Source organism: Mesoplodon densirostris, chromosome 7 (genome assembly GCF_025265405.1).
Source record: "Mesoplodon densirostris isolate mMesDen1 chromosome 7, mMesDen1 primary haplotype, whole genome shotgun sequence".
Lineage (NCBI taxonomy): Eukaryota > Metazoa > Chordata > Mammalia > Artiodactyla > Ziphiidae > Mesoplodon > Mesoplodon densirostris.
In genome coordinates this window covers 122,756,418-122,828,506 of record NC_082667.1, presented here as the reverse complement: position 1 = coordinate 122,828,506, position 72,089 = coordinate 122,756,418, and positions in this window count along the sequence as shown.

Here is a 72,089-nt window from a genome sequence, read left to right as displayed (position 1 = left end):
CCACACTCAAGGGAAGGAGATTCTACAGGGTGTGTATGTGACCTGGAGGAGGACTTGGGCATCCTCCTGGCTCTCTGGCTGTCATGCTGTACAACAGTCACTTGTGGTACCTTATCATACACACTATTATAGTGTGACTAGGATAGATAGGTAGTTAGATAGATAGATAGGGATAGAGATAGATAGATAGATAGGGATAGAGATAGATAGATAGGGATAGAGATAGATAGATAGATAGGGATAGATAGATAGATAGATAAGGATAGAGATAGATAGATAGGGATAGAGATAGATAGATAGGGATAGAGATAGATAGATAGATAGATAGGGATAGAGATAGATAGGGATAGATAGATAGATAGATAGATAGGGATAGAGATAGATAGGGATAGAGATAGATAGATAGATAGGGATAGAGATAGATAGATAGATAGATAGGGATAGAGATAGATAGATAGATAGATAGATAGATAGATAGATAGGGATAGAGATAGATAGATAGATAGATAGATAGGGATAGAGATAGATAGATAGATAGATAGATAGATCCATAGAGCTATAACACAATCTCTTGTGTGTAAGCACCCCTAGAGCTGAGACCATGCCTCTTTCAAATCAGCATCCTCAGCAACTAGTGTGATGCTAAAAATACAGTAGACATTCAATAACTTCTCTTAAGGTCAACGCCAATAGAAAAATAACATATAACAACAACAACAGCCAACAATAGCAAAACTTGGGATGGGCTTTGGGGGAAATAATGAGAAATAGATTTGGAAATGGCATAGGAAGGTAGAGAATAGGAAGGAGAAGAGCATTTCCTGGAGAACATGGAAGATAGCCTCCAGCAACGTGGCCAACCCAGCCTGCATGTTTCACTCCAGGCTTCTGAGTAAAGCATGTGCTACTTTATACCACTCCTGGCAGAAGTGTCAATATGTTTTCAGATATTTGTAACATCAAAGAGAAACAACATGACCACCTCAGGGCAGGGAGCAGGGTCTGCATTCTCTCCTAGTCCCAGAGCTGGGCGGCACTTCCCGGGGGAAGAGCTGGGGCTGGAAGGAAGGTGCAGGCCCAGATGCAGAGCAGGAGGAGGACCTCTGAGCTCAAGGCTGCGTGCAGCTGGGGGTGGAGGTGGCTATGTCTGGGACAGTCGCCTTGGTAGGAAAAAGTCCCATTGACAGCTGAAGAGCCCAGCTGCCCAGCACATGGACAGCCGAACAAGGAGCACCCCAGCCCCGCTTTCTTGAAAACACTGATCTTTGTAACTGGATTATAAGGAAATTATGAAACAGTGTGTCCTAGGGTCCAAAAAAGCCTTAGTAACTTCACTTTCAACTTCTAGCAGGTTTCACTGGGTGATGAAGACAATTAAGGCTCATAACAATACCCCAAGAAGTCCTGACTTGTTACCGGAACAGACTGTGGTCTCAGCCTAGTCGGATTCTGGGGCCATCAGGACTAAAGCCCTGGCATCTTCATTCCCACCTCGTTACCTATGTAAGGGACGCCGCTTAGAGCACAAACACTGAGACCTTCACGCACAGCAGCAGGCTTGCACAATCACATGGAGACCAAGCTGCCTTTTACTGCCATCATGACCCAGAGTAACACACTTTATAAAAACTTTACAGTCCGATAGAAGCAGCATTTTGAGAATTTCCATGATATATCAAGAAATGACATTTTTTTATTGCCAGACTTGTTGTGTAAGTTTTACAGCTGGTGGTGATCAATGTTCACAGCTCATTCGGAGATGTGGGGTCTCCTGTTCACTGGGCACATGCTCAGAGGACCTCACCATTTGAGTTGCCATGGCTACAACAAACGTGAAACAGAGCATCGTCCCAAATCTGTGCATCTGCAAAAACAAGTGTGCAGTGCACAGACCAGCAGCAGAAAGAACAAAAAGCTCTGGGCTTTGTCTATGGGGACAAACATAGACACCGTTTCCTCAACGACGGGCCTTTCTGACCTCAGCCTGACTCTGAGATGAGGCTGCAAGCAGGGACACTCATCATACCATCTGAGAAGTTGAGGAGCAAAGTTGTGAAGGGCCAGTATCCCCAGTCCTTCCAGGGATCAAAGGCAAAGCACTGAAACAGAGACAGTGCATAGGAGACTTCAGGAAGCCCCAGTTCAGTCTCATGCAGCTCAGAATCTGGGGATTTCTGCATGCAAAAACTATCATTTCCACCCTCAAGCTAATTTAGCAGACTTATTTCTTATTAGGAAAATCTGATGACTTATGAAGCCAGGGCTCAGAAGTAATCATAACTCTGGAGCCCGCAAAGTAAACACCTAATCCAACCAGACTTGCCTAAAAACTCAGGCAAAGAAAGCTGCACTGTCAATGGAAGCCCGAGACCTCTTGTTTTATCGTTTGGAACTTGGGTACTTTTGCTGCTGATGGGAGAGTTCCCACTGTGAGGACCACATCAGTTCTCTAAAGCGAGGCTGAGTCTAGAGCCACATCCCCTCATCCTCCCTCTGACCTTAATGCCCTTTTGCACCTTCTGTGCAGACAGAGGAGGGAAGCAAAAGTCTGAGGCTGCTCAGCTCTGTCCACCTGGTCTCCCCCATCGGTGGAGGGGTAAAACAGGTGATTGGGGATGTGAATCGTGCTGTCTGTTGACCTGGGTAAAGGATTTACTGAAAAATAAATGAGCAAACAAATGAGCGACATGGACTATTTGCCTCATCCTCTCATTTCCAAGAGGAAACTTGAGTTGGAGCCATGCTTCTGAGCACCTCCACCCCAGCTCACTCCCACTCACTCTCCCCTGAGGAGAGGACAGCCCTATTGCCTGGTCTGCCTGGGAGAGGTCCTGAGCTCATGTGCTCTGGCTGGACAGGTGCCCCTGGGTGACCCCCCACCATGCGGTGAGGAGTACCAACCAGCAGGGGCCCTGCAACGGCATTGCTAGTCTGCCTGGGACTGCACAGCACCAGGGACAAAGCTGATACTGTCATCTGACTTCTTGGTCTATTTCTCAATCAGTCAGGATTCGAAGGGCAGTGATGTGACTGATGCTCCCCTCGTGGACAAGTGGGAAGAGCACAGCATTTGGAAACCGGGGCCTTGATTCAAGTCACTGGCTGTCACCTTGAGCACTTCTCACCAACACTCTGAATCTCTGTTCATTTGTAAAAAAGAGTCAATGAAATTAGCTCCACAGACAGGGTTGTGCAGAGTTTATCTAGACAGGACAGCATGATCCAAATGCCGGCAGTTAATGAACTCAACTTATTTTGATCTCCTAGAAAAAAAGGAAACAGTAAATGCTTTATAGATACCAGAAGCTAGCTACTGATGGGCACTTAGTTTTCTCCTTTGTTCTTTAATTTCCTTCTTTTCTGCTTCCTTTCTCCTCTTGTTTTTTTTTTTCCAAGTCAAACTGTATCCAGCTTTATTAAAGATACTTTTTATAAACAATCATGGTATTTCAGGCAGGACATGGGCAGGCAATCGTAAGCAGTATTCAACAACTTTCAAACTCCCTTTTGCAATGGACTACCAAAATCAGAAAGCCACTATAAAACCCCATGAAGTCTTCATGTGATGCTCTGAACAGGGAAAGTTTAGAGTGAGGGTTGACATTTCACATTTAGTATGTTGTTTAACAACTTTTCACAAGCCGACTCTGACTTTCAGGAAGTGGAAATGAAAATGGCAAAAGTATCAATCTGAAGATCCACAATCTAAAAAAGGAACCACTGCTCTTTTGAGGGACGCCATCTCAATGGTGACAATGCAAAGTCCAGATTGCCTGACATACTGGTAACCGATTTTTGGGGGTCAGGTTCCAACAGGTCTCTGGGTTTAAGGGAGTCAAGTCTAAGCTGAAGGTGGAGAGGCAGAAGAGGACATAAAAACTAATTTTAGTTTCTCCACACCACAAGGCGTCTGTGCCAAGGTGGCTACTGTGTGTCAATATCAAGGAACCCCTCCTTCCTGGGAACCAAGAGGAAGTCTCTCAAAACCAGACGGGAAAGGTGTTTTCTCTCCATGTCAATCCAGCTTCAGAGACAATCTATTAGTGACATGTGTTCTTCCCCCAAAAAACAACAATGAAGTGTTCTGTATGCTAACAACATAGCTTAAAAAAAAAAAAAAAAGAGTAAAACAAAATTCTGCATTTTTATAAAACTTGATAAAAAATAGTATTTCAAACCGTACAGTCACCAGAAGTACACAGTTATCAAAAATGCACACTTCACTTGGCATCTCCAGCACCTTCAGCTTTCTGTGACTGGTCTGTTTTGGCATCTCCGTTTTCTGCAGGGTTATCCCATCCTTGCCAGCATCAGCTTTCCCCTTTTTCTCTTTGGGTACCTTCTCTCCCTTCTTTGCAGGGGCCTTTTTAGGCTTGGGCTCTGGCTTTGGAGGAAGAGGTTTAGCAGATAACCTTGCAGATCTTCTCTGTGGTTCATCCTTCACCTTGGTTGTGAGAGCGACCCCTGGACTGGCCAAAACCGCATGCCACTGCATCCCCGTGTCCAGCGCCTACGTCCCACCGCCGTCGCCACCATGCCCAAGAGAAAGGCTGAAGGGGATGCTAAAGGAGATAAAACCAAGGTGAAGGATGAACCACAGAGAAGATCTCCTCTTGTTTTTACGCAGAGTTTCTCTGCTGGCATTTCCACAGAGGCGTGAAGCTTGAAGAGGGTTTGAGGGTGTTTTCTTCCTAATTGAAAGAATAGTTTCAGTAGAAGACTTTTTGCCTTAAGAAACTAAAAATATCAAATCATTGTAGAATAAAATAAGAACTGATAGAATGGAAAAAAGTATAGGGGATTCAGAACTGGGTGTGAAAATTTAAATCGAGGAAACTTGAGGAGAATCTCTGTGAGATAAGAACATCAGCTACAGGACAGAAGCCACTAAAACAATTGTTATTGCTGTGATAAAATCGCCTGGAACATGTAACAAACACATGGAATCAGACTCGGCATCTTATGCCAACGCTTAACAACTTGTTCAGATATCAAGACCCTATCAAGACCCTCCACCTCCCCTACTCAGGGTTACTTTTAGTTAATAAAATCAATAGCATTTAAATGAGTTTGTTATTAAACATAACAGCAACTGCACACTTTTCTACAATAGCTAAGACATGGAAACAACCCAAGTGCCCATCAACAGATGATTGGTTTAAGAAGATATTCCATATATATATATATATATATATATATATATATGTATATATATATATATATGTATATATATGTATGTATATATATATATATACATACATATATATATGTATGTATAGATAGATAGATATACATACATATATATATATATATATATATATATATATATATATATGGAATGCTACTCAGTCATACAAAAGAAAAAATACTGCCATTTGCAGTAACATGGATGGACCTAGACATTATAATACTAAGTGAAGTAAGTCAGACAGAGAAAGGCAAATATATGATATCATTCATATATGGAATCTAAAAAATGGTACAAATGAACTTATTTACAAAACAAAAGCAGACTCATAGACATAGAATACAAACTTATGGTTACCAAAGGGATAGCGGGTAGGGGAGGGATAAATTAGGAGTATGAGATTAGCAGGTACAAACTACTATATATAAAATAGATAAACAACAAGGATTTACTGCATAGCCCAGGGAACTAAATTCAATATCTTGTAATAACCTATAATGAAAAAGAATCTGAAAAAATACATATATAAATAACTGAATCACTTTGCTATACACCTGAAACTAACACAATATTGTAAATCAACTGTGCTTTAATAAAAATAATAATTTAAAAATATCTAGGTTGTATCATTTATCCAGCCTGCACTGCCCTGGGGTCTGGGTACCACAGATTGGGAGCAAGGACTTACTCTCTACTGGTACTATTAAGACCATAAATGCTTTCATTATTACAAATAACTCTCTACTGGTGCTATTAGGACCATAAATGCTTTCGTTATTACAAATACTACTACTACTACTACTATTAATGATGTATTGAGAAACCACTAAGCACTTTATATGGATTGCCTTGTTTAATTCTTAAAACCTTTGTGAGTGAGGTAAGATTGTTGAAGTCTTTTAGGAGAAGAAGGAACCAAGGTCCAAAATGTTAAGGTGCCTTTGACCTGAGATTAGGAGCCTGGCCAACTGATTTCAGAGCTTGAATTATTCACCCTTATGTGATAGCTATTTCCTTGCCTACAAGTTCTGGCTATAAAAGAAAACACAGAGATGACATAAACTAATTAAGTGATTCCTTCTTGGTCCCATCAGTGAATAATATAAAAATAAAATAAACAAGGGTGATGACAATTGAAGAAGATAGAGTTATGGTAGCAAAGCCATCGGGAAAAAGGGAGAGGAGCATCCTCTTGAAGATGAACTTAGAAGTAAAATGGGAATTAGAAAGGGGACAAAGAGGGCCAGATCTGAATATTTATGCTCCCTGTTATTCACGTGGCAGTGACTGAAATGTGATGGGTAAGAATAAAGTGTCTGATTGGAAAGGAAAATAATGGAAAGGAGAAAGACCACATTGCTATAAATAATATCACTTATACTTTTAAGATCACACATAGATATATAACCCAAGGAAGGAAAATGCTTCAATAAAATTATAATAAGAGGACAGGTGGAATAATGGAGGTTGGTCGGACTGAGTTCTTTGGTGGCAATTATACAAACAAGAGATATTCTTGGCAGAAGAGGGGTCTGGCGTGCGACCCCTGGAAACGCAGCTGTTCCGAGTCCCAGAGTTTCCACTCCAATGTCAGATTAGAACAACAAGCCTGACTGCCTTCACTTTTATGGGACAAGGAGGTGCTCTCCCCTCAGCCTCCCAGTGCCTCTGATTCAGCTGCCTTCTCCCCACGCCCTCTGTCCCCTGGATGACCACATTACCGTCCACTGTGCTCCCAGATCCCAGACCTAACATACTCTCATCTACGTCTAAGCTTTTGAAGCTGGGTGCTGTGTCATGTCTCAGGTGTGTATCAATGCCCCACATGAGAAAATACAGCCTCTATTCTTCCGATTACACATGAACTATTTAAAGCCCAAGGGCATCTACAGCCACAAAAAGTCAGCCATTCCTTCCATGAATGAATGTTCACCAAGGTCCTGAGCTCTGTGCCAGGGCCGAACTGTGAACAAGCTGGACACAGTGCCTGGCCTCATGAAGTTATATCCTAGTGGGGGACGCCCTGAAGAACACAGAGGATCCGAAAAATAAAACAACTGCAGCGACAGTACATGTTACACATGAAACGAATAAGCTGTTTATTAATGAACAGCAGGACATGGGGCCGGGGTTAATTTAGGTAAGGCTTTTGGGGGAAACTTCTTAGAAGAGATTATAAGCTGAGATGTACATGATGAGAAGGTAGAAAGCATTCCAGGTGTAGGAAACTGAATGCAACAGCCTGAGCAAGACAGGGGTGGAGCTTGGTTGGCATGGTTGAGAAAGGTCCGGGGCCTGGCAAGTGATGGAGCAGCAAGCAGGGGTCACATCATGGAGATGCTTAGATGCAGACCCTGGCAAGGTGTTAAGTTTTAGCTTTTTTTTTTTTTTTTTTTTTTAGATCTTTATTGGAGTATAATTTCTTTACAATGGTGTGTTAGTTTCTGCTTTATAACAAAGTGAATGTGAATTGGTACAGCCACTATGGAGAACAGTATGGAGGTTCCTTAAAAAACTACAAATAGAACTACCATATGATCCAGCAAACCCACTACTGGGCATATACCCTGAGAAAACCATAATTCAAAAAGAGTCATGTACCAAAATGTTCATTTCAGCTCTATTTACAATAGCCAGGAGATGGAAACAACCTAAGTGTCATTCATCAGATGAATGGATAAAGAAGATGTGGCACATATATACAATGGAATATTACTCAGCCATAAAAAGAAATGAAATTAAGTTTTATCTTAAGGGTAATGGGAAAGCCACTGGAGGGTCAAAAAGGAGCAATTACGGCTTCTGATTTACATTTTAAGGTGATTACACAGGCTCTTCTGCAGGGAATGGACTGGAGGGGGGAAGACAGGGAGGAGGGAGCTGACTCCTCAGAAGGTGTAGGCACTCATTTGGCTACTTCTGGATGTAGCTGCTGGGAGGTGCACAGTGTAGCAAAAGAACACCTGCCATGGAGACAGCCTGGCTGGGCTTCTCCCAGGTGCCACCACCAATGAGCTGGGAGGACTTTGGTCAGTTCCTTAACCTCCCTGTATCTCCATTTCCTCAACTCGGTGACAATAATCGTAATTACCTTTTAGGGTGGTTGTGATGTTTAACCAGAGAATGTGTGCAAGGAATCTGACATGTGTCGATTGCTGACCACATATTAGCTATTTAACTATTATGATGACGTTTAGGGGCCTGGGAGGGCGGGAGTTGAGTTGAGAAGGTTAGAGCAAAGTGATCCATGGGAAGGAGAAATTCAATCCATGCTCTCCCTCTGACTCTCATCCATGAGTAGCTCCAAAACAGTAGCTGTCCACAGGCATCCACTGCAGGCCTTGTCATCTGCACCCATTATTTTCATTTCATCCTCACAATAGTCTCACAGCTGTTAGATGTTATTACCCCCATTCTAGAATTGAGGAAATTGTGGTCCAAAGGAGTCAGGCAACTAGTTCAAGTTCACCTAGCTAGTGGCAGAGCCAGAATTCAGGACAGATCTGTCTCTTTCCAAAGCCCATGCTCTTCCCCCCATAACAGCTTCTCCAGGGCACACACCTGTACCCCAGACACATCTCAGGTTCTTAGGATTCTGAGCAATCTGTGTATCTCAGCACAGGGTATCCTAGCTGTGGAAGGTCCCCAGATGACACAGGGAAGAAAGAAATCTGTCTACTCCAAGCCTTATAAAAAAGGACAGAACAGATCTCTTCCATCTGGTATTCTATAAAGCACAGCCTTGCCAGGTAAAGTCTGGAAATGAGGTTGTACCCACTGCTGAGAACCAAATGCTCTATAGCTAATTAACCACAGAGATTTGGGAAGGAACCCATTAAAGGGACCAAATACAGCACGAAGGAAAAGCAAATGGTAATGTTGCTGCTTATTACTGTTATTGCCATTAATATTAATACTATTATTTAGTTTTCCTGTTGCTCTGATATATCATTATTATTGCTGTCTCCTAGCATCTTCCTCATAAATATATCACCAAATGTTTTAGAGGTCTAATATCCTTATAGTTATGTAATTAAACAAATAGAAATAATAGCTGCAGAATTGCAGAGTTACATAATTATTGCACTGTGATGGAAACAATAAATAAAACTTACATGCTTCCATAACAGTTACATTAACAACGATAGAAACACTGAAGGCTGAAGCTGAAGAATTATGTAATGGTTACATAATTAAATAATAAATTATCACAGAACTACAGGGACGTGCATTATATAAAGCAGCTTGCAGAATGGAGGAGAAAAGGAAATTGTGAAGGGATACCAAAAAAAAAAAAAAAAAATTTGCCTGTGGATCCAAAGCAAAGCAACATGGGCCTAGGAAGAGGAGCCTGGGGTTTGTAATATGTTCTCATTCTAGATTTAGACATGTGTGTGAATTTTACCTCCAGATCACAAAGTAATTTGTCTATGGCTATAAATCATTCAGATAATATAATCCCCTTAACTGAATGGCTTATCACATGTGACATACATTTAATCTCTGTGTTTTAAAGTATCTCAAAATGTAGCTTTAATCTCGGCTAAATATCATATCACTACTCTACAGCTACCTGCACTGAGTCGGTGACTAGCGTGTGCACCAAGGATGGAATGCTTGCCAGAGGTTGAGAATGATACTGTTGGGAAAATTATTTGAGATTTTATTGAAACAATCACCCTCACGATGTTTCTCTGGCTGTGTTATCACAATATTAGCATTCTCAAATATTTGGAAAGACTAAGATGTTTGATGTTAAATCAAATCTCCGATGACTGACTTGTGAAGTTTTTATCCCAAAGTTTTGCAGTCAGGCTGCCTAGATTTTATAGAAAGGTGTGTTCCTCAAGGTCCAGAGGGAGGGACACCATCATACACCTGAAGACATGAAAATGGGCACCTGCTTTAAAGGTTGAGTTCAGGTGGAGATGCCGGACTGACAGCAACATTTTGCCATCCGAATCCACCCGTCTCCCTCAGTGTTGGCAGATCGAGCCCATTGTTGGAGGGGATGGCACAATGGGTATCCCTGGGATGCCAGCAGCATGTGGCATGAATCAGCACATGACATCACTCAGTGGTGACAATGGGGAGGCAGAAGGCTCCTGTCCAGAGCCAGCAGGGACAGAGCCATATCTGCCAGCCTCTCCATAATGCATGTTTCAAGGAGGCTTTCACTTCTCCATCAGACCTGTTCTGAGAGTAGCCAGGCCGGGCCACTATCATAATGGGGTCAGCTGGGAGGCTGGGAATTGACAGGGGAGCAGTCTATAGGGGAGAACGAATTGACTCCTGTGTCATTACTTGGTTCAGCTTGACAGGCAGACCTCGTGATTGCAGAGGACAGCCTCGGAGGAGGTCTGCACCAGGGAAAGGCCAAGAGGCCAAGGCACCTGCTGGGCCTGGGGGGCTGTGGATGCACTGCCCAGTGTCAGTCCCACAGATTCTGGCTGTAACTGTCCAGTATGCAGCTCTGACTTGGCCCCAGCCGACAGGGACACCACGCTGGGCATCTGCCTGTGTCTCTGAGCTACAGTGAAAAAGAGCACTCAGAATTCAGACCCCTTGGCCTCATTTTGAACCCAGGCCCCAATATCTTAAATCTTTTTATTAAGATTGTTTTTACCCTCCCCAAGAGGAAGGTGAAAGTAAGGTCCTTCTCCAGGTAAGCAGGACGGATTTCCACCATCCAAGGGCGTCCTTACCCACTGTTACATTGAGCCACATGGGAACTTGGGCAGAGGATGTCCAGTTTCCCATTACCATTGAGGGAGCTCCTGGGGGCACTACAGTGCTGCTGAAGGTCATCGGCTTTGGGAAAAGCAAACCTAGTGCATGTGAAAGGAACGTTGAAATGGAGGCAGTGTTGCTAAGAGAGCTCTCAGGAATGGAGCCGGGAGCCATTGAGGAAGTGTGACTTATGCACATCTCACCTGGGATGGAATCTGACCTTTAGACCACCCATTGTCCTAACAGAGGCATCCAGAACACCTGCCAGAAACTCAAGATACTTATCGAACACGACCCCCAAAACACTTCACGAGTCCTTAGGGACTGACTTGTGTCCAACGCAATTTTCGCCGCACAACTTCAACAGCCCCTGCCTGACGCTTTCTCTTCCCCAGAACACTCTTTTGGTTTAATCTGTGTCTCCTGAACTGTGATTCTTTTTTTTTTTTATATACAGCAAGTTCTTATTAGTTATCTATTTTAGACATATTAGTGTATACATGTCAATCCCAATCTCCCAATTCATCCCACTCCACCAGGGTCGTGGTGGTGGTGTGATGAACTGATTCTTAAGACCCCAAATAAAGCTCATTATTCTTTGCAGCCTTGATGTTGATGACTGTTGGACATGGATTAGCCCTGACTGCTCTAACAAAGAGACTGGGTGACTTGAAGAGTAGAAATGTATTTTCTCAAGTTCTGGAGGCTGGAGTGTGAGGTCAGGTTGCCAGTGGGGTCAGGGGCTAGTGAGGTCCCCTTCCTGGCTTGCTTGGGGCTGACTTCTCACTGTGTCCTCACATGGCTTTTCCTCCCTGACTTGAAGAGAGACAGAGAGAGAAGAAATGTCTCTCTTCCTCTACTGCTAAGGATGCTCATCTCATCAGGAGGGTCCCATCCTCTTGACCTCAGCTAGCCGTAGTTACCTCCTTAAGGCCCCATCTCAAAAACCATCATACGGAGGGGAGGGAGTAGGGATTCAACATATGGATTTGGGGAGACACGTTCAGTCCATATAACACCTGGGTTTGATTTCAGCTTCTTATTATTATTAGGTGTGGATCCCATAGGACTTCAGTTCCCAGAATATCAGTTACCTCACCCGTATAATGTGTCTAACACCACCTAGTACATTGGACTGCCCTGAGGGGTAAGATGAGTTCACATAGAGAAAGCCTCTGACACATACGAGGTATAAAAACTGTCCGTCCCATCCCATCCCTCTTGCTTCCTTCAAGGAGTCTCTGATCCATGGTAGCATCTCTTTTCACCAGAGGTTTCACCCTAACCCTACCCCACATGGAAAAGGTCTCTTCTTTGGCGATTCTCTCCATCCTGCTGAACTGGGCTGGGTTGTACCTTACATTCTCGGAAAATGACAAGAGCAGTAGGAATTATCCTCTAGGAGCTGGAATAGCTCCTCCTCTCCTGGAGCCCCACTGAGGAGGGGTCACGTTAATAGGACCTTTGGAGAGACAGGGAGGTCATGGGCAGAGTCCTGTGCATGTGCTCTGACCTCTGGGAGCAGGGTTTCCCAGCCCCCAGACCGTCCTGTGCATCTCCTTCTGGGGCCCCTCCTGCCTCACTTCAGACTCCCAGTGTCTGCAGCACCAAGTCCTGTTGCAGAGCCCAGTTTCCAGAGGAAGAATCCCTGGCCTTTCCTCCACAGCCCGTCACCGCTGACTCTCTCATCAGCATTATCTCCATCAGTTGCAGCCAATGTCAGTGCATCGGCACAGCCCAGTGATCGACACTTCCCCTGACTGACGTCTTTGTCCTGAGCAGGGGAATCAGAACGGAACAGATGTTTTAAGGACTCTATAAATCCAAGAAGATAAAAACCCACCCACTCAGCACTTTTTAACAATGTGCCATGCAGATGAACCAGCATATCGGAAATGCCAAAATAAATATAAAATCCCACTGGAGTCTCAGAATAAATCTTAGGTTTTTTTTTTCTCTTTTTTCTCTTATAACATACACCAGATATCATTTTTAATACTCAGTGAAGACCCACCACTGGGAACAAAAAGTCTATAAAAATGAGGCTGCTTCCCTCTGAAGTGACCCAGTGATCAACTGCACTGAGCGTGAATCACCCTCCAATCGCTTCCTGAAAAACTCATTTCACTCTCCCCCAGAACCTTCTCCCTCTCCCACCACAGCCACTGTTGTCATGTTGCCTCTCATAACTCCTTGCTGAATTCCAATGAGGTTTTCTAATTAGCCTAATTAATTTTCTTCCCAACTTAATAAGACTGTCTCTGGTTCAGAAATAATTGGACTTCCAAAACACCATTTTCCCTCCCTCTGTTTCTCAGTGGTGAGTTGTGATCCAGCCTCCTTTAATAATTCAAAATTAGCTTCTGTTTTTCAGATGATGGGTTCATGTTCAGAGAGTTATTTAGTTTTTTTCATTAACACTCTGATGTCACACTCTCCCTCCTATGAAGAATACCTAAAAAAGCACTAAAGATAAAATGAAACTTGGATTCCTTCCTGGAGAGAGAAATCCATCTGGGATCAAAGTTTCAATGGATTCTTGCTTCCTATCTTATCAATTTCAGGAAGGTAAATTAGTGATGTGGATGAAATCTATTCTTCCCTGCAAATTTTGGTAGCAGCTATGAAAATAAGCCCTAACAAGCCCAAGTATTAACATCATGAGAAAGGTCTTAAACACTTTCAGGCAACTGGTCTCCTATGGAAGAGTGGCCTTCTTTCTAATCTCTTACAAATTTGTTTTATATGGTTATGAATTTGTTACTATATGCAAACAGACCGTTATTATAAACATAGGTGTGCATTCTCCAAACAACTGAGTTAGAAATAAAAAGAGCAAGAGATAAGAGCTAGGAAAAGAAGGTGATGAAAGACCAGTTGTTCAGCCAATGAAAATGTCCATGTTCCAATTCATATTTGAGTAAGATCTGCAGGGCTGTGTAAATTGAATATTGTCTTCTGTTTGCTCCCAAGTTCCAGAATGCTATGCAATCTTAGCCTCTCTAGTATTGGTTTTGCAGCCCCAGGAATACTTCACTTGGAACCATGAACCTGGAATTATTTTCTTATTCTCTAAAAAGACTGAAGCACTTTTTAGAGGACTTATAAACATGGCAATGAGTAGTACTAGAGAAAAAGGAACATAGTAAGATGGTATGCTTTCAAGCTTTCCCTTGCACAGCTGTGAACCTTCTCATTATGGCTGCCATGTTCTCCGTGGAATCATAGAGGTGTGAAGGTTTTCAAAGAATGTATTCCAAACAGTAGCTATAGAGGTGCAGCCCTCCTCTTCTCTTTGGATTATACTAAACTAAACTTTTCAAAGATGAAGTGCCTGGAGTGGTTAAGGTTGTCTCCTTATGTCAGTGGAGTTGCGTGATCTGCACATGTTCCTACAGTCACTGCTTCTATTAGGACCTATCTAGGCAGATAAATGTTTTAAGAATATATCATTCGAAAAACTCTGAGTATACCAAACTGGTAATTTTGGGGATAATAATCTTCTACTAAAAAAAAGAATCAATCTTTCTCTCTCTTTTTTTCTCTCTCTCCATCTCTCTCTTCCTCCCTCCCTCCCTCCAAGAGCTCTGAGGATGTCACTTCAAAGACAGTATTTTGTAGCAAATGTGAAGTATGACTCAATTTTTTCAAATGTTAATAACATTCAATTTCCCACAAATGTCCAGAAATGAAGCATTCCTATATTATGAGCCCACATCAGAGTTTGCTGATGTAAGTAGGTAGGAAAAAAAAAAAAGCAGAAGTTGGATTATAGGATCAAAGATGAAAGTGAAAAGAATGGTACCATTTGTAGCTATAAATTTAAATGAACCACCAACTAGAACAATATGAAACTGTATAAAGTAGTCTATATTGGACTTAACATCTTGGACTTTTCTACTTGTTGCTTGAGGCCACTTGCTCTCAGCAGAAACCTGCAATGTCCCGTGGTCACTGGGGGCTCTTTGAAACATGACCCATTTAATCCCATAGACTATTCAATGGAGGTCTGTTTAAAATTTATAGCTGGTAGAATAATAGCTAAACCTTAAGTCCTTAATCCACATTTTATCCCTAGAATACACTTTTCATAACTGTGTTTTTTTCAACGCTCCCTGCATTTTAATTTGGGATGGGTTTCCTTCCTCAACTGGGTACAATTTTACTAATCTTTGTCCTGCTGCCTCTGCTCTGGTTAAGTTTCTCTGTAAGATCACTAAATTACCCTGAATCCTGATTTTGTATGAATAGCTTAGGGATAACCTCCCTGTAAGAAAATAAAACATCAAGTACAACAACAATAGCCAACTAATGATTTAACTTCAAGTCACACAAGTAGAATCCGGAACTTCAAGTCCTGGCACCGCTGTCATCCCCCCTGAGTTAATGGGATATCTTCAGTCACATAGCACTGACTGTGGAACTGGTCCACCCCTGCAGTTGGACTCTAGAAGAGCAGGAAGAGATTCAGTTCCCATATCTGCTTCCATCCAAGTTTGCCCTGACTATGCAGCTACACAGACCCTGCCTAACCTATCCATCCTATTCAAGACTGGCAGAAATACCCTGGGGGAAATGGCATGTCCAGGTGCATCCGTCAAGGGCCAGTCAGACAGAGGGCATGTATGACAGGCCTCCAACAGAAGGAATTTCACACTGGGAACTAGTTATAAAGTTGTTGGAAAAAGCAAAGGAGGCAATGATACGGCCACCTATAAATGAGCAGCCAGAGGAACTTTATACCAGGCCTAGGACTGAGGGGCCAAGAAAAAAGTGATGTTCCCAGTGCCAAGAGCTGCTCAGGAATGTACTGGACCAGGAGAAGTGGCCCAAAGACCGGCCTGCACTCCTGAAGGCAGAAGCTGTCGCTCTGGGCTTCCAGGTGGCACCTGATGCTCTGCGCCAAGCTGCCTAACCAGCTAAGATTTTATGGCTCATAAAATAGTTGGATCCCCTTTCTAAACATAGCCCCTGGTTCTGCTTCGGTGACCTCCCATGGCAGCCAACTGCAGAGCAGATAAAGAAGCATTTCCTTTTAATGGCTGGAATTCACTGGCCATAAATTTCACCGAGTGCCCTCAAGTCTATGCGTTGTTGACAGGTAAAGTAAGTCATGGGAGTAAGCAGTTTTCACTATTCCCCTTGAACATTTTTTTTTTTCCTTTTTCTTCCTGAGATAAAATAATTCCCTTCTGTAGCAAAACTTTAACCGGAGGAGACTCCCTCCAATTTCTCCAGAGTAGATCAAGACCTTTCTTTATTCTTCCTCAATTTTACACACCCTTCCTTTCCTTTAAGAAGCATCAGCAGACGGTGGAAATGACATTTCAGTCTCATTCTTAACCCCACCACTGCAATACTTACCTGTCCACAAACACCAGTGAGTCTGAGGGATACTAATGCTGTAACCAAGATGGCAGCCCAGAGCCGCTTTCAGAATCAGGGTCATTGCCAAGGTTATAGCCAACAGTGAGCTCCTCCTCTCACCACAATGTTACAGTTTCTGAAATTTGAGACCCTAAGCTCTACTGGCCAAAGCATTGCAGCCACAGAAAAGAAGCAGTTCTCCAGATTAGGGATGACAAATACCTGGTCCTTCTACTGGCACTCCTCGAATCAAACTCTGAGTTGGATGTTATTATCCTCACTTTGCAGAGATGTTAAACAACTTGGCCTAACTCTCAGAGTGAGTTAGGAAGAAAAATTGGGATTAGAATCAGGTCTGAGTCACTACAAAACCCACATTATTTTCACCGTATAATATTGATGCCAATTTTCCATGTGAGCAGCATCATAAAATGCAAAATGTGTTGTAAAGAAAATCTTTCCACACGTGAATTCAAACATTCTGGTGATGATATGGTACACTGGAAGAGTTGCCAGCTTTAGCAAATAAAAATACAGGACACTCAGTTACATTTGAATTTCAGATGCACAACAATTTTTGTGTTGTTTTTTAGTAAAAGTGTGTCCCAAATATTGCATGAGACATACTTATAGTAAAAATATTTGTCATGTATCAAAAATTGAATTTGGATGGTCATCCTGTATTTTTCCTGGCAACCCTAAAAGTAGTCCATCTGTATCTTAATGCCTTGAGACTCTAGCTTCACTTTGCCATGACAAACTGAAAATACCATCAAGGAAAAAATAATCTGTCTCTCCCTTGCATCATCACTGGTCTCCACTCCCTGGAGCACTGGGATTCCTCCTATGTATGACCATTTAAAACTGATGTTCCCAGATGTGCCCAGTGGAGCTTTTTAAACCAACTTTATCAAGGTATCATACATATATATGCATACACACACACATACACACACACACACACACACACACACACACACATATATATATATATATATATATATATATATATATGATACTCTATACACACACAGTAGAATGTATCCATTTAGGAGTGTGGTTCTATGAGCTTTGATGCATGTATGTATACATCTATATAACCACCAAGATACAGAATGTTTTCCTCACCTCAGGAATTTACCTTATATCCTTTGCAATCAATCCCCACGCCCCAACCAGCCCCAGAAAACTATCGTTCTGCTTTCGTCACTATAGGTTAGTTTTGCTTTTCCTTGGAGTCCATAGAATGGAATCAATAGAGTTGTACCATCTGTGCTGTTCTGTATCTGCTTTCTTTCGCTCAGCATAATGGTTTGAGATCCATCTCTATAGTTGCCTCTATCAATAGTTCCTCCCTATTGATTGCTGACTCATATTCCGTATACAGATTTACCATCATTGGTTTATCCATGTATCCATTGATGGACATGGATTGTTCCCAAATTTGGCTAATTTAAGTAAAGCTACTATTAACATGTGGGCACAAGTCTTTGTACAGTTGTATGATTTTATTTACCTTAGAAAAATACCTAGGGATGAAATGGCTGGGTCCTACAGCAGGTATATGTTTAACTTTTTAAGGACCTGTCTTGCTGTTTCTCGAGTCGTTCTAGCACTTTGTATCTCCACCATCATGCCTGCTTGTGCCAGCTGCCCCACATCTTGGCTAACACCTGGTTATTGTGGTCAGTCTTTTAATATATTAGTCATTATAATAGGTGTGTAGTGATGTCTTACACTAGTTGCGCTTTACTTTTCCCTGAGGTCAATTGAGTTTTAAAACACCCAGAAAAATAAATTAAATGTTGGTGTCTCCACTCATTAAGCAATTTTTGAGCATCTATCCCTCTGGCAGGTATCAGGCTACAGACATTGAGTTTAAAATGTCAAATAAGGGACATGATCCCTGCCATACATGAGGCTTATTTATAATCTAGTGAGGCAGACGTGAAGCAAAATAGTTATACGTAGATAAATACATACCTACGAATGCTAAAAATTATCATTAGGAAGAAATAATTCACATGGAAAGAGGATAACAGAAACCACCCAACTGAGACCAGGAGGTGAGAGGTTAGCCCTCTGGAAGAAGCACAGTGGAGCAGCCTGGAGGGTGATTATGGGACAGGGCGGTAGTGAGGGTGAGGGCAGAGGAGGCGTCTTTCAGATGGAGGGAAAGATGCAGCAGATGGTCGAGCTGGGTGTCTTCTCCTCAGGACTGAACGGAGGCCCCTGTGACTGAGAACACTGTGAGGGGCCAGAGGTGGGGAGAGGGCAGTGTGAAGACGCTGCAGACCTGGGCGAGCCTGGAGGCTGGGGAGTTTTCCAGGGGCTGGAAAGCATTTAGGATCTCATCTGAAGTGGAGTGGAAGTTCACCACAGGGCGAATGGGAGTAACAAAAGCTAATTCATGCTTTCAAACTCTCTTCCAGACTCCAGAGAGCAGAGGGATCCGAGTGAGGCTGGGGGTGAGATGTTGGTCAGTGGCTATTGCTGTAGTTTAAGCAGATGATGGAGGCATGGGCCATGGTGGAGAGAGGGGAGATGTGGGAGTCCAAGATGAATTTTGGAGGTGAAATCAACAGGATTTGGTGATGACCTAGATGACAGGACTGTAGGAAAGGGAGGGCCAACAAGCCACTGGGTCTCTGCCTTGAGCATGTAGGTTGGTGAGGTACCCTGTAGAGAGTTAGGAAGACAGGGGGCAGAACAGGGAACCCTGCAGTTATTGCAGGAACTTGTACGGCAGCGAGAGAGGCTACAGGGAAGGAGGTGATAATCTTGTTACCAGAGTAACATTTTTCCTGACTGCAAAAATAAAGACAGTAAAAATACACGAGCACGTGGCAGTGTGCCCGTGACTTCATGTAATGTCTTAGGGTCTCTCTCTAACTAGACACTGTCTAACTGGGGAGATTCGGGGCTACCCCATGGATGTGCAGATTGTACCTGGTCCAGCTTGAACAACCATGTACAATAGCCCTGGACAACCTTGGCAATACCTAGTCTTATGAATAGAAAAAAAAAGATGTTTCTCAAAAGGAAAAGCAAGGCAGGTATTCTAAAAGACAACTGTAGAGAGAAATGGGAACATTAGGGTAATTGGTGCTTTTTCTCTGTCACATGTAAGCAGGCACCTAATGGCTTGTCACCAGAGGTCTCTTAAGTGGGACCTTAAGTAAACACACCAAGGAGCAAGTGCCCTGCTTTCCTTGGCTGGTCATCCATGGAGCCGCTCTTCTATAGCAGAACACTGCCTAAACACAGCAGAAGACTCAGCCTCCACCTGTACAGCTGACAGGAGGAAGTCCAGTGGCCCTGCATGTAAAACCATGATAACGCATAAAGTGATGACAACACAGGGGTATAAGTGCAAAACAGACCTGCATCCTCAGGCCAAAGGTATCAAAGCAGGACCTCTATCGAATAAGCCAAATTCCTTCAACTGGAAAAAGGAAAAGAAAGCCTCCCCTGTAGCGTTAGCTCTGTATGTTTAATAATAATAACTGTCAGGCTCATTGCTACTTTTGGATGCTTGCTCTGTGCAGACACAGGGCTGAGCACTTGGCAAGTTCTGTGCATTTACTCTTCAGGGCAGCCCTGGGAGGTGGGTGTTACTGTCATTCCTCTATTAAGTGCTAGGAATCTGTGGCTTCATTTGCCCAGAATCACATTCTTAGGAAGTAGCCAAATGGGGGTTTACACTCAGGTCCATGTGACTCAGAAGCCCTGTTCCTGATGACGATGGCTGTTGGCTGTCAATGTTGAATATATTCAGAACAGATTTTTTTTTTTTGCAGGGGGATGAGGTTGGCAGCATCTACTACATCTTCTCCAGCACTCACTGATGCTTCAACGGCTGACCTGATATAACCCAAAAAGGGTTTAAGATTCCTGGATCTAAGTGCTGAGGACATGGACTGCTCTATGCCCTTTTTTTCTCCAGCCAGACCAAACAGGCGTCTGGCCACAGGGGTGGGCCCAAGAGCAAGGCCACACAGGCCCCTCAGATGTCAAGGACCCCACACTGCTGGGGAAGCACCTCTGCATCCCCTGCAGCAGCACATAGCCTCACGCGGCCCCCAGGCTTTGTGTACAGAGCCCAGGTCTCCACGAGGAGCAGAGAGAGAGCTGGTGCCTGCCGTGCAGTCCCCTCCCATCTGTTCTGCAGAAGAGAGAGGGATTCTGAAAAAGCACATCAGATTAAATAAATTAAAAGAATCGCACCCCCGTGGGAACACTCTCAAAACAGAAAGTCATTTGAACTGATGTACGATTCACTCACAGCCTCTCTCCTTATAGGAAATGAATACAATCAAAATCAAAATCACTCCTCACTCGGTGTAGTAAGAGGCAGTAGACGGCTAGGGAGCGAGGGAGGAGGAGAGTGGGTCACAGAAGCCACACTGTTTACAAAGCCATTAAGGAGAATGAATAGATCCAGTCTGGTCTCAAAAGGCAAAGAAATGTGAATGTTCACATATAAATAGAAAACGTTTAGAATGTTATTAATTCAAGGCAGAGTTCCGTCCCCTGGATGATGGATGTCTGGGTGTCTGATTGGCTGCAGTGACACCTGCTGGTAGGAATCACTCTCTGCTGCTCTGATCCCTAATTTTCAGAACTTTCAGTGGTTCCAGGGACCAAGGGAGAAGACTACGTCCATGCTTATATATTACCTGAACACTCTGGACATCCACCCCAGAACCCCGTCACACTGTGTGACCTGGAATGTGTTCCAGTACCTCGCACATAGTAAGCCCTTAACAAAGCTGGCTGAGTGACTGCATGACCAAACACACACAGCACTACTGTAAAATTGAGAATATTTGGCCCTTGGTACCTTAATCTTGTATGAAGAGTAACACTGAACCCCTTGAACCCCATCAATGGATTCTGCTAAGAAAGATGTGTCAGATAAAACTAAAGTCACCGTGAGAGGTGACAGGTGCCATGGGGTGCCCTGTGACACAATGGTGATGGGGTGACTGTGTCTTGGATCAGGCACACCTGAGGTCACAGAACAATGAGGAGCTTGCCAGACAAAGGAAGAGGGGGAAGGGAATTCCGTGCAGGGGAACAGAGCATCAGGCAGGACAGGTGCATAGGGTTTTCAGGAAAGAGATGTGGTACTGCTGGAAGTTCCAGTGGGAGGAAGGTCTGGTGGTGTCTGTGTTTGGGAGGCCATGTAATAAAGAGCCCTATTCATCCTGAGGAAAAACTTGAGATTATTCTATGGTCCATGGGGACCCCAGGAGGGGAGAGGGGTTACATTTAGGATTGATCTGGTTTTCTTGCACTTTAATTACATAGCTCTGTCGAGATTGTGGAAGACAGTTTCAGGGTTGAGAAGAGGCAGAAAGCCCCACTACAAAGCTATTGCATTTAGTAGAAACACAAGAGGCACTTCACTGAGATATCAGTATAGGAATAACAAGGAAGAGACTGATAGGAAGAAGGCCTTGAAGGTATAATTTAAAGGTCTAGGCCAGGCCTGTCTGCTCTACAGAAGGGAGGCCAGGATGTGGCTCAGACTGCAAGAAGGAACCCAGTAGATTGGTTCAAGGTAGTGGAGTAGAAGGACATGTGCTCACTCTCTCTTGTGAGAGCACTGGAATCACAACTAACTGCTGAACAATCATCGACAGGAAGACACTGGAACTCACCAAAAAAGATACCCCACATCCAAAGACAAAGGAGAAGCCACAATGAGATAGTAAGAGGGGCACAATTACAATAAAATCAAGTCTCATAACTGCTGGGTGGGTGACTCACAAACTGGAGAACACTTATACCACAGAAGTCCACCCACTGGAGTGAAGGTTCTCAGCCCCACGTCAGGCTTCCCAACCTGGGGCTCTGGTAACAGGAGGAGGAATTCCCAGAGAATCAGACTTCGGAGGCTAGCAGGATTTGATTGCAGGATTTTGACAGGACTGGGGGAAATAGAGACTCCACTCTTGGAGGGCACACATGAAGTAGTGTGTGCATCGGGACCCAGGGGAAGAAACAGTGACCCCATAGGAGACTGAACCAGACCTATCTGCTAGTGTTGGAGGGTCTCCTGCAGAGGTGGGGGGGGTGGCTGTGGCTCACCCTGGGGACAAGGACACCGGCAGCAGAGGTTCTGGGAAGTACTCCTTGGCGTGAACCCTCCCAGAGTCTGCAATTAGCCCCACCAAAGAGCCTGTAGGCTACAGTGCTGGGCCACCTCAGGCCAAACAACCAACAGAGAGGGAACTCAGCCCCACCCATCAGCAGACAAGTGGATTAAAGTTTTACTGAGCTCTGCTCAGCAGAGTAACACCCAGCTCTACCCACCACCAGTCCCTCCTATCAGGAAGCTTGCACAAGCCTCTTAGATAGCTTCATCCACCAGAGGGCAGACAGCAGAAGCAAGAAGAACTACAATCATGGAGCCTGTGGAACGAAAACCACATTCACAGAAAGATACACAAAATGAAAAGGCAGAGGACTATGTACCAGAAGAAGAAACAAGATAAAACCCCAGAAAAACAACTAAATGAAGTGGAGATAGGCAATCTTACAGAAAAAGAATTCAGAATAAGGATAGTGAAGATGATCCAGGACCTTGGAAAGAGAATGGAGGCAAAGATCAAGAAGATAAAAGAAAAGCTTAACAAAGACCTATAAGAATTAAAGAACAAAAAACAGAGATGAGCAATACAATAACTGAAAATAAAAATTCACTGGAAGGAATCAATAGCAGAATAACTGAGGCAGAAAAACAGATGAGAAACCTGGAAGACAGAATGGTGGAATTCACTGCCATGGAACAGAATAAAGAAAAAGAATGAAAAGAAATTAAGACAGCCTAAGAGACCTCTGCGACAACATTTAATGCACCAACATTCAACTTACAGGTGTCCCAGAAGGAGAAGAGAAAGGACCTGAGAAAATATTTCAAGAGATTATAGTCGAAAAATCTCCTAACATGGGAAAGGAAATAGCCTCACAAGTCCAGGAAGTACAGACAGTCCCAGGCAGGAAAAACCCAAGGAGAAACATGCTGAGACACATAGTTATCAAATTAACAAAAATTAAAGACAAAGAAAAATTATTAAAAGCAATAAGGGAAAAACGACAAATAACATACAAGGGAACCCATATGGCTAACAAGTGATTTTTCAGCAGAAACTCTACAAGTCAGGTGGGAGTGGCACGATATATTTAAAGTGATGAAAGAGAAGAACCTACAACGAAGATTACCTGGGAAGGATCTCATTCAGATTTGATGGAGAAATCAAAAGATTTACAGACAAGCAAAAGGTAAGAAGATTCAGCATCACCAAACCAGCTCTACAACAAATGCTAAAGGAACTTCTCTAAGTAGGAAACACAGAGAAAAAAAGGACCTACAAAAACAAATCCAAACCAATTATGAAAATGGTAAAAGGAACATACATATCAATAATTACCTTAGACCAGAGGACAGACAGCAGAAGCAAGAAGAAGAACAATCCTGCAGCCTGTGGAACAAAAACCACATTCACAGAAAGGTAGACAAGATAAAAAGGCAGAGGGCTATATACCAGATGAAGGAACAAGATAAAAGCCCAGAAAAACAATTAAATGAAATGGAGATAGGCAATCTTCCAGAAAAAGAATTCAGAATAATGATAGTGACAATGATCCAGGACCTTGGAAAAAGAATGGAGGCAGAGATTGAAAAGAGGCAAGAAATGTTTAACAAAGATCGAAAAGAATTAAAGAACAAACACATAGAGATGAAGAATACAATAATTGAAATGAAAAATACACTAGAAGGAATCAATAGCAGAATAACTGAGGCAGAAGAATGGATAAGTGACCTGGAAGACAGAATGGTGGAATTCACTGCTGCAAAAGAGAATAAAGAAAAAAGAATGAAAAGAAATGAAGACAGCCTAAGAGATATCTGGGACAACATTAAACACAACAACTTTCGTAATATAGGGGTCCCAGAAGGAGAAGAGAAAGAGAAAGGACACGAGAAAATATTTGAAGAGATTATAGTCGAAAACTTCCCTAACATGGGAAAGGAAATAGCCACCCATGTCCAGGAAGCACAGAGAGAACCATACAGGATAAACCCAATGAGAAACACACCAAGACACATAGTAATCAAATTGGTAAAAATTAAAGACAAAGAATACTTATTGAAAGCAGGAAGGAAAAAATGACAAATAACATACAAGGGAACTTCCATAAGGTTAACAGCTGATTTCTCAGCAGAAACTCTACAAGCCAGAAGGAAGTGGCATGATATAATTAAAGTGATGAAAGGGAAGAACCTACAACCAAGATTACTCTCACCAGCAAGGATCTCATTCAGATTCGATGGAGAAATCAAAAGCTCTACAGACAAGCAAAAGCTAAGAGTATTCAGCACCACCAAACCAGCTCTATAACAAATGCTAAAGGAACTTCTCTAATTGGGAAATGCAAGAGAAGAAAAGGACCTACAAAAACAAACTCAAATCAATGAAGAAAATGTCAATAGGAATATACATATCGATAACTACCTTAAATGTGAATGGATTAAATGCTCCAACCAAAAGACACAGGCTCGCTGAATGGATACAAAAACAAAACCTATATATATGCTGTCTACAAGAGACCCACTTCAGACCTAGGGACACATACAGACTGAAAGTGAGGGGATGGAAAAAGATACTCCATGAAAATGGAAATCAAAAGAAAGCTGGAGTAGCAATACTCATATCACATAAAATAGCCTTTAAAATAAAGATTATTTATTATAAGAGACAAAGAATGACACTACATAATGATCAAGGGGTCAATCCAAGAAGAAGATATAATAATTGTAAATATTTATGCACCCAAAATAGGAGCACCTCAATACATAAGGCAAAAGCTAACAGCCATAAAAGGGGAAATTGACAGTAACACAATCATAGTAGAAGGCTTTAACACCCACTTTCACCCATAGACAGATCATCCAAAAGGAAAACAAATAAGGAAACACAAGCTTTAAATGACACATTAAACAAGATAGACTTAACTGGTATTTATAGGACATTCCATCCAAAAACATCATTATACATTTTCTTCTCAAGTGCTCATGGAAGATTCTCCAGGAGAGATCAGATCTTGGGTCACAAATCAAGCCTCGGTAAATTAAAGAAAATTATAATCATGTCAAGTATCTTTTCCGAACACAACACTATGAGACTAGATATCAATTACAGGAAAACAACTGTAAAAAACACATAGGGCTTCCATGGTGGTGCAGTGGTTGAGAGTCCACCTGCCGATGTAGGGGACACAGGTTCGTGCCCCGGTCCGGGAAGATCCCACATGCCACGGAGCGGCTAGGCCTGTGAGCAATGTTTGCTGAGCCTGCACGTCTGGAGCCTGTGCTCCGCAACGGGAGAGGCCGCAGCAGTGAGAGGCCTGCATATTGCAAATAAATAAACAAATAAATAAATAAATAAATAAATAAATAAATAAATAAATAACATAGAGGCTAAACAATACACTATTAAATAACCAAGAGTTCACTGAAGAAAACAAAGAGTTAATCAAACAAAACTTAGAAACAAATGACAATGAAAACACAACAACCCAAAACTTATGAGATGCAGCAAAAGCAGTTCTAAGAGGGAAGTTTACAGCAATACAATCCTACCTCAAGAAAAAAGAAACATCTCAAATAAACAACTAACCTTACACCTAAAGCAATTAGAGAAAGAAGAACAAAAAAAAAAAAACCCACAGTTAGCAGAAGGAAAGAAATCATAAAGATCTGATCAGAAACAAATGAAAAAGAAATGAAAGAAAAAAATAGCAAAGATCAATAATACTAAAAGCTGGTTCTTTGAGAAGATAAACAAAATTGATAAACCTTTAGAAGGACTCATCAAGAAAAAATGAGCAAAGCCTCAAAGCAACAGAATTAGAAAGGAAAAAGGAGAAGTAACAACTGACTGCAGAAATACAAAGGATCATGAGAGATTAGTACAAGCAACTATATACATAAATTGGACAACCTGAAAAAAATGGACGAATTCCTAGAAAAGCACAACCTTCCGAGACTGAACCAGGAAGAAATAGAAAATATGAAGAGACCAATCACAAGCACTGAAATTGAGACTGTGATTGAAAATCTTCCAACCAAAAAAAGCCCAGGACCAGACGGCTTCACAGGAGAATTCTATCAAACATTTAGAGAAAAGCTAACATCTGCCTTTCTCAAGTTCCTCCAAAATATAGCAGAGGGAAGCGCACTCCGAAAATCATTCTATGAGGCCACCATCACCCTGATACCAAAACCAGACAAAGATGTCATTAAGAAAGAAAACTACAGGCCAATATCAGTGATGAACATAGATGCAAAACCCTCAACAAAATACTAGCAAACAGAATCCAACAGCACATTATAAGGATTATACAACATGATCAAGTGGGGTTAATCCCAGGAATGCAAGGATTCTACAATATATGCAAATAAATCAGTGTGATAAACCATATTAACAAATTGAAGGAGAAAAACCATATGATAATCTCAATAGATACAGAAAGCGCTTTCAACAAAATTCAACACCCATTTATGATAAAAACCCTCCAGAAAGTAGGCATAGAGGGAATTTACCTCAACATAATAAAGGCAATATATGACAAACCCACAGCCAACATTGTTCTCAATGGTGAAAAACTGATACCATTTCCACTAAGATCAGGAACAAGACAAGGATGCCCACTCTCACCACTATTATTCAACATAGTTTTGGAAGTTTTAGCCACAGAAATCACAGAAGAAAAAGAAATAAAAGGAATCCAAATGGAAAAAGAAGAAGTAAATTGTCACCGTTTGTAGATGACATACTATACACAGAGAATCCTAAAGATACTACCAGAAAACTACTAGAACTAATCAATGCATTTGGTAAAGTAGCAGGATACAAAATTAATGTACAGAAATCTCTTGCATTCCTATACATGAATGATGAAAAATCTGAAAGAGAAATTAAGGAAACACTCCCATTTACCATTGCAACAGAAAGAATAAAATACCTAGGAATAAACCTACCGAAGGAAACAAAAGACCTGTATGCAGAAAACGATAAGACACTGATGAAAGAAATTAAAGATGATACAAACAGATGGAGAGATATACCATGTTCTTGGATTGGAAGAATCAATATTGTGAAAATGACTGTACTGCCCAAAGCAATCTACAGATTCAATGCAATCCCTATCAAACTACCAATGGCATTTTTCACAGAACTAGAACAAAAAATTTCATAGTTTGTATGGAAACACAAAAGACCTTGAATAGCCAAAGAAATCTTGAGAAAGCAAAATGGAGCTGGAGGAATCAGACTTCCTGACTTCAGACTATACTACAAAGCTACAATAATCAAGACAGAATGGTACTGGCATACAAACAGAAATATAGGTCAATGGAACAGGATACAAAGCCCAGAGATAAACCACACACATACGGTCACCTTATCTTTGATAAAGGAGGCAAGAATATACAATGGAGAAAAGACAGCCTCTTCAATAAGTGGTGCTGGGAAAACTGGACAGCTACATGTAAAAGAATGAAATTAGAACACTCCCTAACACCATACACCAAAATAAACTAAAAATGGATTAAAGACCTAAATGTAAGGCCAGACACTATAAAACTCTTAGAAGAAAACATAGGCAGAACACTCTATGACATAAATCACAGCAAGATTCTTTTTGACCCACCTCCTAGAGAAATGGAAATAAAAACAAAAATGAACATAGGGGACCTAATGAAACTTAAAAGTTTTTGCACAGCAAAGGAATCTATAAACAAGACAAGGCAACATGTCTCAGAATGGGAGAAAATATTTGCATACAAAGCAACTGACAAAGGATTAATCTCCGAAATACACAAGCAACTCATGCAGCTTAATATCATTCAAAAAAAAAAAAACCAATCCAAAAACAGGCAGAAGACCTAAATAGACATTTCCCCAAAGAAGATATACAGATTGCCAACAAACACATGAAAGGATGCTCAACATCACTAATCATTAGAGAAATGCAAATGAAAACTACCATGAGGTATCACCTCACACCGGTCAGAATGGCCGTCATCAAAAAAATCTCAAACAATAAATGCTCGAGAGGGTGTGGAGAAAAGGGAACCCTCTTGCACTGTTGGTGGGAATGTAAATTGATACAGCCACTATGGAGAACAGTATGGAGGTTCCTTAAAAAACTAAAAATAGAACTACCATATGACCCAGCAATACCACAACTGGGCATATACCTTGAGTAAACCAGAATTCAAAATCAGTCATGTACCACCATGTTCATTGCAGCACTATTTGCAATAGCCAGGACACGGAAGCAACCTAAGTTTCCATCGACAGCTGAAGGGATACAGAAAATGCGGCACATATATACAATGGAATATTACTCTGCCATAAAATAAATCGAAATTGAGTTATTTGTATTGAAGTGGATGGACATAGAGTCTGTCATACAGAGTTAAGTAAGCCAGAAGGAGAAAAACAAATACCATATGCTAACCTATATATATGGATTCTAAAAAAAATAAATGGTTCTGAAGAACCTAGGGGCAGGACAAGAATAAAGACACAGACGTAGAGAATAGACTTGAGGACACGGGGAGGGGGAACTATAAGCTGGGACAAAGTGAGAGAGTAGCATTAACATATATACACTATTAAACGTAAAATAGATAGCTAATGGGAAACAGCCTCACAGCACAGGGAGATCAGCTCAGTGCTTTGTGACCACCTAGGGGGCTGGGATAGGGAAGGTGGGCGAGAGACACAAGAGGGAGGGGATATGGGGATATATGTATATGTAAAGCTGATTCACTTTGTTATACAGCAGAAACTAGCACAACAATGTTAAGCAATTATAGTCCAATAAAGATGTTAAAAAATGCTGTATAAAATAAATAAATAAATAAATAAATAACATTTTTTAAAAAAATTAAAGTTAAAAAAGAAGGAACCCAGAAGGCGACACAGGTCTGCAGGGGAAATTCAGAAAAGATGCTCTAGTTGGGTGCTTTAAGTTATTCAGCTGACATCTTGACATCAGTTTTAAGCTCATAGAAGTTGTGGCTGCAGTAATACTTTTGGGAATTGTGAGTTTATAGACTGCAGTAGGAAAAGCTACAGTTTTCATCTGTGCCTTAGTTTCCCTCTGGTGTATTTACATAAAAAGGAAACTGTTCCTAAGGGGACCAGTGACTTCTAAGAAATGTTTATAACAATCATCTTACATTTGTATAATGTTTTACAAAGAAATAGGTTATCTATTTTTTTTCCTTACACAACCCTACAGGTAAAATATTTTTACCCCAATTTTACAGGTAATAAAATTGAGTGTCTAAGATGAGGTGACTTGGATAAAAATACTACAGCACATCTGTGACTTAGTAGGGATTTAATCTCTAGTCTTCTGCTTCTTTTCTATATGTGTCCTTGAGTTTTTGTTACAATAATTTGTTAACTTCATTGTTATCTTTTTTTCCCTTGATGGTACAGTAGACTCATGAAGGATGATACTGATATTCAAAGTTTTATAAGAACACTAAGTGTTTGAAGAAGGAAAAAAAATAAAAGCAATGTCCCATCATTTATAACACTCTGAGCTCCTTGGAAGATAAAGGTTATTTAAATGCATAGGCTTACTAATGTCTCTGCAAACTCATAGTTCTATTCATCTGAGCACAACCTGAAACTGCAAATTGACAGGAGGAGACAGACAACATGCTTAATGCTTATCTTGATGTGGAAAATTACGTTGTAAAGATCAAGAAAGGCAAACTTAGACCCTGGGTGCATAGCAAAGAAAGGAATTCCTGAGCAACTGTCTTCTTTCCCTTTGCAGCCTCCTCCCTTCCTGTCTGTGAGACTTCCACCACACCGATTTGGCTACATGCAGAGCTCCTCGTTGGGCGATGCTCCACTTTTCCAGGGTTGGAAAAGAGCAGCATGTGCCCCAATCCCACCAGCAGGCAGGAAATTACCCAACCAGCTCTGCAAACAACTGCCATCCCCAGTGGTTGCCACGGAGAAATAAATTACATCTCGCCAAACCTGAAAGTCACCTTCAGAGGGAAGATGTTTTCCTGCTCTCCACCATATCTACTTACCTGTCCTTCTAATTATCCATGGGAGCAGGAGGGTATAAAGAATCCCCAAGAGGGCAAGTGAAACATCCCCTGGTGGGTGATGCCACAGGCTGGGGGGCTGGAATCATCTGGGTCCCCTCTCAGTGCCCTGTCCTCTGCCCTGGACCACCCAGCAGCCCAGGCGAAAGAGGGTTACCAGTTAGAGAGGGAGCATATTCCCTTGAAATGCTTCCTTTGGTGAAATTAAAAGAAACAAATAAAACAGGGTTTCTTATGTCCAATGAGAGGGATTTATTTCAGTGCTAAAACCTCATTTATGCTCTGTCAGGATGTGAGGTTCCCCAAGAGTGAACCACAGCAGAGGAGGACGCAGTGATGGACCCGAGGCATTGTTAAACCAGGGAGAAGGCTCTGCTCCTAGCAAAAATGGTGGTTCCCTGGAGCATCAGAGCACCTATGTATTTGCATAGGGCGTTTATGATTTCCGATGCCTTCACAGTTATTGTACCATGTTGTCCTCCTCCTGGAGGTTGGAAAGTAGCTTTAATAACCCTCCCAATTTGAAAGATGAGGAGACTGAGGGGAAGAGCCCTTTCCCTGGCCTGGCCCAGGTTCTTAATGGGGCCTCCCAGCTCCCACTGCAGGACACAGACACTCCGGTCTCTTGAGGAGTCCTGCACAGCGCACAGGGACAGCTCCAGGAAACAGCCCCAGCGATGCGAGCAGTCAGCGTTTTCACCCAAGGCTCTAATTCCACAGAGTGGTAACTGGGAGCCCCATCAATGAGTAAGTCATCACAACCCCAGAGAAAGTCCCTGCTGCCTGTGCCAGGGTTTGTTTAAAGAACATCACCCCTTTATAAATGCCAGAGATGGCTTCAGCTGAATCCTCACTGGGGGACCGTGTCAGTGGGCAGTGCTTGCATTTGCCCTGGAGATGAACACACGTGCAGCCACTAGCCCCGATGGCCTAATATTCAGTGAGTCACCAGTGACCTGGGCATGACACACGGCGGGGCTGACGCACCTTTGCAGTGTGATGATGTCAGCGGGACATGCAGTAACCAGGGGCTGAGCATCCCTGGGGCTAAAGGAAGTCCAGCCAGTCTCCTAGTCTATTCCTGTGTCTTGAAGACGTTGGGCTTGAGGGCAAGCACCTTATGCTTATTTACCAAAATTGTTTCAGAGTCCAGAAAGCACCACAATTAGGAAATTCTTGATTTTTTAACATTTTAACATCATCTAATCCATACCAATTCCTTAATAGACTTCTCTGTTCCTCTTACCTTCTCCCGGGAGGTTTTCTGCAGATGGCTGGAAGAGGAAATTGCCAGCAATGTTTGAAATTAGGAGGTTTTTCCCGTGGGACACTCACTTTGCATCTAAGGACAGTCATTTCTTTTACGTTTTTATGAACTTGAGGAGGAAGGAGTGGATTTGCATGTTCTATATTACACACAATAGTAATCTCTGTACAAATGTTAGATGGAAAAAAACCCACTTTTTGGTAGATTTGCTGAAATATTATAAACTCACAAGAATAAAGTCAATTATTTAGCCCCTTTAGAGTCTAGATTGCAATTTATTTGTATGGAATTTAAAATACTTAGCATTTTTATGTATCTAAAGTACTTTACAAATATTAACATACTAGTTCTCTTATCGGTCCTTAAAGTTAGGAATAATTGCCACTGATTCAAAGATGAAGAAATCAGGAAAGCTTAACAGTCTTCATTCAAGTTACAGAGAAAGTCAATTAAGTCCAAACACAGGAAGCAGAAGAGGACTTGCTTCTCAAAAATGGGCTAAGTTTGGAACATCAAGAGCTTGTAGTATAAAAAGACATTTAGGTTTCATCCTGAGAACCAATCAAATGCTGGCAGATTATCAAAGTCAGAAGATACCTTGAGGAAAACAGAAATGACCACCAAGGCTATATTTGGTGTGGGTGCAGGAAATGAGCAGACTAGATGGTATCTAAGAACTGGGGATTGTCCTGCATATGACAGCACTGCCCTGAGTTAAAAACTCTAGGTAAAATTCTATTTTATCTGTTTCATGCTGTAGAGTGTACACATTTTCAGAAAAATAAGAACATCTAATTCCACTGTTTCACATGACTTCCCATCCTTATTGCTTTTTGCCTGTTCTTCTTGAGATGTGGAAATAATGCTCAAAGGGACAGTGGCTTGCAAATACATTTGGGAAGTGGGATGTCCTCATTCTTCCAGAGATACCTTTATTGTGGTCAAGCACTTAGTAGGGACACTGCGTCTGGCAACTAAGGTTCATTGAATTCATGATCCTGAACGCATTTAAAATCCACATAGCTAATTACCCCTCTGAGGAGGAGTACTAAGAAGGTCCTAGCATTATATTTTGTTTGGTTTTATTTTGTTTCACAGTTTGTGCAGAAACTTGCCATATCTGGTTTCTAGAAAATAGGGTGATGATTTTTTTTAAAGGAAATTTTGTAAATGTAAATCCCATAACACATTTTATCTTCACTTCCATTCTATCTCTGCAAAATTATTTCTTAAATTATTACCAGATACCAGAAATGGATCTATCCTAACCAAGAATTATAATTTTTAAAATGTGAAAAAAACACCACCAATGTTAACAGTAGCCAGTGAAACACACAATTAAGAAAAGTTAATAATAAAAAGAAACAACTTGTTAAGACTTGAACATGTGCCCAGGCCTGCATGGTTACCACCAAGTCTCAGCTCTTGTAGAAACAATTGCACACTTCATGAGCAGGGGAAAAAAGACAGAGATGGTTTTTCTGAAATCCCTTCTTGAAATAATTGACTGAACAATCAAGTATAAAGACCTCAGATGGTTCATATAAATGCATAAAGTTGAAAAAAGTGAAGTTGAATCTTTCAGCTTCTCGTGTCAAACTTCAGAGATGCCTCTTCACAAATTTCTTCAGAGACAGTCAGCACTAAGGCATTCAACTCATACAAATTTAATTTGTGCACTTGCTGGATTGTTGCTATGAAAAACAAACTATTATTTCATTTCTGTGTTCTTGCCCTTCACCTAGATTCTATTCTACTTGAATACATGGCCTTTTTGTCTGTTTCTCCCAGAGCAATCAATTCTACTTACATTGGTTTTTAACCTGACCAGCTTGTTTACAAGGACTTCTCCTGCTCTTAGTTGAAAGAAATTAAAAGAAAAGAAATAACTTATGCTCCTCTTCTCATATATTTCACTCAGAGCTCACAACATCTTTCAACTGACATAAGTGCCCATTTGTCTAATATTGGAAACTCCTTCGCTAAAATCACAGTTTCTATGTAATACACATAGGTTTTTTCTCCAGCCACAATGCAGATTACAGATAGCAAAAAGAGACTCGTGTGCTCTTTAGTTGTATTGGCGCTTTCTTTTAAAAAGGAAAAAAAAAAAAACATTTACATGGTGTTTTTTTCAATATAAATAGTTGAACTCAAGGATCACAAAAGGAATAAGTGTAAGCACAACCAATGAAGTAAAAATGTCACTTATAGAATGAGGTAACATATTATTTAGAAATATTTTCTAAAGGCCACAACAAATTTTCCCCAGAACTCATACATTTTGAGTTTCTTTATTAAATATATGGTATTCAATGACTATAGAGTCCTGTTTTCTTATTTCATTAGATAATTCACAAATTATGCAAAATATAGGCCATCATTTATTCATTCATTTACTCATATTCTCCTTTTCTTTGAGTTTCTTCTTTAGTCTCACCTTTCAACTACCTTGTTTATTTGCAATTCCACTTGCAAGCAAGTTGTTTATAATATTGAAATAGTAAATTAGCATAAATATATTTTACTTCCTAATTATGTTTCCATCAGAAAGTCTGTAATCATCTCAGTGAATGAAGAAGGCAAGTCAGTTTTTAGGAAAAATTCCCAGTTGCCAAAGATGATCTGAAAAACAGAGTGTTTTTCTGTGGCTCTGACACACTTGAAACTGGGGGTCTGTATAACCAGTGGAGCTCAGTCGTTTCTCGGCACTCAGTCACCCGGGTCAGGGGATGCAGAGTCACGCCCACAGGTGAGTGCAGAGGTCAGGCTCTCACCTGTGATCCACCTGCCTCCTCTCCACCCAGGCCTCCCGTCCTCTGGGGACGCTGTCTCCCTGGACTCTGGCGTGCTGGCCAGGTTGCTTGCAACATCCTGTCTCTTAAAGGTCACTGACACGATCAAAGATGATCACACTTCCCTTGTGACAGTTACACTGTGCCCAAGCCTAGCCTGCCCTCAGTTCCAGCTGCCACATTCAGGGTCAATAAACTATTATTGTAACTGCTTTTCATAGCCCACTGGCTCGAAAATGACTGCCTGCAGCTCTGTTTTACTGCATGGAGGACAGAGAGGGAGAAAGAAAGAGAGAATCATGGATTAAAGGAAGGAAACTCTGGGCTTCCCTGGTGGCGCAGTGGTTGAGAGTCCGCCTGCCGATGCAGGGGACGTGGGTTCGTGCCCCGGTCCGGGAGGATCCCATATGCCGCGGAGCAGCTGGGCCTGTGAGCCATGGCCTCTGAGCCTGCGCGTCCAGAGCCTGTGCTCCACAACAGGAGAGGCCACAACAGTGAGAGGCCTGTGTACCGCAAAAAAAAAAAAAAAGTTCTCAGCACACTTGCTCCAGTACCATACATTAAAAAAAAAAGGAAGGATTCAGATTCAAGAAAAAAAATCCAGAAACAAAAATTTTCTAGGGATTTTAATTAGTATAAGCCCTTTAAAAGCATACACATGGTTTAACAGGCATCCTAGTCTAAACCAATTAGTGGGTAAGAACTATCTTGCCTTGTGTATAATAAGCTAAAATCAATAAAATAATAGCATCAATAATGGCCACTTACTAGGAAAGAGGGGTATATTCGTGGACTGTTCATTATGTCAGGCACTGGGCACCTTAGGATTCTTGGGTACATCATATTGTTTAATCCCCACGATGCCCTTTGAGACAGGCAAGAATTATTTTCCTTGTTTCACAGATGTGGGAATGGAGGCGTACAGATGTAAGCAGCTTTCCTGGAGACCTGCAGGTGTCATTGGTGGGGCTGAGATTTGAACACTTACTCTGTAGCCCTGTGAGGGAGCTATTACTCTGGTCTCATAAAGAAGGAAACTTGAGTCAGTGAAGAAAGCCGTTGACTCAGCATTCTGCCAGGAGAGTGTCAGAGGGAAGCTTCAAACCCAGACTTGACTCCTAAACCATCGATTCTTCCATTAAACCAAGATGTCAGATAATTGCACACCTGGGTCTCAGGGCTGAGCATTTAGCTCCCTCCTCATTACCAGTGTTTCCCCTTCATTTTTGCCCCTCACTCGGGGTTTTTGCAGGGTCTTCACCTTCGGCTGGCTGCTGGGTGTCTGTCTGTATCTGAGGACTGAAGAGAAGCCAGAACCTCAGGCAGCCTTGGGCAACTTCAGTTTCTTGGCTGGGACTTATTGCAACATTGCGATGGTTCTCCTCTCCTGGGAGGGGAGCAAACACTGCAACTAGAACCAGGAGTCCTCATGTGACAGCAGTGCCTGCCCACCCTGGACTGGGAAGCATAGGACAGGGTCCAGCACAGGGTGTTTCTCAGTTACATGGCGCTGAGCTTGCCGGGTTCTGGAAGCTTCTGCAGGCATTGGAAAGGAAAGGAGAAGAGGCACAGGCAGGCATACTGCGATCCGTGAGTGATGGTGAGAGGTTCGTCGTGGTTATAAGGCAGCGTAGACACAAAATTATTTCTCTCAGTGTTGAAAGAGTACTGATGTAATAAAGATGGTTAATTATTCCTGCAGCTTTCCATGGGAAACATTGTTGTCCCCCCTTTTAAAGTTGGGAAAATAAAGTCCCAAGAGACTGAGTAACTTGCCTGTGAGTGTACCAAGTGGTGAGTTTGGGATACAAACCTTAAATTGCTTGATTCCAAAACCCATCTTTTTTGTTTATTCCGTTCTGACAATGAGCCTTTTTGACTTATCAAAAGCCGTCCAACTCTGTTAATATTGATTCCTTTGAAAACAATGATGGGGGTAGGGGTGTGAGAAAGAACTTTTCCTCTTGAGAGGCACTGAAGCTCAATCATCTTTAAAATGTTGCTGTGAGTGTGGCCGGGGGAGGGCCTGGTACCTCACTTGGCAGGTGGAAAACCCAGATCAATAGCCACTCTGGGCCAGTGACACAGCTTCAGGGATCAGAGCCCACATCCCTTGGCCCCCAGTTCAATCTGAGAGAACAAATAATCTCATTCTTGAGCTTTGGCTCCTTTGATGGGAGTTGTCCACACCTCCTGAGTTGATTTTCTAATGTATAACTTATGTCCGAGCAAACCCCTCTCCACATACAAATCATGTGGACCCAACATATTATGGGGAAATTGGGGGAATGCTAGTCACATTTGTGAATAACTAGTTTGTATCCACCTTATAGGTGTCAGAATCAAATAGGTTTCTTTGGGGAGTGATGGATAGCTTATTGGCAAAGAGTAGATGCCCACTTGAGGACCATAGATCTTGGTGTCTAATTATACCAAACAGTGGTGCAGCTACATATACAAAAGCAATTTAGAATGAGTTATGGCAGTTAGGATATGAAGAGAAGCCATGGTTTTCCTGGAAATTCCTCTGGAAATCACAATACTGAATACAGCATAAAAGCCACTTCCTTTTCAGTACTCTGGAAAATTTCTCATTGCTTCTGCTCTATTTCACAACTTCTTACCTTGATTAATTCACAGTGACCATTTTTAGCAGGTGAACACGGGCTTCTGGAAGGCAGGGTGGTAATGGGAAGTGTGTAGAGACCACGGGATATGTGTCAAAGCCTTCTTGTTGATGACATTTCGAAGCACAAGAGATGTTGGTTGTAGTGCTTACAATCAACAGGGCAAAGAGCGCCTCCATCCTCACTACCCTTCACCCTCAACGCTGTGGCTGGAGACCTGAGCCCTGGGTCCATCTGCATTTGTCTGGATTGGATATGTCCATCCAGAAAAGGAATTTGAGGAGAGGGACCTGGGAATGATGGCTAGCCCAGCCCATGCATTGCCATCCCCTTGTGCCACTGATAATGAAACCCACAGCTGCTGGTTATCCTGGCAGCCTCAGGACCACAGAGAGGGGAAAAAAGCCCTGAAGATGAGGAAGTCAGTTTGATCTACAGTTTAATTACAGCCGTGCTGTGAGACAACACAAATTTGGCCCCTGTGCAGGCATATTTCTTCTTGTCCAGAAATTAATTTTCATATCAAAAAATAAACCATTTTACTCCTAAAACTGAATTGGACAAGGGAGAGAAAATGCCGAAGATGGCAACCTGGGGTCTGGGGTGTCAGCCGTGTACTGGGCATTAATATTTCCGACAGAGTTTGAGAAGAATGGGAACTCCCCCCATACCTCCCTGACTCACTCGAGGGCAAAAACCAAGAATCAGATTCGAAGTGGAAGATACTTGTGGAAGCAAGGGGAGGGGAGGGGAGGGGAAGGAGGCGCATAAAGGAGAAGGAGAAAGGGAGAGGGAGCAGAGAGCGCAGACGTCATAAAACCAGATCTATTCATCTTCCCCCAGGATCAGGAAGGGAGAAGGAAAATGATGTTTGATGCTCTTTTCTGAGGTCTGGAGGGCAAATGAAATAACAAATAAGAAAATGCTGAAAAATCAACACAGTTTATACCAGATAAAAATAGAGGCGCAGGAAAACAAATAGCATGAATGGTTCCTCTTCTACTGAGAAGTGGTGTGGAACAAGTGTGCTCACTGAACTTCAGAACAGAGGTTTCCTTGATGTGGGCCGTTTGTGGTCAGACTGGGGTGGGTCCTAAGACTAAAACAAAGGGATGCAATCCCCCAGTCCCGCTCCTACGCTATGCCCCTCCCTGCCAACTCACTTAGAATCCTCCCAGCCACAATGTGCCTTTTCTTGGCCCTCATTGCACTGAGCGGGTGTGGCTGATCTCACGTGCCCAATTGTCCCCTTTTAAGTGAGCTGCCATATTTAAGGGGATGCCTTACCCAATGCCAGATACATCAGAAACCAGTGAGTGTCCATTCCCCCCTCCCCTTGACACCATTAGCCTGACAGCTTGACATCCAGAAGAAGCAGCTTTCTCAATACTAACAGTAGAGCACCCTCATGCCTTTGAAGGAGCCGATGTGATTTTAAGCTCCCTGAGGATAGTTATTTTGTGCAAGGATCTTGCAATGGCACTGCTCCCCGCATAAGAATAATGGCTTATTTATAAAGTAAACACGGGCTTCAGTAAAACATGAGAATGTGCTGGAGCAACACTAAATTCTCAGCTAAGATGGACAAACCTACCTCCTTCCAGGACAGAAGCAGGGATGGTAATTCTCTCCTCCCTCATCCTCTTCCTCCCCCTTCCCCCCTCTCCTGTGCAACCCTTAGAGAAGCCAGGGGAGTTTTCGCACGACTTTAACAAACTTGAGTTAAGCTGATCATCTACCACTTTCTCTCTCCTTTGTTGTTTGTGTCTTGGGCTGCCTTGCCAGGGGGTGAGCAGTTTTCAGCAGATATCTCGGGAGCTGACAGAATACCATCTCCCCATCATCTCCAGCTGATAAAGTGTCAAATGAGACGGAACAGAAAGTGAGATCCATTTGAGTAGCCGCCGACACTTGGCTGACCGATGGGAGGAGGAGAGAGGGGGGAGGCGGTGGGCGGGGCTTCCCTGTCCCTTCCCACGGGTGCCTCAGTGCTTTTTTTTTTTTTTACATCTTTATTGGAGTATAATTGCTTTACAATGGTGTGTCAGTTTCTGCTTTATAACAAAGTGAATCGGTTATACACATACATATGTTCCCATATCTCTTCCCTCTTGCGTCTCCCTCCCTCCCACCCTCCCTATCCCACCCCTCTAGGTGGTCACAAAGCACCGAGCTGATCTCCCTTTGCTATGCGGCCGCTTCCCACTAGCTATCTATTTTACGTTTGGTAGTGTATATATGTCCATGCCACTCTTTCACTTTGTCACAGCTTACCCTTCCTCCTCCCCATATCAAGTCCATTCTCTAGTAGGTATGTGTCTTTATTCCCATCCTATCCCTAGGTTCTTCATGACCTTTTTTTCCCCTTTTTTTTCTTAGATTCCATATATATGTGTTAGCATATGGTATTTGTTTTTCTGTTTCTGACTTACTTCACTCTGTATGACAGACTCTAGGTCCATCCACCTCACTACAAATAACTCGATATCGTTTCTTTTTATGGCTGAGTAATATTCCATTGTATATATGTGCCACATCTTCTTTATCCATTCATCTGTTGATGGATACTTAGATTGCTTCCATCTCCTGGCTATTGTAAATAGAGCTGCAATGAACATTTAGCAGAGCAGAGTTTGTGTTTCAGGCAGATGATGCCACTTCCAGAGCTGCCTAGAGGATTGCATCTGCTGAGGACTTTTGAACCTGTGGGCAGTAGAATAGAGATGGCAGACAGGTGGAGGACAGGTAAAGGTGTGTGACTCTGTAAAGGAGAGATGTAGCTATTTCCATGGCATGCTGGATACAAAGGAGCTTCAGTAATGTGGAAATAACTCTGGCATCTAGGACTGGCTCTACAGGGGTCTAGATTTCCAGCATCCATTGGCATCTGACCTAGGAAAAGTCACCTTTCCTAGATCTTTGAAAGAGTGGGAATAATGTCTGAGCTGGGAGGGACAGCTTGCCCAATGTCTCCCTGTTTTTCTTTTATGTGAGAAAACTGAGACATAGGGAAGTGGAATTTGTGAAGGATTCTACTGCTTTGAGTGTTTACACAGAATGGTTCAACCATACCCAAGTATATTTATGTCTTGAATGGAAAACTAAGGAGGGGCCAAGGTCTCCAACTCCCACTCCAGTGCTCTTCCGCCAACATGTGCATGGCCTGGCAATGTTCATCTCTGTCATAAAATTAACAGAAGGAGCAACCGAGTTACAGAACACAAAAGCACTCAAAGAAACTGCCAAGCATCAGGTAAACACAGGCCACAACTGAGGGTTGATTAAAGGTAAAACTCAGGCTGTAGCTCTTGTTCAAAGCCAAACACCTTGCCAAGGGATACGTGAAACAGAACTTGCCTGTTCTAGCTGTTTATTTTTTTCCTCCTGATTTTGTTTCAGACAGTAAATTGCCATCCCCTCTGACTTCTAATACCCATGTGCTTCATCAAAATGACTGTTGTGTTGCTATTGTATAAGTTTCATTTAGAAACAGCCATTTTCCCTGGCTTTTCTCATGAGTTGTACGCCTGGGAATTATATCCATTTCTCAGATGGAGAAACTGAGAGTCCAAACCGACAAAGATGCATAGAACACGGCGGGTGGGGAATGAAGTGTGAAGTTTCCCTTAAGCCCTGCAAAGCATTCACAGGACCTGGAGAACTGTGAGGAGTGCCTGGGAGCCTGGCCAGCGTCTAGCCACAGGGGAAACATTCTTCAGTGTGGTTCTCATAATCAAAGAGTTGTCTTTCCTTTTCTCGATATCTTTCCCCCCTTGCAGCATATTTTTGGCAGGATCAGCTAAATAAGTGTTATACAATCTAGTACCTCTTGAGACCTCAGTGGAAAAAAAGGCTACTGAGTAAGGAGAGAATTTTTGAGCTCTCAGGGAGGATTTTGTCACATATTCCAAGCTGATCCTATTAGCATCTGTCACAGGGAAGTTAGCCTCTTGGTTGTGTTTTCTTGGCTCTCTCCGTTTTTGTCATCTCATTTCTATTGTTCTTGGTGTTATTTTAATTATTCTTCATTCTTATTATTGGATTTTAATTTTCTGAACAGTCCCTGGATGATGGTAGAAAAATAATAAAAAGAGGTAAAATAATAACTATTGTGAGTAGAGGCAAAAGGGATATTGTGCTCCTGGTCATACTGATATTGTTATTGGATTATTAATAATGATACTAGTCGTGGCAATAATGAAAGTAGTTTGCATCTAGAAGCTCAGAGCACGTTAGAGAAATATTAACTTGTGCACACTTGCACATCTTGGGGTAGAGCAAAGGGGAGGAGTCTGGGTATTAACAATGTCTCTACCCTAAAGTAAGAGAAGACAGGGCAACACAAGCACAAGAAAGAGCTGGGAGTCCCTGACACGAAGAGGGACAAGACTAAAGATTCTTGACTCTGTGTCCTATGACTGATGACTCCTTTAGCATGGGGTCGTGTCTCATTCACTTCTGGGTCCCTCTAGCACACTAGCAAACACGTATTTACCCCACAATTTATGCTTGCTGAAAGGGTGGAAGGAAGGGAGGTAGGAAGAAGGAAGGAAGGACTCATGAAAGTAGAAAGGTATCAATCAAAGTCAGAAAGGAACAAGGGGGAGGTACTGGATCCATAGCTGGGCTTTATCAAATATTCCAATGGCATTATGGTGGTGATTCAGCCACTCCAAAACCAGGCTTATTTCCAGAGTGACTGTTCAAAGGACAAGTCAGCTTCCAAGCTGGGGGATGAGGTGGTAGAATGACAGATGGGAAATCATTGACTAACAGGTTTGTGCCCATCTTCCCATGTCTCCCACCCTGTACTGCCCCTGTGTGTGTCCTTTGTTGTCAGGTGTCTATGTTGGGCAGGAGTCGCCACCCGTCGCTATTTTAAATACACTTTCAGGTTGTCAATCAGTTATTCCAAAAAACTGTCTATTGATGTAGACAAAAAATTATGAACAATGATGTTTTTTATAACATTATTCATAATACCAGATAATTGGGAATTATCTTAATGGTCAACAATATGAGGATGTTACATAAATTGTGGCCAAATGATATGATAGATTATTATGCAGCTATTAAAAGAGTACTTTTAAAGACAGGGAAAATATGATGGTGTTAAATGGGTTAAAAAAAGCCAGGAAAGAAAACTAGAGGGCAAGGTGCTGGTTAGTGGAGCAAAAGGAAAGAGGAAGTTGGATTAGTAGATTCTAACATACCTTGAATACCATGCTATAGGGATTTGGATTTAACTCATGGAGATGGGGAAGCAGCAAAATTTCTTTGTAAAAGAATAACATAGCTGTCATTTTTCATTAAAGCAAGGCTTCAATATTTGGTTAATAATTATATTCATCATGCTAATGTTATAAATTAATAAATGATTATCACCATAATAATGTTAATGTAAAGCAGTATATTATATCAACAGAATCAATCAAAAAAGAAACCAAAACTTATAATTAGGAACAAATGACTAAAGCACATGAGACTTTAACTTTTCCAGGTATATTTTATTTTGCAGGATGTAATAGTAATGGATATTATTAATTGATTTGATTCTTCTCAGAGGGTGCAGCTCTTTAATAAAAATGAAAATTATAGCTCATTTTTTTCTCCCACTCTACTTTCTATAACAAATCTGTGTTTTAATGTTAGTATGTTCTTTATAAAATTGACATGTGATTCATCATCATGTAATGATATGTATGTAATTATGATAGTATGGCCCTTGTTTCATATGGGAGTATAAATAAAATAATATTTCAAAGGTAAGAAATGCATATGGAAAAATATACATTATCTACAGACCTGGACCATGAATCCTGGCAAAAGAAAAATGTCCACACAAATAGACATCATCCACGAATACATAAACCTAAGACACAACCAGGACGGAAGAATATAGCACCAGGCTGGAGATTATGAGACTTTGTGTGACAAAAAGACCCATGAAAATCAAAAGTGGCAGGGGCGGAGGGGTGCAGGGGGATTTGATTGTAATTACAATTGATATATTGCCTTAAAATTTCCACTAAGGCAATCTCACAGTGAGAAAGTCAGTGCTCAGTTTGACATGGCCAACTCTGTGGTTAAGGAGAACAAGTGTGATGACACTGGAAAGAGAAAAGGAACAGGGCAGTGGAGGGTGAACGGCAGAGCCACGGAGACGGTGAGGGCCTGAGTGAAGGCGCGGCAGTGGGAACAGGGAACCGAAGAGGTGACGGAGCTGGAGATTGTCTGTGACACCATGAAGAGGAAAAGGCAGCCAGTTAGATACTAGTGAGGATGAGGAGAGAAGTGGATATTTATAAAGACTCAGAAGTTTCCAGCTTGGACATTTGGGTGACTAAATAACCAACTGGGCTAATAAATAACAAAATGCACGATGGATTTTTGTACTTTCTATTGTACTGAGAACTTGCTATAGCTTCTCTCATTAATTCTCATGACAGCCCTATGAAACAGGTTCCTTAATTATCTTCACTTTACAGAAGAATAAAGCAGAGGCCCAGAATGTTTACATAAAATATGCCTAAAATCGCCCAATTAAGAAGTGGCCGAGATAGTGGAATTGGGAAATGCATGCCTTTTCCAGACTTTTATGTTACACCACACATAGTAGGACATCAGATGGACAAGCACATGTACAGACAGAGGCACTTGCTGGGGTGGCGGGTGAGGGAATGGCACAGAGGGATCACAAAAGCACAGAGCAGATGCCGGCAACCACCAGCACACACAGCCCAAGAAGCATTTTGCAGAGAAGAGCAATTCTCCACCGCTGAGGCTGTGTGGGTCTGGCCCTCACCTCTGTAAATACATTTTGATGAATTCAATCATGAGGTCCAGCCAGCCAGCTGCCTGCCCACTGGTGAACTTTTTTAAGGAATCTTGGCAGCCTACATTCAGGGCCAATTCTGTTATGATTGCTTCCACTAAATCAGGAAGAAAATTGAAAAGATTGACATACACACACATGAGCCTGTGTGGAAGTCTGGAAAGGCGATAATTGGTGCCCCAGCCGTGACCTTTATTTTCCATTAATGGACCTGGGTGAGTGTCAGTTGTGTTTGAAGCTGCATAAAGTGAACTGAAATAAGAGGGATAAACGGGAACAGTTAAGAGCCTTTTTCAGAGGAATTTGGAGTTGATTAGATAACATCGTATACAAGGAGATGCTCTGATTAGACACAAATGGAAAGTCGGCATCAAAACCAAGCACTGACCTGCCCAGCCAGACTGCGTTATTTTAAGCAACATGAAAATGGGAGCTGATCTACATATCCTTGATCTAAAGAAACCAGATAAGCATAAAGTCCAGAAAGATCCGAAACACTTGTGATTTTCTTTGGAGTCCTCTAAATAGAGCAAAATTAAGGTCGAGAAATTGGACATGAAGGTACAAAGAGAAAGCACATGTTAGGGGAATGAAGTTGTGGGCCCTTAAAAAGTTTAGAGCCAACAGTCAGGCCTCCCATTAAACTAAAAATTTTTTCCTGGCCTGAGAAATGTAAGGGAAAACAATTCTATACTCTGAATCTCTAAAGTATTTCATTGATTTTTAATAAAAGCAGCCCAGCAGTCTGATGTAAGAAGTATTGGGGAATGTCCTACAGAGAATTATTTTTTTTTATAACAAAACCTGATGAGATGCTACTGACTGGATTCTAGAACTGGTAAGGATCTTCCTGTGGACTGGTCTATTTCAGAGCGAAACCACTGATCTCCGGCAGTTTGCTGATCCTAATAGAATTCCTTGAAATTTGAATTTTGCTTTCCAAGAGGCACCCTAGATCCATTCCTGACTTTTGCAGATCCTTTTTTTTCTTCTTCCCTTTCTCTCCTTTTACTCTTCCCTGAGCAGGGAATCCTGGATATATACCCAAGAGAAATGATGACATATGTCCATGAAAAACTTGTATACGAATGTTCATAGCAGCATTTTTATTTTATTTGCGATGGGCACCAAAAATATTAAATCCATCCTAAGTCTGAAAATACTGGAAAAGTATCTGGGCAGATCAGGGCATAATCTACAGAGAAGAGATTTTTAAGTAGATATATGATCCAAAGAAGGAGCACTGTTGAAAGTGGCAGGTGTGATTTCAAAGGGGACTTTCAAAACGCTTTGCCTCTAGCGGAGAAAAAAGGCCAAAAAGGAAGGTAGAAATACTCTTTGGCAATAGAATTGTGTAGAGGAAAAGAAAACTAAGAAGGCAATTTTAGGATGCTATAGGATAAAAGAAAACCGTGAAGCTGGAGACTTATTAGCCTTCCCTACCACCCAAACAACAAACACACAAAACACTTGGCTTGTGCTATACTAACTAAAGGTAGAAGGTGTTTATGGATCATGCTCTGGTGTGAATAAGAACTCTTTGATTAACCCTAGGTTACAAATATTTTCTCCCATGTTTATTTTTTAAAGTTTTGTAATTGTATATTTTAGATTTCTGATGCATTTTGAGTTAACTTTTTGTATGAGGTATAGGGTTTAGGTTGAGGTATACTTATTGGTTTGTCTCATAATAGCATTATTAATGATAGCCAAAGAGGGGAAATATCCCAATTTTCTATCAATTAATGAATGGATAAGTAAAATGTGGTATATCTACACAATAGAGTATTATTTAGCCATGAAAGAGAATGAAGCACTGATTCATGCTACAACATGGATGAACCTTGGAAACATTATACTAAATGAAAGAAGTAATATACAAAAAGCCACATATTGAATAATCCCATGTACCTTAAATGCCCAGAATAGACAAATCCATAGAGAAAGAAATTAGTAAACACTATGTCAGGGCCTGGGAGGAGGGGGAGGGTAGGTGATGGCTAATCCGTACAGGTTTCTTTTTGGAGCGATTAAAACAGGTTTTGGAGATAGTGGTAATGACTGCACAATTTCATGAATATACTAAAACCCACTGAATTGTATACTTCAAAAGCATACATTTTATAGTATGTGAATTATATCTCAACTACAAACAAACTAATATACTGTGAAGACTAACTTGTTTTCACAAAACAACCCTCATCTCAATATCCCATTTTCATTGGTGAGACCCTGTCACCTCAAGCACCCAGGTGCCTGCATTCACCCCAGCAGTATTTACTGGGTGTCCATTGTGTGTCCTGGCCCTAACAGCTAGCACTTACTGACCACTCAGCCCATTCCAGGTGTTCTTTGATGTACTTTACATGGATTAACTCATTTAATTGTCACAATGACCCCTTCCAGCAAATGAAAAACTCAGGGCAGAGAGACTATGTAATTGCCTAAGATCACACTGCTTATAAACGTCAGGGCATTTCAGATTTCAAATCCATAGAGTCTGAGTTCTAAATTGATACTTTTATCATTAAATACTGTTATCCAACCCTATACTACATTATCCTACACCTACATTATCCACTACCCTCCAGGTGTATACCTGGCAAGCGAGCCTAGCTGAGTGGTTAATGGTTCAGTAAGCATTTGGTTCTATGACTATAGTTTTTGTTATTATGAATACACTCTAGTCTACCTTAGGCAAAGTGGGATAAGAGATGGCCCCTGCTTTCATAAAGCTTATTTTCTAACAAACATTTTCACAAATACCTACAGTACAGATGTACCAAGTGGAGTGTGCTGTGTTCTACAGAAGAGCAGAAGCAGAGTGATAGCTTCCCTGCTGGGCGGGCAGGAAGATGATGGTAGTGGTCACGTGGACGCTGGGCTTGGCTTGGGGTCTGTGTGCCAGCAGGTAGGCTGGAGAATGGGTCTAGGGGCACTGGGAGCCTTCACCCGGATCTGCCCGAGCCTGAGCCTCAAATTGGCTTTCCTGCTTCCAGACTCTCTACCCTACAGTCTATCTTACAGACTTTTTTTTTTTTTTAAAGATGTTGGAGGTAGGAGTTTATTAATTAATTTATTTATTTTTGCTGTATTGGGTCTTCGTTTCTGTGCGAGGGCTTTCTCTAGTTGTGGCAAGCGGGGGCCACTCTTCATCACTGTGCGCGGGCCTCTCACTATCGTGGCCTCTCTTGCTGCGGAGCACAGGCTCCAGACGCGCAGGCTCAGTAGCTGTGGCTCACGGGCGTAGTTGCTCCGCGGCATGTGGGATCCTCCCAGACCAGAGCTCGAACCTGTGTCCCCTGCATTAGCAGGCAGATTCTCAACCACTGCGCCACCAGGGAAGCCCTATCTTACAGACTTTTGCCGGACTGTTTTTCTTTAGATGTTGTTTAAAACCTGTCTTTCTTTGAACAAAAACCTTAAAAAGGGGGGGGGTGCCTTTTCCTTCATGCTGAATCTAACCTCCTCTCCCTGGCGTGTTTAGAAGAGGGCCCCTCTAACTCGCCTGATTCAAATTACTCCTGCTGCTGCACGAAGCTGTTCTCACTACTTCACAAATAGGTCCCCATAGTTTGATGCTCCTCTTATTTTGAAAGCCACAAAAAGCCAAGTTTGTAACTGTCTTCCAGCAACGCTTAGGATGGAAAAGCATGTGTTTTGTGTACTGGCTTCACATTAAGTTCCTATTCTTGTTTTGGTTCCCCTCACTGTTTCTGCACTATTTAAGGTATATTTGATCCTGTGTAACTAGGAGGTGTGGGTAAAGGTGTTCTTATATAAATTGGCTGCTTTGGAAACCAGATGCCCCAGGAGGACCATGGAATTTGTCTTCTTAAGAGACCTCTGTTTTTCTTTAGGAAAAGGCCTTTCCAGGCTCTTTGGTGTGATGACAGTTCAAGGTCCCAAAGACATGACTGGAGGAAGAGTAAGAAGACAGCAGTCGTTGCTCTGTGTAACAGCGTAAGAAGAATTTAGGAGTCGGCCAGGCCTCACGGGAATCAGCTTCAAGAGCAGGGGGCAGTGCATTCTTGGGAGAGGGAAGTGGGCCTCATTACAAAGTAGCAGACGAAGGCTTGGGAAGGACGATCAACAAGAAATTTCCAGAGTCAGGGATGTTGAGTAATGTTTAGGACTGTGAAGTTTGGTGCTCAGGTTTAAGTTGCTTTCTGTTCTGTGCTCTTATGACTCTCCAGACTCAGCAAGCCTTCCGTAAAAGCCTGTCATACACAGCAGTCCTGGGCTGGGGTTGATTTGGGCAAGAGAGCAAAGTGGATTCCTGCAGAAGAAAAGTGATGCCAAATAGGGCTGGTGGGGTGTGTGTGGAAGGGAGGTGGCTGCCACAGACCCCAGAGGTGAGAGCTACTAGAGGTCAGTGAGAGCAGTGGGCTGCAGGGTAGACTAAGGATGATACTGATTGGAGATCTCCCTTTTCCTTTAGACATAATACAGGAAGGAGAACTTTGAAAAGGGGCACCAGGCAGACTAGAAGTTGCCACAACAAACATAAGGTCTATATACATAAATCATAGCAATATTTTCTTAGATCAGTCTCCCAAGGCAAAAGAAATAAAAGCAAAAATAAACAAATGGGACCCAATCAAACTTAAAGACTTTTGCCCAGCAAAGGAAACCATAAACAAAACGAAAAGACAAACTGGGAGAAAATATTTCCAAATTATGCAACTAACAAAGTGTTAATTTCCAAAATATACAAACAGCTCATACCGTTCAAGATCAAAAAAACAAACAACCCATTCAAAAAATGGGCAGAAGACCTAAATAGACATTTCTCTAAAGAAGACATATAGATGGCCAACAGGCATATGGAAAGATAGATGCTCAACATCACTAATAGAGAAATGCAAATAAAAACTACAATGAGGTACCATCTCACAATGGTCAGAATGGCCATCATCAAAAAGTCTACAATTAATAAATGTTTTAGAGGGTGTGGAGAAAAGGGAACCCTTCTACACTGTTGGTGGGAATGTAAATTGGTGCAGCCACTGTGGAAAACAGGATGGAGGTTCCTTAAAAAACTAAAAATAGAGCTACCTTGTGACCCTGCAATCCCACTCCTGGGCATATATCTGGAGAAAAACATAATTCAAAAAGATACATGCACCCCAATGTTCATAGCAGCATTATTTACAATAGCCAAGACATGGAAACAACCTAAATGACCATCAACAGATAATGGATAAGGGAGATGTAGTGTGTGTGTGTGTATATATATATATATATATATATATATATATATATATATATATATATATATATATATATATATATATATTACTCAGCTGTAAAAAAGAAAGAAATATTGTCATTTGCAGCAACATGGATGGAGAATACCATACAAAGTGAGGAAAGTCAGACAAAGACAAATATTATATGATATCACTTATATGTGGAATCTATAAAATAATACAAATGAATCTATATACAAAACAGAAACAGACTCACAGACATATAGAAAACAAACTTATGGTTACCAAAGGGGAAAGGAGGGGTTGGGATAAATTAGGAGGTCAGAATTAACAAATACACACTACTGTATATAAAGTAGATAAGTTACTGTATAACACAGGGAATGATATTCAGGATCTTGTAATAACCCATAATGGGAAATAATCTGAAATATATATGTATATATATATATATATATATATATATATATATATATAACTGAAGCACTTTGCTGTATCCCTGAAACTAACACAATATTGTAAATCAACTATACTTCAATTAAAAAAAAAACAGATATGGTCTATAGAGAGAGCTCCACATAGATAATCCTGTTCCACATTTTATAAACTGCCCTCCACCTTTTAGCAGAAGATAAAATGGAGAAGAAAAAGCACACCACTCTGTGTTTGCTCATGTAATTCCTCTTTTCTTGAATGATTCCACAGTTCACTCTCCCAAACCATACCTGTTCTGCAAGGCCCAAGACCAGTCTACCTCCCCCTGTGCTTTGTCTCTCATTTCTTCCGACGGTCTCTCCAAGCAGTTCTCGAAGTGAACTCCTCCAGATCAGAGGCAGCAGCACGACTTGAGAACTTGTGAGTGGGGCAAAGTCTCAGTCCCTACCCCGGACCCACTGGATCTAGGGGTGGGGGTCAGCAACACATACCTTAGCAAGCCCTGCAGATGATCCTGATGCACCAAAGTTGGAGAACCAACCCAGGGGCCAGAGACATCAGAGTGGCAGTCAGATCATCTCTCTTCAGCACAACACCATCCAACAGATTCCCATCTCACTCCTAGCAAAACCCAAAGTATTTGTAACAGCCTTCAAGGTCCTACACGTACCCTTGTTCACCTTTACCTGCCTGACCACATTTGCCCCACCTACCACTGTCCCTGTCACTCACTCCACCTCAGTCATGGAGGCCAGTGACTGGAGAATGTACCAGGCTTGCATCGGCCTCAACGCCTTCGCGGGGGTGGCTTCCTGAGCCTGTCACATGCTCCCCCAATGTCTGCATGGCTCAGTCCCTCCCCTCCTGCAAGTCCTTTCTTTTGTGACGTCTGCCTTGGTCATACTGCTTGTAATTACGTTCACCCCCATCAGGACGACTCATTCCTGTTTTCCGATTTTCCTCCATCACATTTATCTGTATATAACATTGTGTATATTTTGCTTCCTCAAATTTTTTATTGTTTGTCTCACTCTGCTAGAATGTTAGCTAAGAGACCAGAGATCTTACTTCATGTTTTCCTATTTTGTTCATTGAAATAGTACCTGACTCATGTGGTGATGAATATTCAATACGTGTTTGCACAATGTGTGAATTTAGCACTTATTTCCTGTCTGCCCTGTTCAGGAGCTACCCCATCCATTGTAGTCTTTGTGGTTAACTAGTTTGTAAGCTCCATGGTAGAGATAACCCATCTTGGATGCCCTTCCTCCCCACCATGCCCAGCACCATGCTGAGAAATTAGAAAGCACATGATACTTCTTAATTATAGGTCTGACCATATTGTCCCCTGGACTTGGGGTTCAAGACAGAAAGCCCGTGCGATGCCCCATATTCATCTGGAGCTCCCTCCTCTCCACTCCCTCTGATCACTACTCAAAGCTCCCAGCCTGCTTCCTCTTCCTTGTCCAGCCATAATTCCCAGTCCTTTCCCCTGATATGTAAAGAGTCCACTCTCACTGGCTGCTGTCCCTGCCCCCAGGCTCTCCCTGCTCAGGCAGCCTCCATCTGTCCCTCAGCCACGTTCCAGTGACCCAACGTGACAGCCGAGATCCATAATTTATTAGAGCCCTTCTGCTGGGCCTTCTCTTCCTTCCTTCCTCCTTTCTTCCTCCTTCCTTCCTTGCATCACTGGTACCCAGGGTTGAGTCAGCAACATCAGAGGGGCTGCAGGTGTTTGAAAGGCCCCCAAATGAAGGTAATTTGAGTCAGGTATTGGGCTAAGATAAGCAACTAGAGACTCTGGAACATGCTGTGCAGGGGGATAAACATCCTTATTACTTTAAATAGTGTCCTGGAATCTCTTCACCACCCTTCTTATATGCATTTGCCTGAATGTATAGTAAAATCACATTTTGCTCTTTGAAGAAACACGTACATGGTTTGAGGCTAAGAATCTCTGCAAGGGGGCCAGTCGGCACGCATGAGTTGTCTTCTCAAACCTCAGTAGGAAATATGTGTTTTTAATAATCATCTGGTAATTAACAGCTGTGATTCCAAGCCTTTCATTAGGAAAAAAAATAATAGTTTTACTTCCTGGTGCCAGGAGCCAGATGGGCAGCCGAAGAGAGAAGCCTCCAGCTATATATCAGACAAGTAGAGAAGGTGGGGTCCACGAGTTCTCTGGCGACCCTGCAGCTGGCACAACATCTGGACGGGAGAACAAAACAACGACCTGGATACCTGCACCCCGCCCCCCATACACTGGTCCACTTAGCGCTAATCACAGTACTGGCTTATAATCCTGGCTCTAAAAGTTATAGCCCCTCCCTCTGCTGACTTGTTTGAAATGACCTCTTAAAAGATGCACTACTTGATAAATAACGTCAAACTGGGAAATTATTTTGAAATATCACATGTTCATGAATTTTTTATTTGGTTTAAAGAAATTGCATTGGCCCTTAGGCCTTCTTGGTGTTGGCTACCACCACCTCTGCATCCCCCCTTCCCCTTGCTGGTTTCTGTCACCTCAGGGTCAGTGAAGAGCCAATCACCTTTGAAGCATCACCTGTCTGTAGCAGATACTCTCAGTATCTTCACAAATCTCTTTCTCTCTAACACAAACACATAGTTGCATACACATACATCCCTTGCTGAAGATATCAATAGTGGGGAAATAAGAAAAAGAAGGAGGGTGACAATAAGCAAATGATCTGGATATATTTTTACTATATTTCTCATCACCCTAGTGTATGGCCTCTTAGAAGCTTGGAATATGATCACTGGAGTTTATCTGCTTGGCTGATACCATTTCAAACTTGACATGGATTTGAGGCTGTGTTACCACTCTCGTAGAAAGAAAGAGAGGAAGAATGGAAGGAACAAAGAGAGGGAAGGAGGAAGGGAGGAAAAAGGAAGGAAGGGTAGAAGTGGTCTTCTGTAACCTACCATGTTTGTTCCTGTCTTTGTTTGCAATATGTTTAATATGAACGTATCACAGGATAGATCCCATACGGCAAAGCCATCTTACAGGTGACTGAATTCTGGTCCAGTGGCTGTGTGATCTCCATCAATTGAGTGGAAAAGGACCAGTGGTAACTGATTCTTGACTCTGCACTATTCCCTCCATCACCAGGAACAATAGCAGAGCTCTAGGTGACTTTCCTATCCTGCTTTCAGGGGCTTAATATTTTGATGGTTGCCATGGCAAGAAGACTTAAAACACTACTGGGCGATATGAAAAGCAGAAGTGATGTTTTGTAACTTTCAACAGCCAGAGTCTGAAAAGAGGATTTGGGGTTTTCCATTTTATATAGTGGAAAGAATAGAAAACTGAGGATCAGAAGAACTGGATTCCAGGTTCAGATGGGGCATTAAATAATTACATGACCCTAGATGGCTTGTCACTTCACCTCTGGGCAGAAAGGTTCCTCTTCTGAAAAATTAGAAAATAGTCATGAATGCACTAAATATTGGGTTAAGAGAGTAATAATGTAAATTGTGGTCAAAGAGTTGGAATCTCTTCCCTCCTCTCCATTAACGAACTATGAGACTTAACTTTGAAGAACAATATTTTAAGCATATAGAGGTTTTGATACAGTGGAAACCAGATGATTGAAAAAATAATAATGAGAGTAATTACAGTTGTACTTGCATCTGTTATTATTTATTGGACACTGACTGTACACCAGACATTGTGCCTGGTGATTTACAAGCATTATTTGCTTGAATCTTCATATCAACCCTAAGAGAGAGACAATTCAATCCTTACTGTACAGATCAAGGGACTGAGGGGAGGTCTAGGGAAGGTCATTACCTTCAGGGGATCACACAACCCTGGCGGGGGAAGGGGGAACTCAAATCCAGGCATATCTGACTCCACACTCTGTGCTCTTAGCCATTATGCATATTTAGTATTTATCAAGCACTTATGATGCCAGCTAATGTTCTAAATCTATCACAAACATTATCACATTTTATGATCACAAAGGTCTAATGAGGGAAGCATTATTATCTCCATGTCATAAATGAGAAAACCGAGGCTCAGAAAGTTTAGGTAACTTGCCCAAGGCCATTCAACCAGTAAATAGAGGTGCCAGGAATCTATCCCTTGTCCCTTTGCCCCCAAAGCCACTGTGCTAAGATAAAATTTGAGAGAGGCAAGGGGAGCATAACAGTATAAAGGAAAGAGAAAGCCTGTAGTCTCCTGGGATCCAGTAGTAATTCTGACGCTATTAGCTGGGTTATTCTGGTTCCCCACTGTCACTTATTCTAATTGGGCAAGAGGGTTTTTTGGAAGGGTAAAACATTATGTATCTTAAAAGATATTTTCTATTGTTCTTTCTAGTTCTAAAAGCATTAATTTAAAGGGCATTAATTTTTTCCACAGGAAAGATAAACAATTTCCATTAACTCTAAAAAGGAAAGTGTTTCTATGTACAAACCGGGAAGAAAAAGATGACAATAATGATCATTTAAGTACTTAGAATGGACCAAATCTATATGTGCTCTACTCATTTAACCCTTACAAAATCCCTACAAAGTAGACACTTCTATCATCCCTATTTTATCAATAAGACGACTGAGGCAAAGGGAGGTTAAGTAATTTACACGAGATCTTTTAGACAGTAAGTAGCAGAGATGGGTCCTGAACTCAGACAGCCTATTACACAGTCCACACTTTTCACTACTATAATATATTGCTTCTGGAGTCAAAATAGTTCATTAGCCTAACGGGAATCAACATGGTACTAAATTGTGTTGGGAATGCAGGGAGCTGTGGAAAGATTTCAAGTCTAGGTGACAGACAAAGTTGGGTTTGAATCTCAACATTGCCACCATCACTAGGCTGCCAGCTTTATTGGACTATCTGATTAATCTCCCCTGAGCACCTTCATCACCTACCCTATATATCTATTGAATGAATGAATGATTTTGGGGGGGGGGGTTGAGCCAGCCTTTGAAATTACACATGTCTGAGTCCAAAGTCCAAGAGCTTTCTGTTTTCCAGGACTACCTCACAGAATACATTCATATACAGCTGTCCAAAGCTGAGGGTTCTCCTGGCAGCATAAGCAAAGAGCTTGAGATTCAAAGACAGACACTCTGCATTTAACATGGTGTATGGCTTCTCTGAGTCTCCACTTACTTCTTCATAAACTTGAGAACATGTTGTCACATGTGCTTGTCATGAGAATTAACTTATGTCAAGCACCTAGCACTCTCCTGGCACAATGTAGTCATATAGTAATTGGTCACTTCTTAACTGCCTTTCTAAAAAGCATGTCAACTGAAGCAATAGTATCTGTAGCCTGGTGCTTTTTGAATTGTGGTGCTTCTTTGCTCTAAGGAAGCACCCACTGAAACACCAGGGCAGTGAGCCCTATGTTTCCTCCCACAAAGGTTTTCAAGGACGCAAAATATACAAAAAGTGAGAATGAACATCAGTGTGAGAATGACACCTTGTGAAAAAAGGAAGTCCACCATTTGGGCACACTCAGAACAAAGTAATTTCCCATTATTTGCAACTCCCCCCCTTATGAGTGTGTCCTAAAGTTGAAGCTGTTGTTACTCTTCCACTTAGATCTCAGAGAGTGAATTTCCCAGTGGGTGTAACGTGTGATGCTTTGGCTGCTCAGTTCCCATTAACGTTGATGGAGCACAACAGGACGCTGCAAATAAACAGGGTCCCCTTGGCCTCCATAAATGTCTCCACACTTACCAAGTAAGTAGCACGTTCAGCTTGGAATCACAGGCATGGAACGGCTTGTTGTCAAGTTCCTATGGCACTCAGAGGGTCATCTGGGAACTCATCATTTCCCTGACTCAGCCCTCCTGAGGCATTGTCCCTTCACTATATTAAGCCTCCAAAGCTATGGGGCCTCCTGCTTCTGTTCTGAGCACCCCCATGTGACCTCTGCGTACTTTATTGCAGCTTTCACTGCTATGGGTCATTAGTAGCTCTATCTGTCTTCCTCTCCCTGAAAGTTTTCTCTGACATCATGGACGTGGCACAGCCAAACGCTGCCTCTCCAGGATGACACTGCATGGTTTCCCCCAGATTCAAAAGCTAACTGCCAACTTCTGCTTCTGTCCAAGATAGAGTGACAGGCACAAGACTACCCTCCTATCTGAAACAAAAACAGCAACAAGAAAGAAAAAATATATGAAACAGTAGTTTCCAAGACACTAGACATCAGACAGGGAAAGACAGTGATCCCTGAGAGATGGAAAACAGATGAGGTGCGCCCTGCCCTTGTCCCAACTTACTGCAGGGAGAGAGCTCCCCAACATGTGCAGGGTGGGTGAAGGGGACCAGGCAGAGCCCAGAGGACTCTCAGAATTGAGCAGCTGGGGAACCAGGGAGATGGCAGCAGTCAGAGTTCTTAGGATAGAATACCAGGCAGGAGAGACCTGCACAGAGAGAACTCCAGAGATCTGTTGAGGTCCCTTTGAGTATTCAGCAGAATAGTTAGTTCATATGTGTAATGAAACTGCCAAAGTCTAGGGAAAGAACCCTCTAGAGGATTGGAGGGCACACTGCCCAGTCCACACACAGGGTCAGGAATACTGCCTGTACCTACCAGTCAGACTGGAAAACCTGTGACTCATGACATTCATAAGCATCTCACCTCAGTAGCTGGTCCCAGCACTAAACATTGCATTGATTTCACCAAACAAATCTTACAAAAGTAAGACCAGAAAGAAATTGAATTTGTAGATAAAATCCCACCACAAAGAAACATGCAAGCCCAGATGGCTTCATTGGTAAATTCCACCAAACATTTAAGGAAGAAATAATATCAATTATAAATAAACTCAGAAAACTGAAGAGGGGGAAATGATTCCCAACTCATTCTATGAGCTCAGCATTATCCTGACACAAAAATTGTAAAGAGACGTTACAAATATCGATCAATCAACCAATAACTAAATAAATAAAACTACAGACCAATATACTTCATGAACATATATACAAAAATGCTAAGCAAATTGAATCCAACAATATATAAAAAAGATACATCAGGACCATGTATCTTTTACTCTAGGAAACCAAGGTTGGTTCAATAGTAAAAAAAAATCAAAACAATGTAGTTCACAATATTAACAAACTAAAATAATAAAAGCATATGATTATCTCAATAGGTAGAGAAAAAAAAGACTCTTGACAAAATCTAACATCAATTCCTGATTAAGGAAAAACAAAAAACAACTGTCAGCAAATTAAGGTGAGAAATTTCTCAATCTGAAAAACCTATAGCTATCAGCATATCTAAAAGTAAAAATCTGAATGCTTCCCCTAAAAAAATAAGAAACAGGTAAAGGAAGTCTGTTTACATGATTTCTACTAAACATTGTACTGGAGGTTCTAGCCAATGCACTAAGGCAAGAAGAGGAAACAAAAAGCATCCAGATTGGAAAGAAGTAATAAAACAGGTATATGTAGGTGACATGATTGCCATTATAGAATATCTGATGAAATATATCAAAAAGTAACAACTAATGAGTGTAGCAAATTTTCCAGATAAAATATTTTATGCAAAATCAATTGAATTTCTATATACTAGCAAAGAATAATCTGAAATTTAAATTAAAAATAATTCCATTTAAAAAGCATTCAAAATTTAAATATGAATACTTAAGGTTAAATCTATCAAAGTATGTTGAAGACCTGTACCTTGAAGACTGCAAAACATAATGGAAGAAAATTAAAGAAGACCTAAATAGAGACATACACTCAGCTAATCAGTCAGAAGACTCATTATTGTTAAAACTGCATTTCTCTCAAAATTAGTCCATAGATTTAATACAATCTCAATCCAAATACTAGAAGTTCTTTTTAGTTTAAATTGACAAACTGATTTTAAAACCCATAAGGAAATGTAAAACACACACAATAACAAAAACAATTTAGGAAAAAAAATTTGGAGGCTGAATGTTACCTGATTTGAAGACTTGCTATAAAGCTACAATAAACAGAACAGTGTAGCATAAAGATAGAAAAATAGATCAATGAAACAAAATAGAGTCCAAAAATTGACCCACAGTTATGAGGCCTAAATTTTTTAAGTGCTAAAGCAATTCAATGTAGAAAAATATAATTTTTTTCCCACAAATGGTGCTGGAACAATTAGATATCAATCAGTTTAAAAAAAAAGAGTTTCCATCCATGCTTTGCACCATAGACAAAAATCAACTCAACATGGATCAAAGACCTAAATATAAAACTTTCTCGAAAAAAGCATAAGAGGACACCTTTGTGACTTTGGGTTAGACAATGATTTCTTAGGTGTGACACCAAGAGCACAATCTATAAATGAAAAAATAATACTACACTGGACTTCAGAAAAACTTAAAATGTCTCCTCTTTTATGGGCACTGTTAGGAAAATAAAAAGATAAGCTACAGATGGGGAAAAATATTTCAAATTATATACTTGAGTAGGTTTAGGGGACTTCTGGGGAAGATGGCGGAAGAGTAAGACGCGGAGATCACCTTCCTCCCCACAGATACACTAGAAATACATCTACACGTGGAACAAGTCCTACAGAACACCTACTGAACGCTGGCAGAAGACCTCAGACCTCCCAAAAGGCAAGAAACTCCCCCACGTACCTGGGTAGGGCAAAAGAAAAAAGAATAAACAGAAACAAAAGGACAGGGACGGGACCCACACCAGTGGGAGGGAGCTGTGAAGGAGGAAAGGTTTCCACACACTAGAAGCCCCTTCGCTGGCGGAGACTGTGGGTGGCGGAGGGGGGAAGCTTCAGAGCCATGGAGGAGAGCGCAGCAACAGGGGTGCAGAGGGCAAAGCGGAGAGATTCCCACACAGAGGATCGGTGCCGACCAGCACTCACCAGTCCTAGAGGCTTGTCTGCTCGGCCGCCGGGGTGGGTGGGGCTGGAAGCTGAGGCTCGAGCTTCGGAGGTCAGATCCCAGGGAGAGGACTAGGGTTGGCAGAGTGAACACAGCCTGAAGGGGGCTAGTGTGCCACGGCTGGCCGGGAGGGAGTCCGGGAAATGTCTGGACCAGCCGAAGAGGCAAGAGACTTTCTTCCCTCTTTGTTTCCTGGTGCACAAGGAGAGGGGATTAACAGCACTGCTTAAAGGAGCTCCAGAGATGGGCGCGAACCGCGGCTAAAAGCACAGACCCCAGAGACAGGCATGAGATGCTAAGGCTGCTGCTGCCACCAGCAAGAAGCCTGTGTGTGAGCACAGATCACTATCCACACCTCCCCTCCCGGGAGCCTGTGCAGCACACCACTGCCGGGGTCCTGGGATCCAGGGACAACTTTCCCGGGAGAGCGCACGGCGTGCCTCGGGCTGGTGCAACATCACACTGGCCTCTGCCGCCACAGGCTCACCCCACCAACGTACCCCTCCCTCCCCCCACCTGAGTGAGGAGCCCCCGAAGCAGTGGTTCCTTTAACACCGCCCTGTCTGAGGGAAGAACAGACGCCCTCTGGCGACCTACACGCAGAGGCGGGGCCAAATCCAAACTGAGCCCCGGGAGCTGCCCGAGCAAAGAAGAGAAGGGGAAATCTCTCCCAGCAGCCTCAGGAGCAGCGGATTAAAACACCACAATCAACTTGATGTATGCTGCATCTGTGGAATACATGAATAGACAACGAATCATCCCAAATTGAGGAGGTGGACTTTGAAAACAAGATTATTATTTTTTTCCCTTTTCCTCTTCTTGTGAGTGTGTATGTGTATGCTTCTGTGTGAGATTTTGTCTGTATAGCTTTGCTTCCACCATTTGTCCCAGGGTTCTATCTGTTTTTTTTCCTTAATAATTATTTTTTATTTTAATAACTTTATTATATTTTATCGTACTTTATTTTATTTTACTTTATCTTCTTTCTTTTTTTCCTTCTTTCCCTCCTTCCTTCCCTCCCTCCTTTCTTTCTTTCTTTCCTTCTTTCAACTTCTACTAATTCTTTCTTTCTACTTTTTCTCCTTTTTATTCTGAGCTGTGTGGATGAAAGGCTCTTGGTGCTGCAGCCAGGAATCTGCTGTGCCTCTGAGGTGGGAGAGCCAACTTCAGGACACTGGTCCACAAGAGACCTCCCAGCTCCACGTAATATCAAACCGTGAAAATCTCCCAGAGATCTCCATCTCAACGCCAAGACCCAGCTTCATTCAACGACCAGCAAGCTACAGTGCTGGACACCCTATGCCAAACAACTAGCAAAACAAGAACACAACACCACCCATTAGCAGTGAGGCTGCCTAAAATCATAATAAGTCCACAGACACCCCAAAACACAGCACCAGATGTGGACCTGCCCACCAGAAAGACAAGATCCAGCCTCATCCACCAGAACACAGGCACTAGTCCCCTCCACCAGGAAGCCTACACAACCCACTGAACCAACCTTAGCCACTGGGGACAGACACCAAAAATAACGGGAACTACGAACCTGCAGCCTGCAAAAAGGAGACCCCAAACACAGTAAGATAAGCAAAATGAGAAGACAGAAAAACACACAGCAGGTGAAGGAACAAAATAAAAACCCACCAGACCTAACAAATGAAGAGGAAATAGGCAGTCTACATGAAAAAAAAATCAGAATAATGATAGTAAAGATGATCCAAAATCTTGGAAACAGAATAAACAAAATGCAAGAAACATTTAACAAGGACCTAGAAGAACTAAAGATGAAACAAGCAATGATGAACAACACAATAAATGAAATTAAAAATACTCTAGATGGGATCAATAGCAGAATAACTGAGGCAGAAGAACGGATAAGTGATGTGGAAGATAAAATAGTGGAAATAACAACTGCAGAGCAGAATAAAGAAAAAAGAATGAAAAGAACTGAGGACAGTCTCAGAGACCTCTGAGACAACATTAAACACACCAACATTTGAATTATAGGGGTTCCAGAAGAAGAAGAGAAAAAGAAAGGGACTGAGAAAATATTTGAAGAGATTATAGTTGAAAACTTCCTTAATATGGGAAAGGAAATAGTTAATCAAGTCCAGGAGGCACAGAGAGTCCCATACAGAATAAATTGAAGGAGAAACATGCCAAGACACATATTAATCACACTGTCAAAAATTAAATACAAAGAAAACATATTCAAAGCAGCAAGGGAAAAACAACAAATAACACACAAGGGAATCCTCATAAGGTTAACAGCTGATCTTTCAGCAGAAACTCTGCAAGCCAGAAGGGACTGGCAGGACATATTTAAAGTGATGAAGGAGAAAAACCTGCAACCAAGATTACTCTACCCAGCAAGGATCTCATTCAGATTTGATGGAGAAATTAAAACCTTTACAGAAAAGCAAAAGCTGAGAGAGTTCAGCACCATCAAACGAGCTTTACAACAAATGCTAAAGGAACTTCTCTAGGCAAAAAAACACAACAGAAGGAAAAGACCTACAATAACAAACCCAAAACAATTAAGAAAATGGGAATAGGAACATACATATCGATACTTACCTTAAATGTAAATGGACTAAATGCTCCCACCAAAAGACACAAATTGGCTGAATGGATACAAAAACAAGACCCATATATGTGCTGTCTACAAAAGACCCACTTCAGACCTAGAGAAACACACAGACTGAAAGTAATGGGATGGAAAAAGATATTCCATGCAAATGGAAACCCAAAGAAAGCTGGAGTAGCAATTCTCATATCAGACAAAATAGACTTTAAAATAAAGACTATTAGAAGAGACAAAGAAGGATACTACATAATGATCAAGGGATCAATCCAAGAAGAAGATATAACAATTGTAAATATTTATGCACCAAACATAGGAGCACCCCAATACATAAGGGAAATATTAACAGCCATAAAAGGAGAAATCGACAGTAACACAATCATAGTAGGGGACTTTAACACCCCACTTTCACCAATGGACAGGTCATCCAAAATGAAAATAAATAAGGAAACACAAGCTTTAAATGATACATTAAACAAGATGGACTTAATTGATATTTATAGGACACTCCATCCAAAAACAACAGAATACACATTTTTCTCAAGTTCTCATAGAACATTCTCCAGGATAGATCATATCTCGGGTCACAAATTAAGCCTTGGTAAATTTAATAAAATTGAAATTGTATCAAGTATCTTTTCTGACCACAATGCTATGAGACTAGATATCAATTACAGGAAAAGATCTGTAAAAAATACAAACACATGGAGGCTAAACAATACACTACTTAATAACGAAGTGATCACTGAAGAAATCAAAGAGGAAATTAAAAAATACCTAGAAACAAATGACAGTGAAAACACTACGAACCAAAACCTATGGGATGCAGCAAAAGCAGTTCTAAGAGGGAAGTTTATAGCAATACAATCCCACCTTAAGAAACAGGAAACATCTCGAGTAAACAACCTGACCTTGCACCTAAAGCATTAGAGAAAGAAGAAGAAAAAAACCCCAAAGTTAGCAGAAGAAAAGAAATCATAAAGATCAGATCAGAAATAAATGAAAAAGAAATGAAGGAAATGATAGCAAAGATCACTAAAACTAAAAGCTTGTTCTTTGAGAAGGTAAACAAAATTGATAAATCATTATCCAGTCTCATCAAGAAAAAAAGGGAGAAGACTGAAATCAATAGAATTAGAAATGAAAAAGAAGAAGTAACACCTGACACTGCAGAAATACAAAAGATCATGAGGGATTACTACAAGCAACTCTATGCCAATAAAATGGACAACCTGGAAGAAATGGACAAATTCTTAGAAATGCACAACCTGCCAAGACTGAATCAGGATGAAATAGAAAATATGAACAGACCAATCACAAGCACTGATATTGAAACAGTGATTAAAAATCTGCCAACAAACAAAAGCCCAGGAGCAGATGGCTTCACAGGTGAATTCTATCAAACATTTAGAAAAGAGCTAACACCTATCCTTCTCAAACTCTTCCAAAATATAGCAGAGGGAGGAACACTCCCAAACTCATTCTACGAGGCCACCATCACCTTGGTACCAAAACCAGGCAAGGATGTCACAAAGAAAGAAATCTACAGGACAATATCACTGATGAACATAGATGCAAAAATCCTCAACAAAATACTAGCAAACAGAATCCAACAGCACATTAAAAGGATCATACACCATGATCATGTGGGGTTTATTCCAGGAACGCAAGGATTCTTCAATGTACGCAAATCAATCAACATGATACACCATATTAACAAATTGAAGGAGAAAAACCATATGATCATCTCAATAGATGCAGAGAAAGCTTTCGACAAAATTCAACACCCATTTATGACAAAAAACCCTGCAGAAAGTAGGCATAGAGGGAACTTTCCTCAACATAATAAAGGCCATATATGACAAACCCACAGCCAGCATCGTCCTCAATGGTGAAAAACTGAAACCATTTCCACTAAGATCAGGAACAAGACAAGGTTGCCCACTCTCACCACTCTTATTCAACATAGTTTTGGAAGTTTTAGCCACAGAAATCAGAGAAGAAAAGGATATAAAAGGAATCCAAATCAGAAAAGAAGAAGTAAAGCTGTCACTGTTTGCAGATGACATGATACTATACACAGAGAATCCTAAAGATGCTACCAGAAAGCTACTAGAGCTAATCAATGAATTTGGTAAAAGGCAGGATAAAAATTAATGCACAGAAATGTCTGGCATTTCTATACACTAATGATGAAAAATCTGAAAGCAAAATCAAGAAAACACTCCCATTTACCATTGCAACAAAAAGAATAAAATATCTAGGAATAAACCTACCTAAGGAGACAAAAGTCCTGTATGCAGAAAATTATAAGATGCTGATGAAAGAAATTAAAGATGATACAAATAGATGGAGAGATATACCATGTTCTTGGATTGGAAGAATCAACATTGTGAAAATGACTATACTACCCAAAGCAATCTACAGATTCAGTGCAATCCCTATCAAACTATCACTGGCATTTTTCACAAAAGTAGAACAAAAAATTTCACAGTTTGTATGGAAACACAAAAGAACCCGAATAGCCAAAGCAATATTGAGAACGAAAAACGGAGCTGGAGGAATCAGGCTCCCTGACTTCAGACTCTACTACAAAGCTACAGTAATCAAGACAGTATGGTACTGGCACAAAAACAGAAATATAGATCAATGGAACAGGATAGAAAGCCCAGAGATAAATCCATGCACATATGGTCACCTTATCTTTGATAAAGGAGGCAGGAATGTACAGTGGAGAAAGGACAGCCTCTTCAATAAGTGGTGCTGGGAAAACTGGACAGGGACATGTAAAAGTATGAGATTAGATCACTCCCTAACACCATACACAAAAATAAGCTCAAAATGGATTAAAGACCTAAATGTAAGGCCAGACACTATCAAACTCTTAGAGGAAAACATAGGCAGAACACTCTATGACATAAATCACAGCAAGATCCTTTTGGACCCACCTCCTAGAGAAATGGAAATAAACACAAAAATAAACAAATGGGACCTAATGAAACTTCAAAGCTTTTGCACAGCAAAGGAAACCATAAACGAGCAAAAGACAACCCTCAGAATGGGAGAAATTATTTGCAAATGAAGCAACTGACAAAGGATTAATCTCCAAAATTTATAAGCAGCTCATGCAGCGTAATAACAAAAAAAAACAATCCAATCCAAAAATGGGCAGAAGACCTAAATAGACATTTCTCCCAAGAAGATATACAGACTGCCAACAAACACATGAAAGAATGCTCAACATCATTAATCATTAGAGAAATGCAAATCAAAACTACAATGAGATATCATCTCACACCAGTCAGAATGGCCATCATCAAAAAATCTAGAAACAATAAATGCTGGAGAGGGTGTGGAGAAAAAGGAACACTGTTGCACTGCTGGTGGGAATGTAAATTGATACAGCCACTATGGAGAACAGTATGGAGGTTCCTTAAACAACTACAAATAGAACTACCATATGACCCAGCAATCCCACTATTGGGCATATACCCTGATAAAACCATAATTCAAAAAGAGACATGTACCAAAATGTGCATTTCAGCTCTATTTACAGTAGCCCAGAAATGGAAACAACCTAAGTGTCCATCATCGGATGAATGGATAAAGAAGATGTGGCACATATATACAATGGAATGTTACTCAGCCATAAAAAGAAACGAAATTGATCTATTTGTAATGAGGTGGATAGACCTAGAGTCTGTCATACAGAGTGAAGTAAGTCAGAAAGAGAAAAACAAATATCGTATGCTAACACATACATATGGAATTTAAGGAAAAAAATGTCATGAAGAATCTAAGGGTAAAACAGGAATAAAGACACAGACCTACTTGAGAATGGACTTGAGGATATGGGGAGGGGGAAGGGTAAGCTGTGACAGAGCGAAAGAAAGGCATGGACATTTATACACTACCAAACGTAAGGTAGATAGCTAGTGGGAAGCAGCCGCATAGCACAGGGAGATCAGCTTGTTATTTTGTGACCACCTGGAGGGGTGGGATAGGGAGGGTGGGAGGGAGGGAGACACAAGAGGGAAGGGATATGGGAACAGATGTATATGTATAACTGATTCACTTTGTTATAAAGCAGAAACTAACACACCATTGTAAAGCAATTATACCCCAATAAAGATGTAAAAAAAATTATATATTTGATAAAAAGCTTATATTCAGAATATACAATAAACTGTCAAATGCAATAAGAAGAATAAAACAAATTTTCAAAAGATTTGAACAGACATTTCACCGACGAATATATACAATTAGCAAATAAGCACACAATAAAATGCCGAACATTATTAGTCGTCAAGGAAATTCAACTTAAAGCCCTAATGAAGTAACATTACACCCGTGTTAAAATGACTGTAATTAAAATTCCAAATGTTGGCAAGGGTATGGAAGGACTAAAACTTCTCTTAAACTGCCCATGGAATGTAAAATGGTGGAACCGTTTTGGAAAAGAGTTTGGCAGCTTCATAAAAACGATAAACATACACTTAATGATATGATCCCGCAATTCCGCTCCTAGGTATTTACTCAAGAGAAATAAAACCATATGGCTATACAAAGACTTGTTTATGAATCCTCCTAGTAGTCTTATTTCTGCCAAGCACAAACTAGAAACAACCCAGATATTCATCAATATGTTAATGGATAAAGAACTCGTAATTTATTCATACAATGAAATACTGTTCTACAATTTAAAAGAATGAACTGTTGATAAATGCAACCACATGCATAAACCTCAAAATAATTATGCTGAGCAAAAGAAGTCAGAAAAAAAGTGAATACATAATGTGTGATTTCAGATACATTAAACTCTGGAAAGTACAAATTAATTTATGGTGACAGAAAGGAGATCAGTGGTTGCCTGGTCGGGGAGGGGATGGCAGGAGGGAGGATTACAGAAAGGAACAAGGGAACTTTTGACATGATGGATCTGCTCACTACCTTGAATGTGGTGAGGGGACCTCAAGAGAATTCATGTGTGCAGACATATCAAAACTTACCACATTGCACACTGAAATATGTTGTTCATTGTATATCAATTATACCTGATATCATAAAGCTGTGAAATATATGTAAAAATAGCAAATAAAAATTGGTGGAGGAAAGAGTCTGAAATGCTAAAACAAGACAAAACAAAAACCTTTCACCTATTTGTCCCATACTCTCCTTCAGTCTGGAGTATCACAGTCTCTGCAAACCAACTTGCCTTTGGGAAGTATTGCTAGGTTCATTACACAGGGAACTTAGGGTTTCCGTGGTTTGGTTTTGCTGTGCATAGTAATAGGAATTCTATAACTGGCTCCCTCTTTGCAATGCCTCTTTTGCTGGTGTCACACTATTCTTTAAACACAACTGTGTTTCCTAATGACATAATATGCAGAATACTTCTAATAGGCTCTGTGGTGAGTTGCATTGGATTCCCGCAAAAAAGTCCCAACCCCTGGTACCTGTTTATGTGACCTTCTTTGGGTATAGGGTCTTTTCAGGTGTAATCAAGTTAAGGTGTGGTGTAATGAGCTGCATTATGTTCCCAGAAAATTCATATGTTAAAGCCCTAATCCCTAGTATCTCAGAATTTGCATTTTTTCCAGAGTTTAATATGTTTGAAATCACACATTATATATTTACTTTTGTCTGACTTCTTTTGCTCAGCATAATTATTTTGAGGTTTATGCCTGTGATTGCATTTATCACTACATAACATTATGTAACTGTTATGGAGATAGGGCCTTTAAAGGGGCGATTAAATTAAAATGAGGCCATAAGGGTGAGTCCTAAGGCAATCTGATTGGTGTCCTTATAAGAAGAGGAAATTTGACCACACAGAGAGAGCCCAGAGGTAAGCACACAGAGGAAGTGCCATGTGAGGACACAGCCACAGTGAGAAGGTGGCCGTCTACAAGCCGATGAGAGAGACCTCAGGAAAAAAACAACCTTCTGCCACTTTAATCTTTGACTTCTACCCTCCAGAACTGTGAGAAGACAAACTTCTGTTGCTTGTTTAAGCCAGCTGGTCTGGTATTTTATAACAGCAGCCCTGACAGACGATTACAGGTGTTCCCATGGGGTCAGGGGGGTCCTGACAGCCAATGGCTGGTATCTTTACAGAGGAAAAAGAGGGGGGTCTGGATATTGACATGGGGAGAGAACACCACATGGAGATGGAGGCGGATCCTGGAGTGTTGTGTATACAAGCCAAGGAACAGCAGGCATTGCTGGCCACCCCCAGAAGGAAGAAGAGAGATCGGAACAGAATCTCCCTCACAACCTCCAGAAGTAACCAAACATGCCGGCACCTTGATTTTGGACTTCTGGCTTCCAGATCTGTGAGAGAATACATTTCTGCTGCTTAAGTGACCCAGTTTGTGGTAATTTGTGATGGCCGCTCTAGAACTGACACAACCTCCTGGAAACCATGTTTGCTTCCGAGCTGCTTCTCCCCTTCTCCAGTTTCAGATGGGCATCTGGCTATGCAGTTACAGACCACAGTCCCCAGGCTTCCTGCAGGGGTCTTCATGTGACGGGTTCGAGCCCACGGCGGCATATGAGCAATAAAGGTGCAAATCGCTTGTCTTGCATTCTTCCTTCCTCCTTACTAACTGGGAAATGGTGATGCCAGGGCCCTCATGCAGCCCTAAGCCCCCTTTGTCCTGACCGTCAGGTGAGAGGCAGTGGAATCCTATCTTTGTTAAGCCACCATATTGGGGGGTGGCCTGTTCCCCACCTAATAACCATGTGTCCAATAACCATCTCTTCCTCTGTCTTGCATCATAAGCTTCTAGAATCTAGTGCTTGTTGTGAATTGTCCTGAAGCACCAGGCACAATTCCATGTACAAACAGTTCTTCCTTCTTTCTATTGTCATTAGAAAAGCATTTATTAAGGAAGCGTGAGTCTAGGACTGTTTCAGCTGGCAATATCTTGGAGGCCATTTCAATAAATGTCAATGAGTATAAATCAGGTGAAATAGCATCACTCAAGCCACAGTACCTCATTTCTCGGCCCTGGGAAACAGCAAAGGCTGGGGGATTTGGCCATGTCTCTGCAGAGGGCCAGCTGCAAGTAGTATCTAATGTCACAGACATAAGAGGGTTGGTAGTGGACTCGAGAAGGACACCTCACTGTGAAGACAGGACGTATGCCTTCCACGTGGGCTGCTGCTAATGACGGCATTTGCTTCATCTACGACAAAGCACATTTAAATTAATTCTTAAAAGAGGGGAGCGGGCCTCTTTGGAAACAAAAAAGAAGAGGATATGGTCGCCGACCTGTAGTGTAAAACACACTTTCTTGGGGATTAAGAGAAAAGGAGAACATGCAGAAAAGAGGAGAGGAAAATCTTTCAGAGACTAGCTCTTTAAAACATGGAGAAGAATGAACTGGACTTAGAGAAGCTGAGAAAAATCACTGGAGACACAGCTGCTCCTGGTGGCAAGAGGTGTGAATGAGGCATTTAGCATTTGGACTTTGCTTAATAGCAGAGGCTACACTGAGACAGACTAGGCTGAACCATGTAGATAGGAGGATAGTTAATGGTGAGAAACAGAACTTTATCACAGTGAAGTGACAATACCCTTTTCTGAGCAGTGGATTGTTATCTTCCCCCTCTCTCTTTTACTTGCGTGTATGGTATTGTGGAGTTTATATTTAGAACATGTACTCAACTATTTTCTATTTTGTTGTTCCAAAAATTTCCATTTCTTTATAATTACAAACCCAGTGGGTAGCATGTTGTCCTTGTTTTCCCACACAAAGGCAGGCTCCATTCCTCGTTTCACGCTGCTCTACAGAGGTGCTGGGCAGCTGCTAGAGTGGCTGAGATGGAGTTCCAGGGGCATACACATCACCACGAACTGCTTAGACCTCCACATACCTCCACCTGGACCAGGCTTAGCCTCCCTCTGACCCTCCACGGGCTCCCCGCTGCAGTCAGAGCACACCGACCCCTACATTCCACGGAGGGGCTGGTGAGTCTCTCCTGTCCTTTCCTTTCTCCTCCCTTCCTCCCTCCCTTCCTCCCTTCCCTTTTCCCTCCCTTCCTTCTTTGACTCATTCATTATTATTTCTTTCTTCGTTTCTTTACAGTTTTCACTCATTTTATCATATAAGTGAAATATGTCTACTGCATTTTACCATACAAGTGAATACGTCCACTGAAATATGTCGACAGCAGAAATTTTGGAAAATGTAAAAGAAGGAGGAGGAGGAACAACTGAGGAAGAAGAAGGAGAAGAAAGCCATTTACTGTCCTGCCAATTCTGGATAATTGTCCACACTTTGTTGTGTTGATACACAGATATATGAATGATGGTCCCTATCTATTTGTAAAATGTGTATATTTATATATGTGTGTGTATATCTACAAACACACATACACATTTATAAACACACATGCAAATATATGATGTCCTAACAGTTGACAGCAGAATCTCTCCCCTTAAGGGAGACTATTTGTCTTTATTTGGGAGGCTATTTTGAAGGTACAAATGTTGAGAAGAGAAAAGACAACACAAGTTACATGCAGCTGAACTGCTCTGTAAAAGACACCTGGAAGCACTGCTTTTATCCCTAAGAGAGTGAGGAGAGGCAAGAAGAAGGGGAAGAAAGGAGCCCTGAAGAGAAGGGAACCAGGGAGGTGACCGGAAACACCCCATGAGGTGGGGCGGGCAGAGGGATTTCTAGCAAGAGAAACACCTATTCGTCATTTTTGTGCAGTTTGCAGTGTGGCTTGAGATGAGAGCCTTCCAGGTAATGCACAGGTGCCTTCCTCACATTCCCCATGGACCGCAGCCTTGACCGTGCTGAGGCTCTGGGATAGGGCCTCCGAGTGGCCTGAACGGCCTGCGACCACAGATTGCTGGGTCCTGCCCCAGAGTTTCTGATTCCTTTAATCTGGAGAACTGGGGGCTGGCAAATTTGCATTTTTTACAACTTCCCAGATGCTGTTCATGGTGAGGTCTGGGGGTCCCACTTTGAGAACCACTGGATTAGCGAATTAAGGAAAAGAGACTGAAGCCTATGTTTGGGTAGGTGGTGGCATCACACTGGGTATTCTATTTGGTGTCATTTACGTCCTTCAGCACGGGATCCTGAGCATTTTCTGATGTCGTTAAGTAGTTTTAAAAACCAGATTGAGGCATTGCAGGACCTTTATATGCTGATGGGGATGATCCAGGAGGAGAGTGATGGTGTGGGAGAGAGGGTGGAGGGTTTTCTTTGAGGAGAAGGAGCCAGGTCTGTGCACAGGTGAGTGGGTTAGTGCAGGCTTTCTCTCTCCAGCTGCCTCCTCTGCAACCCTATCTGCCCCCACCATCACACCCACCCCGTGCCTCAAGGTCACTAGTGGCCTCCACACTGCTGATCCAATGTCCCATCCAGTGTAAGTCTCCACCACACTTGGGATTCACGCAGATTCTAGCACACTTTCTTCCCTCAGCCTCCAGGACACCACGTCGTCCTGTTTTGGGCTTGGTTTTCTCCTCCTATTACAAGGATGGCCCCCCTTACCCTCTTTTGCTGGTTCCCCTGCCCATGCCTGGTGCAGTGCCTGAGGCTCACACTTTGGACACCTTCTTTTTTGCACTTCTGCAGCTTTTTGTGATCTCATCCAGGTTTTTAGCTTTAAATATCATTTACATGCTGATGACTCCCAAATGCGTCAATCCTGCAAGACTTCTGCTCTAAACCTCAGACTCACGCAGCCAACTGCCCATCCCACATTTCTACTTGAACCGCTAACGGATGTGTCAAAGTGAACACCTCGAAGAGTGACTGCTGGTCTTGCCTAATCAAGGGTCCCCCCATTCTACATTAGTAGCAGTGCTGTCCTTCCAGATGCTGGAGCCAAAATCCTTTAGCTCAGTTTAACTCCTATCTTTCACCTACAACTGTCAACCAATCCTTTAGGGAATCCCATTGCTTTTGCTTTTAAACCTACCACATCTACGTCTATCTTACCATTTCTACTGCTTCTACTGTCATCTCTTTCCTAAATTATTGCAAAATAGTCTCCCAACAAGTCTCCCTGTTCTACTCTTGCCACCTGCAGTCGAAACACAACAGAGAAGCCGGTGATCCTTTGAAATCACGAGTCCTTCCATTCCACTCCTCTGCTCAGAAGTTGCCAATGGATTTCCATTGACCTAGAGTAAAAAAGCAGAAGCTTCTCCCTCGACCTACAAAACTCTACCCTGTTTGCCTATACATTCATTTGTTGTATTTTTTAGATTCCACATATAAAGGAGATCATATGGTATTTGTCTTTCTCTGTCTGACTTATTTCACTGAGCATCATATTCTCTAGGTCCATCCATGTTGCTGCAGAAAACAAACTTGTGGTTACCAAAGGGGAGAGGGAAGGTGGGAGGGACGAATTCGGGGTAGGAGATTAACAGGTACACACTACTAGATATAAGATATATAGGCAACAGGATATACTGTACAGCACAGGCAATGATACCCATTATCTTGTAATAACCTATAATGGAGTATAATCTGCAAAAATACTGACTCACGAGGCTGTACACCTAAAACTAACACAATATTGTAAGTCAACCATACTTCACTAAAACAAACAAACAACAACAACAAAAACCTCTGCTCCGAAGTAGTGCCTCTCTGGACCCTCCTCCCCTGGCTTACACATCCCCCTGTCCTGGCATCTCCCACCCCACCCCGTCTCACTCTGTTCTAGCCATACTGTCTTCCTTACTTGAATACAGCAGACAAGCTCCCATCTCAGGGCCTTTGCAGCCTCTTTTCCCTCCGTGGAATGCATCTGCTTTCCACACAAACGTCCACAACACTTACTGCATTCGTTACTGTCATGTGTTTCTTCAAATAACACCTTCCCAGTGAGAGCAACTTTGATAATCCACTTGAAAAGTGCAACCCACCACCTCATGCTTTGTCTCTCCCCATCTCCTACCCATTTATATTTTTCTTCTTAGCACTTACATCTTCCAGCCTTTGCTTTAATTTGTTTATGTTATTTTTTAAATCTGTCTTC